The following is a 72,089-nucleotide window of genomic DNA, read 5'->3' on the forward strand; positions in this document are numbered from 1 at the left end:
GCCCTAAAATCCCATGGGCACCCATCCCTTTTTTACATGACCAGCCATTGTGGCAAGATCCTTTCTCTATTTCCCTCTTCTAGCCTTATGCCTCTAGCCTACACCCGTCTAATATTTTACAATTGGCACAGGAGGGAACCTGTCGCTCTTTTACAAGAGTTTTTAGAGCTTTTTGAGGTGCCTTTCATTTAGAATTGTGCTTTTTTCCCCAGCTTAGCTTTAGAGGCTGCCTGCATGTCTTTGGGTGCCAGTCCCATGGCATTTCTGACTGCTGTTGGGGAATGGTAGGCAGATGAAAAATTGTTCAGGTGAGGGTAGGGCCACATGTAGACTCGAGTGCTTGTGGAATCTTGGTAATGATGTTTTTCGGAGAAGCCAATTGGATGCCAAAAGGATGATGGGGACCTCCGAAGTTGGTGGTTTGTCACCTTTTATAATGCCTGAAAGGAGAAGATGCAGTGCGCTACCTAAGGGGAGTGTCTACCTTATTGTGTTGTGCATCATGCTCGTGCTAGTGGAATGGGGAGGTGGATCTAACCACAGGCAAGCCTGGGTGACGTCCCACACTTGAGGACCCCATTCATGCAAAGGGAGGTGCGGTGTAAGTAGCTTAGGGTGACAGGTCTAACCATAGGCGAGTGTTACCTCCCTAGGTATGTCCTGCCCTTGATGGGCCCTAAGCGTGAAGTGGGGGATCAAAAGGGCTAGGGGGTTAGGAGTGGAGCTGGCCGACCGAAGCCACCGAGCACGCCTAACTTGAGGACCCCTAGGTGCAGTGATCGTGTTTTATGTGGTGCTAAGTGCTTCTTCAAGTGAGTCATTTTTTCCATGTCCTTATGTGATGTTCTTCTTGCTTTTCCTTTCATGCTTTTCTTTTTCTTCTTTTGCTTCTTCTTCTTTTTTCTTTTTTTAAAATAAGTATTACACTAGTAGGATGACAGCTAGTGCCTAATTCTCATCATTTGAATTAGGTGAAGAAGGGGGTCGGATGGATTTGCTCAAAAATTTCCAGGTCTACATGTATCCTTTAAGATTCATGTGAACGTGGAGTGAAGTGGTGGAGAGGAAGGGATGATTACATCTGGTGAACTGGTTGTCGCTCATGTCTTCCAAGAGAGCTAGGCAAAAAGAACGGAGGAGGCTAGCCCTCATCATCAGGTGCATCATGGCATAGCTATCGATGGCATTAGGATCAAAAAAGAGGGGAGGCAAGCCACGTTCTTGGGGAGTCAGGTCCTGCTTAAGTAATAATTTAAGAAGCCTAAGATAATTGCATGTAGTTATGAAAGCTGGATCAGGGAAAGAGGAGAAGTCGGTGAGGAAGCGAGTCATGGAGTCATCCAAGCTTTCCAAGTTGAAGATGAGGGCATGTTCAAAAGAGACAACATTAGAGTTGTAGATAATGGGAAAATCATATCACCCGTGGAGGGTGGCATCAAAATCCACTCCTACCCTACGAGGGTACGCCATAAACGTGGGGTTGTTCCTCTCATAGGGCAGGGTGTTACAAAAAGCGACCCAGGCAAGCATGTTGATGTCGCATACGCGCCTCCTCCATAGGGGCTGGCAGTTATAACCTTGCACGGAATGTGGCACTTCAAACACTTTATTTTGCCAAAATTCGACTTCTTCAGTTCCCCAAAGAGTGGGGTTCTTCTCTCTTTCTTCCAGCCACATTTGTCCTAGTCAACTACCAATGCCAATCACCTCCTCCATCACCTTGAGTGGTAAGATGGCAGGTTGTTGGGCATGAGAAAGATGAAAGTGAATGGCTCTTTTTCTCTTTCCTGTTGCTCCCAAACTACCAATTCTGCGTGGAATTCTGCGGGAATGTCATCAGGGCATGGTGGGAGGCTCATGGACCGCTGCACGACTGGCTTGGCCCTTAGCTGCTTTCTGGTTTCTTCTACTAATATTTTCCTTCTTTCACTAAGTGCGGCTTGTCTTTCCGCAGATGTATCGACCGGTTGTTGCTCTTGGAAATGCGGCGAGGGGGAATGTGAGATCACCTCTTCTCTAAACCTTCCTATATCAAATTGAAGTTCAGCTTCATCCCCCTGCCGGTCTCCTGGTTGTGTTCCCTCTTCAAACCCTATCGCATCAATTTCCTGGGGGTTATGCCGGCCAGTAACAGGTACTTTTGTTGATCATCCAGGATTAGCTTAACCTCCGCAAGTTGGGGTGGCATATGCAGCCCTGCGTGTAGAGCTCTGCGTGCGATACTGAGTTTCTTCTTAACCACCTCCAATGACTCTCCTTCTTCTGGGTGGGTGGTGTCCATCAGTGTATCTAGGAAGGCCTTTTGTTGGGTAAAAAGGCTACCTGGATGGCTTCTACTTTGCTCTCTACAAGGATCTTCTCTTTCTCTACCAGAGCCAGGCACTGCACCAATGTCTTCACCCTTCTTTCATTTTTCCCTGCCCATTCCTCAGCTCTCTTCTTCATCTCTTCCATGCTCTCACCTTGCCTCTGGACCAAGGACACGAGTTTTTGCTCTTGGTCCTTTAGCTCTTTGCTCATGGTTTCATATTCTTTCTTTCCTTGGTCCAACTTGTCGGTCATGGTTTCGATCTCTTTCTGCTGCTGCTCTAACTCCTTCCTTCTTTCCTCGTCCCTGGCAGTAAAGTCATCCATAAGCTTTTCGATCTGATCGATTTTTGCAGTCAACTCTTCATGTTGTATGATCAGGAGCTTGTATTCTCTTTGCATCTTCACCAGTTCCTGTGTTTCATCCTCCAGCATCCAGCCCTCTTCCCTGCCATCCTTAGCCTTTAGCTCTTGTTTGAGATCAGAGATCTCCCTTTGCTGCATGGCTATTACTCGGGTCTTTTCAAGCTAAAATGCAGCCATCGACTCTTTTTTTGCTGCCAACTTAGCCACAGTTATCTTCCTTTCCTCCTTAGCCTTCTCCAATTGAGAGAGCAGCTCGGCGATGTACTCATCGTAATTAGTTGGTGGCATCATTGTTGTGTGGATGGGAGTGGTCGAGGCCTCTACTTTCTGGCGCTTTGGATCATGCCTTGACTTAGCATCTATGGTTGGACTTTTCTGCCCTGTGGCTGTGGTCTTGGTGCTCTTCTCTTGGGCCAGTTCTTTGTTAATAAAGTATTGCATCCACGCCACAAAGTTTGAGACATCTATGCTAGTGGGGATGCTCAGGGTGAGGGTTGTTGCTTCGGTGGGAGGCACCAGGAGGGTCGGAATAGGGTGGATGGGAGCCTTGCCTTTGCCCTCAGTGACAGTCGGCGGTACGATTTTTGGCACCTACGTGCTAGAACTGGGCCCCTCCTCTCTGGGCGGGCTCATAGCCCCTAGGCCATCTGCCCTGCTTTGATGTTTGATTGACCGATGTGTAGCTTCGACCAAGTCTTCCTCCTCCTTCCTTCTTAGCTCCTCCTCTTCTTCAGCAGCTCTTCTCTCCCTCTCTTTCTCCATTTTCCTAGACTCTTCTTCCAATCTATCTGCTTCTTGTTTTTTCTTATTCTCCCTCTCTTTGGCCTCCTTGAGGGATTCTCTCTTTGCCCTCTCTAAATCCTCTTTCTCTTTTTTCCGTCCTTCGTCCTGCTTCTTCTTTTGTGTCACCTTTTTATAGGTTTCTTTGCTGTCTTCTTACTCATCTATTCCTTCTGTTTTTCCCCTTCTTCTTCACTCTCAGTTCTGTCACTAGATACGTCTTTGTCCTGGTGAGGGGGCGATCTCTCGGGTGTTTCTCCTTCTCATTCCTCTGCATCCTGAGCCTATTTTACCGCCTTCTGAATGAGGGCAGTCAAAATGCTTCCTAGCCAATAAATGAGGCTTTGGATGAGGCCTTCTTTCTTTCTATGGTCTTGGACACTGGGGAATCCCCACCTATTAGTTTACTGCCCAAAGCTAGTGCTTTTGGCACCTGGTCAATGGTCTTACGTATATAGCCATTCCAGTCGACTTCGTCCTAGGTGCGAGTTGCCACATTCTCTAGCACAGGCACGCTGATTTGATGCATCAATGAGTTGTAGCGCTGGCTGGAGAAGAGCGCATGCACTAGCTTTGCTTATAGACGGGCTTCTACATCAGGAATGTCTTGGATGATGATGCTGTCATTGGTCAACACTTCTTCCCTCTTCATCTTAAGCGTGGCATAAACATCTCTCTTATGCTTTTTCTCTACCTTTGGCTCCAACCCCAACGCCTTCTCCACCAAGGCTGGGTTTAAGTGTACCTACACCTACTTGGCCTTTTCTCCCCTTCCCACCATCACGGTGCCGCACTCCTGGTTTGGGTTGTATGTCCTGAGCAACTCCACACACTTCGTGTGGTCAGGCTCTTGTGCAAAATTCTCAAGGTACTTTGTGAGGTTGCACTGCTCGACAACTCTCTTGGTTGTTTCCTCCTTGGCCACCACACCCTCTATGTTATGGATGGTTCAAAATTAAAGTTGGTTGTAGGCGTGGTTTTCTAGAGTGATGCGATATTGCATCTTTTCCTCCTCTGTGAATGGGAGTCGGTGGGCACGGTCTTGCTGTGACATCTTTCATTCCTATCATGAACCCAAGTTTTCATTAGTGCTTTCAAAATAATAATTTGTTGAAAAAGAAAGACTCTATGTGTTTATTGAATGAAAGCATTAAAATCCAGTGTAGATTTTTCCCTTCAGATCTAACTTTTTTTTTCCCTTTATTTCAAAGTTCTCGTGCCATTTTCCCTACCTCACTCAGTTTTTACGTGTTTATGCATTTGCTTGATTTTCCTTGGTTTTGGTTTGATTCACCTTACCCCCCCTCCCCTTCCAGCTTAAGAAGAATCCTTCCTAGGATTGAAAGTTAGGAGGTCAAGGGGGCATTCTGCAATGTGGTCTAGGATTTATCTGCATAGGAACCAAGTATAGAAATTGGGATTGTACTCTAACTGAGCTTCGCGGTCTAGATCAAAGGGTCAAATGCCTACGTGTGTGATGAATGTGAGAACATCTGTTAGGAAGTCACCGGAATCAACTCAACTAGCAATATGTAACTCTTCCTCAATGAGTAGATGATCGAGGTAGGGGTGTCCTTTGATGTGCTCTTCCATGGGTCAGCCACAACGAAGAGTGGTTAACACTCTATATGAGGTTGGCATGATGTAAGTCGGATCATAATCTTCTATTTTGATTGCGTGGCACTACTCAACATTGGTCATTATTTGGCATCCTTCAACTTCCCATTGCAATCGAAGAGTGTACTAGTGCCTTGAGAATGGGGATTTAGTATCAGCAAGTTTTGATAATTCTGTGATTTCTTAGTCAATAATGGAAAAAGCGGTTTGTTTATCATAGGACATGATGAGGTATTGTTTGATGGCCTACTCTTTGGATATCTCACTGGTGAGCAATTCAGCAGCGGAGTTAGAGGCTTTTGCGAATGAAAATTCAAACATCTCCCAAGAACAAGGCATCATTCGAACTTCATTTGCAAAGGGTTCTTGTAATAGGCCTAAATCCAAGCTATCATAGCTCAGAGCTAACGACATGAAAGTGGCATCGAGTTGTCTAATGCAATCAACCACATCCTCCTATGTGTCCTCAGCCAAATCGGTGGCCAGTGTTAAGAATGATTTCCACTCATAAGGGGGTCAAAGGCCTGTTGGCGATTGGGGTTTGATAGAACTAGAGCCTTTGACAACAAATAGTTGCGGTTGTGGGTGTTCTTGAGATTATGGTTGGACCTCTTGAATAAGGGCTGGTGTAGTAGCAGTGATGTCTGACAGACTGCTGCCTTTGGTATGGATCAGGGAAGTTTGAGCGGCTCTATTGGGTGCTGATTCATGTGACAGTGTTTGTTGTTTGGGCCGATAGGCTTGTTCAACTTTCTTGGCCATATGTGCGGATGAGCTTGATGGATATGGGTCTTGAAAGCGTTGCGGCTTCTGGCTTTGAGGCTTTATGTGTGATCAAACTTGAGGGTGGCGTGCGAGTAGTGCCTCTGGCCATGCGGGCCTTAGGGATCCATATCCAAGCATTTCCCTCATAGTAGCCTTGCGCATGCAAGAGGGCTTTAGGGACCCATCTTGGCTTGATCATGCATGAATTTTTATAACTGCGCCTTGGCCTCCTAAGTTTAGAGTTTCTGGTGTTATGAGGACGTGAGCATTGACTCCTAGGCAGTGGTTGTGGTTGCTTGGGCCTCCATTGAAGCCTAGGCTATTGGACCTTAGCATTTGCTGCTGTGAGTGGCGATTCTAGAGATTTGGTGGGTGGTGGCCGAGCACTACCCCCTCCTTAGACTTGGCTGCTAACATTTCTACCGATGGTCTTGTGGACTTTGGCAAGGTCGCGCAGCCCTTGCTGAAGGATGTAAGAATGCAACATTGCCTATGGCGAGGTGGATATACTGCAATTCATAATCAACATTGCAGTGAGTTTGCTTCTTGAAGGTTCGCCCTAGCAGTGATTCCGTGCCTGCGGCTTCAGCGTTTGGCAACACATAGAAGATCATTGGTACAGTCTCAGACTCGATAGAAACGGTGGCCCTGCACTTGCCTAGAAGTGCATATGAGCAGCCCCTATATAGGCTTAATTTGGCATTGATGGGCTGTAGTGGTGGTTTGCCCAGTTGGGTCCAATGATCGTGAGTTAAGACATTGAAGTCTTCTCCCTCGTTGATCAAGGCATTGAAAGTGCATGTTCGCTTGCCAGTGAACCATGATGTGTAGGTATGCAAGTTCTACGGCTTCCTCATCCTCATCATCCATTTCAGTGATCATGTACTTTGACAGGGGGTTCAAACATTGGTGGCCCATGCAGAGGGTGCATGGGAGGGTAGTACTTCTTGACATGACAACCCATGAAGAAGCCTATGCCCTCGCCGTCTAGAGTTTCGAGCTCAACGTTGCCAGTTCGGATGATTGCACGAACTTTGAAAGATCCAAGACCTCTAAACTTCATTTTTTGCTTATGCCCCTTAACTGAGTACAGGAGTACTAAGTCTCCCTATTCAAAATCGTGCTACTTGACGTGCTTGTCAAACCAGCTTGCGTTGTGCCTTCTCACATATGAGTACATGTGAGTGGCTAGAATACAAGTTTCTGAGAGACGTTCGAGCTCAACCAGGAGTTGCATCAATGCCTCATTTCCTTCCCATCGTTCCTAAAATGCTATTCTGAGGCTAGGAACAAAGAACTCTACAGGGAGAATTACGTCAGTTCCGTAGGTCAACCTACAGGAAGTATAGCCGATAGCCATTTTATAAGCTATACGGTAAGCCCACAAGGCTGCCATCAGCTTGTTATCCCAGTCGCTGCGTGAAGCAGAGACTACTTTGGTCAGGACGTTTACAAGAATCTTATTCATGGATTCCGCCTGGTCATTTTCTTGAGGGTAGTATGGAGAGGATTTTCAATGGATAACTAGAAAGCTGGATAGAAGATGAGCTATCACTTCATTGATGAAGTGTGTGTCATGGTCACTGACTAGTTCGATGGGGTAGCCGAATCGTGAAATCACCTGCTCCCACCACAAGAACTTGGCAGTCGTTCTGGAATCGTTCTTTCGTATCGCTCTCACTTCTGCCCATTTCGTTAGGTAGTCTATGGCCATAATGATGTATTTGGCCTATGAATACTGTGCAACTTGGCTGATGGGTCCTACAAAGTCAATTCCCCATTTTTCAAAGGGTTGTCATGCAATGATTAGGGTCAACTCCATTTGATCCTTGCGAATCGAGACCTTTTTCCGCTGACACTCGTCACAAGGCTTAACGAATCATGCTGCATCACAAAACAGCATTGGCCACCATAGTTGAGACTGCAACACCTTGCAGGCTGTTGTATCTCCACTAAAGTGCCCACCAGCAACTCCACTGTGTGCCTCTCTGAGAGCACATCGTGCATCTCATGCTCGCACACGCATCTATGCATCAGTCCATCTTTCCCTAGTCGATATAGCTGGCCTGCTATCAACTGGTAGGGTTGGATCTTGAGGATGAGTCGCCTAAGTTTGGCCTTTTCTATCGGTCACTCAGGCACTCCGTGCTCAAGCACTTGGACTATGTCATCTACCCAATATGTCGTTAGATCAGCCTTAAATAAATCTCTCTCACTGGAAAGTTTAAAGAGATGGGCGTCTAGCAATTCATCGGCAATTCCTTCTCCAGTAGCCTCTCGCCTAGGGATGCATGACATATGGTAAGCCATGTAGTGTTGTTTTCCTTTCTGTACAACCACGGAGAAGTCAAATTCCAAAAGCAAAAGAAGTCACCAAGCTATGTGTCCTGTAGCACAAGGTTTATTCACTAGATATAGCAAGGCTTGATGGTCCACAAAGAAGGTAAAGGGTGTAGCCAATAGATAATGCCAAAATTTCTTCACAGCAAACACCATGGCCAAGCCCTCTCTCTCTGCCGTCGAGTAATTCATTTCTGTCTCAGTGAGTTTTCTAATAGCAAAGCTCACTAGGTAGTCCAAGTTGTGTTTGCTAGGTTGGCATAAAAATGCCCCCACATCAAATTTTGAGGCATTGATATGCACATGGAAGGTAATGGTCCAATCTAGGGCTCGTAGAATCGGTGCTGTGGTTAGAGCCTTCTTCAACTCTTCATATGCTCATTGGCATGCTTCAGTCCATTCAAAGACAATTAGTAGCTTGTATAAAGGTCTGGCAATCAATGCGTAATTCAACATAAACCACTGATAGTATTCCGTATGGCCTAAGAAGCATTGAGCTCCCTTATAGTTGATTGGGAGCGGAAGATCAACAATAACCTTGACTTTCGAGAAGTCACTAGCCATGCTATTCTTTGACACCACGTGCCCTAGGATGCATCCATGATTCACCCAAAACTGGCACTTTAAGGGGGGTTCATGAAGAGACGATATAGGCGACACCTCGCAAAGACTACTCGAATTTTGTCTAAGTGTTCTCTCTAGGTCGAGTGAACACACAAGTCATCTACGAAGACTTCCAACTCTTTGCAAAGCATGTCTTTAAATATGGCACACATGAGGTGTTGGAAGGTGGCGGGGGCATTAGTCAACCCGAAGGGCATGACTATGTAAGCAAAGATGCCCCACTTAGTGGCGAAGGCAGTCTTATGCTTGTCGGCAGGATGCACTTGCACTTGATTGTATCCTAAGAAGCTGTCCAAAAAACTGTAGGCTTCCTTGCCATCCACTCTTTCAATCATGTGCTCGATGTATGGCAATGGATAGTTGTTCCTCTTAGTAGCAGCGTTCACCTTCTTGTAATTGACGCACTCTGATTTTTCAGTTCTTCTTCATGACAATGACTACGGGCGATACCTAGTCTGTGTGCTCAATTTCATAAGGACCAAGCGAATATATCTATGTACTCTCGCAAGAGAGCGACAAGACTCGTTTCCTCTTCCTCAGTCAAGTCATCGGCAATGAAGATGGTTGGGGTGTCTCCCTTTCCTGGGCTAGGTTCACCTCCTTGACCTTGGATTGGTTCACTTGTTTGCCCTTGACGTTTGGCACCCAACAGGATCACTACCCTATCCCCTTTCTTGAATTTCATAAATCTTTTGGGGAGGTCCTGCGATTTCCTATGTTCTTCCGTTTGTGTGTCCCTGGGTTGTTTTATCCTTTCCTCTTTCAACAGTCTGCACCTCAAGTGGACGGGTAGGTCCCCCTTGGTGCATCTAGCCTTGGCCGGCCTAGGTATCTCTAGGTCACTATCTGAGAACTTACCTTCGACTCAGAGTTGAACTCCCCATCTTTGCTAGAAGAGGTGGTCTCCCCTGGTGGTCACAACTCAGATGGTGACTCTGTCCTAAGCACTAGTGTCGTACCGGATTGGGCTAGGCCTACTTGATCAAAATCTATGGCTCCTACGTGTTCCAACCAGACGCGATTAGAATCGATGTGCATGACCTCTCACTCTATCCTAAAGACACTCTTTTTCTGTGGCTTGGAGTTTGCCCGTATTTGTTCTATTTCCCATCCCTCAGTGTTGTATTCTACGGTATCCATCTCACCCTCGCTTTCATCATTGAAAGATTGACTGTCTTTGTATTCATCATTGGAGCCTCTTCATCAAACTGCTCGTCGTCTCCTACATGTTCCAACCAGATGCGATCAGAATCGATGTGCATGACCTCTCACTCTATCCTAAAGACACTCTTTTTCTGTGGCTTGGAGTTTGCCCGTATTTGTTCTATTTCCGATCCCTCAATGTTGTATTCTACAGTATCCATCTCACCCTTGCTTTCATCATTGAAAGATTGGTTGTCTTTGTATTCATCATTGGAGCCTCTTTGTCAAACTGCTCGTCGTCTCCTAAGTCTTTGTATATCTCTTATCTTTGATCGGGGATTAGGGCCCAGTTGTACATGAGGTTCAAGTCATGCACCCTGGTCCATTACCACTTGGATTCATCTAAGAGATCTTGGAGTGGTTTGAAGTTTGCTGCTGGATTGCCAGCTAGATTTCCCATTAAATATTCCAGAATCTCTTGGACTTCCCTCTTGTTATTTGGCACTTGGAAGGTTACAAGTTTAGGTCTCCCCTGAAGGGTTCCTGCCATCATGCAAACTGGTACGGAGGGTGCGTCTTTAGACTTAACGATTGTCTTGATGGCTTGCTGGTATGCCTCATGATCTGAGAATGGCAAGTCAATTGTAGCAAGGACATGCATCCAATCTCGCTCATCCTCTGGGCATGGAATATACTTGGTAAAGGGTCCATAGGACTTCTTGACTTGAGCGTTCCCTTTAAGCATCGCGGAGATGGCATCCAAGTCGACTGGTGAGGTCTTCCAGGTGTCCATCTCTACCCTCACAACATCCATTCTATTGCCAAGGAAGATTAAGTTATTACCCCAATCTTCGATGACCCCGGCATTGCACATCCAGGGTTGGCCTAATAGGATATCATAGTCTACACCCTTCATGACTATAAAGTCAACCGAGAACTGGACACTTGCGATTTTCACTGGCCAGTTTTTTAGCACCCCAAAATGGTTTCACTCTCATATCATTTGCTAGTGTGACATTGAACTTAGCAGTCTCAACAGGTGGGTTCCCCCAAGTTCGAAGCACTGTGTGGCTAAGCACACTAACTCCAGCTCCCATGTCTACGATCCCCTTTCTCGTTGTGTCACCTAGGGCTAGGACCGGTAAGACTCCATGCATCTCGATGCCCTCCCAGAAGGCATTAATGTGCAAGGACTTTGGCACAAAGTGCAGTGTCAAAGTCGGTATTTGTGCCTCTACATCATGGTCGTGTAGATTAGCATCTTGCTCTCATGATCCTTCAACCCACTGTTTCAGGTCTTGCCATAAGGTGGGATGCTGCTTAAGCAGGTCTCCCAGACTTAGCGTCATAAGGGTGGTCACCAACGTGGTAAGGAGGTTGTTGGCTGCTCGTCTCTCTCCTAATCCAGATTGTCCTATCCAATGGCCATGACTGATTTGTGGGCCTGTAGCATCAAGACTTGGCCTAAGCGGTACTTCTTGTAGTGTAGTCGCATCCCCCGACTTTGGTCGAGGGGGTGAGACTGGCGTGCTTATGCTGGAGAGATCATCGATCTCGTCCTCTAGGATGGGCTCAGCATCCTTTAGGTGCTCTTGGGCCTCTTTGACCCATTCCTTAACTTTCTCTATGGCCTCTAGTTGGCGCTTCGAATGCGGGTATTCCCCTACCTTAGCACTTCCCTTTTTGGCCGTCTTAGGGGCTAAATTTTCTGCCTCTGCATTAGTGACCTTCTTTCCAGCAGGCAAAGTAGTAGCACTCTCAGTTTTTAGTGAAACCTTAGCTTCAAGCCTCTTCTTTCTCCACCTATGGCTCTTCTTCCCTATTGATGTTGCATCGAGGTTGCTAGGCCCTGGCAGTGATATGCCAGCCTGCTTCATCTAGGCACGAGTCGTGACCCGCAATGGGATAGCTGTGGCCTCCCCATCGAGGTTCTCAACACTAAATAGCCCCAATGGGACAGATGGCACGTTGGCTGAACTCGAAGATGGTTTTCGCTTTGGGTAGTCAACGAAGAGATGAGTGATCCCACACTCAACGCACCTTAGGTCAGCTTTGTATCTGTTCTGCTGCTCCCTCTCAGGGCAACGTGATGAGACATGCCCTGGGTGACCACAAGCCCAATAGATGATTGGATCCTGCTTCTACCCTCCTAGGCCTTACCTTGTCCTCTTCCTAATTCCATCACCGGTACTGGTCAATAGTCCATAAGGACTGCCTTGCCATCATCGTCGTGCGAGATGTAAGGGTATACGTAAGTCTCTTCCTCATTCGACTCTTCCACATAGTGGGCTGGAGCGTCACTCAGTGGATGGGTCACGTAGGGACCAGGCGGTCTAGGTATGCCTCTAGTGTTTATGTCCATCCTAGGAATAGTCAGCTTAATGTCGTTAGGCACAGAAAGGGCCAATGGGGCTCCCCTTACGAAGAATGGATGCGGCCTGTTCGCTAGGTAGGGCTGGCCATATGGTTGCGAGTACAAAATTCTTATTGGTAATCTACAACGCACGATGTCATGATCGAACCTACCGCAGTTAGTGCGAGGCCTTGACCTAGGGTCTTGACACTCGGCTGGTAAGTGGTTTCCACCACAATACATGCATTGGATGTGTGGGCGCGTTGGTCGTTTCAACATGTCTTGCAGCTTGGCTATCTCCATCTTTACATCAACCAAGTCCTTGTTTGTCTCATGGCTTTCCTCTTATCTTGGGTAGTTGGGCCTGATCGTTCGCTAGAGGTTGAAGCTGTCTCTGAGCTCCGCGAGTTGGTTTCTTCTGAGTTTAAGCTCCTGGAGCTTATTTCTTTCAGTTGGTTGTCAACTTTGATGGCTTTCTCAAAAACCCTAGCTAGCGCGTCTCCCTGCAAGCTTGAGTTGCCGGCCAAAGTCTTATATAGTTTCTCATTTCAAATTCCACTAATGAATACAATTGGCACTGCTCTTTCAGTTGGTCATTCGCATGTAGGGATTCTCTTGAAGAGACTCCTCATGTGGGTCACATAATCGCAAATGTCCTCCTTCTCCTTTTGCTTGGCATTTATCAGTCGCACTAGCAGATTGTCGAAGTATACAGGCTCGAAAAATCTCTTGATGAAGAGATTCTTGAGGCTATTGAAGTTGGTTCGCTCTGCGGCATCTAAACTCGTATACCAAGTCCTACCCTTTTCACCTAAGCATAGCTCGAATGCTTGAGAGTGCTGAGTCAGGTCGGTGAGGCCCTTGGCTTCGCAGACTTTCTCAAATTGCTCTACAGAACTATATGGATTGTCATGGGGCTAGTACTTGTCGAGCTGCTTTGCAATGATTGGGATTTTGGACTAGCTCTTGGAGCCTTGGTTTGCTCCTAATCTTGCTAGCAGTGATGTCACTAGTGCTGCGGCACTTTACTCTACTGCTATATTGTCTAGCAATCGTTTCATGAGAAGCTCAATCAGCTTTAAGTCTCCTTCCAGGGCTCTCTCATGATCAATTTGATTTCTACCGGCTAGGTTCAGCACCTGCTGTACCTCATGCAATTCTGTGCTTTGCCTTTGCCTCCTAGCTTGCTAGTCTCTGTTGTAATATACTATGCTTTGCAGTGCCTTGTGGGCTAGCTTTCTCTCCTCTTCTAAGTCTACAATGATGGCATATCTTGTCCTGCCGCGATGCTCATACCGGGCGTGCACATCGTAGCTACTAACGAGTTGCTGAATCGCCTCCGGGAAATAAGTCGAGTTCCTCGTTCGGCCTGCGGTCTCTAGGTTTTCTTCTGTCATCATCGTGTTCTTATGCTCCACCAAGCTATCAATCAGGTTGAGTAAGTTTGTCAAATCCACCTACTTGGCACCGCTTGCTTGGTCCTACTCCGTGTGTCAATAGTCTGTCTATGTCTTTGGGTCTTCTCCTATTGGTGGGTTCCTTGAGTTGTTTATCTGAGTGAGTTCCTTGACTTATTAAATACAATCCTCAATTTATCTCCTCTCAGTGTGTGTGTTCCTTCCCGTGCACTTGTGCTCATTCAGGCTTTCAATTTTCCTTAAGTGCACTTCAAGTGCGGAAATTCAAGGTGAGTGCGGCAAACAATATCTAAGCGTCTTATGCACTCTTGCTTCGTTTTGGGCCTGATAGGCTTGTCGATCAATTCTCTGGCCTTCTTGACAGGGTTTTGGGTTTTCCTACTACATTGCCTTGCTCATTCTTGGTCCGGTCAGGGTTTATGGCTCAGTGGATTGTCTCTAGGACTCTAGGTCTCCTGACAGCCTACGCAAGCTACTAAGCGGCTGCACCTTACAATTTTTCCTATTCCTTGCTCCAGAATCGAGTTCTAAGCATCAAGAGGACTCGCGACAGGTTGTGCAGCTGAGCTCTAGCTGGGTCTGCTCAAATTTTTGGAAAATTTGGAAAAGTCCACACTCGGCCCAACTTATCTAAATTGCAGGGGCCGAGTGGGTGACTTGGACGGGCCGAGGCGCATGGGCAGAGGGACGAATGGACGACTCAAACAAGGTGGACTCGGCCCCGCCGAGGTGCTGACTCGGACCGGGCTGAAAAGGTCCACTCAGACGGGGTCACTCGAATAGGCCAAGGGAGTCTACTCGGACGGGCCGAAGCACACGGGCGGAGGGCCGATTTTTGCGCGGGCCAAGGGTCTAATTGGGTCGCTTGGACGGACCAAGGGCCGAGTGGGATGGTTGGCCAAGGGACGAGTTTGTGAGTGGGGCCGAGTCGACCAAAAGACAAAGGGTCGAGGACCAATTCTAGGACTCGGCCCAGAAACCGACCGCTCAGACAAGCCAAGTTGCACGCGACGAGGCAGCGCCAAAGCAATTTTGATCGAAACTAATGTTTTAGCTAATCATTTTACACACAACCTTCCAGATCACAACTAGGGTGCAAGGGGAAGTGATTGATATACCTAAAGCGATCGGTAGGCTCTCCAACGACAAGATCGAATTGATTCTCAGTGGGCTCTCTCTCTCTCTCTCTCTCTCTCTCTCTCTCTCTCTCTCTCTCTCTCTCTCTCTCTCTCTCTCTCTCTCTCTCTCTCTCTCTCTCTCTCTCTCTCTCTCTCTCTCTCTCTCTCTCTCTCTCTCTCTCTCTCTCTCTCGCTCTCTCTCTCTATGCAAGGGTTGCAAATGAGCTCTCCCTTGGCCTCTTGGCTCTTAAACCCCTTCCCGAGTAAGGTTTGGACACTCCCAATCACTCACTTGTCGACATTAAGCATCCCAAGCAATCTTTTTGCCATTTTTTGCATGATTTTTGCCATGTTTTGCCCTATTTTGCAATGGTAAACCCTACCCTTTTCTGATTTGATTTTCTAATCCTAACCTATGCTAAATGCAACAAGAATCGAAAGCAAAAAACTGAAATGATTTCTCCATGTTTTCCAATCATCAAACAAACAAAATAACCCAAAATACTTAATTGCTTCGAAGATCACAAAACCCAACTTCCTACCTATCTGAAGCTCTGGCTCGAGGATGAATCCCTTACTTCGATGCTTGATATGAGGCATGCAAGTGCTCAAGCTTGAATCCATTGGTCATGGCAATGGAACCAAAATTTAGTGGGAGCTCACGCTCAACCGCCAAGACCCACGGACTGCTTATTGTTTCAAGCGTTTCAAGCGAGCTCTAATGGCTATCTCTCACCTAGCCAACACGCCGTCGATCCCACGAGTGTAGTGAGCTTATCTTGATGCGGAAATGAGTTGCCTCCTCTCTCACACACGCCGATAGCTCCACAATCCTAGATGCTAGCTCAAGCATCCTCAAGCCTCCTCCATATCCAAGCTCCATCTACCATATCCGTGCGCACGAGAAAAGAGAAGAGAAGAGAAGAGGAGATGGTGAAGAGCTTCACCCTCTTGATCCCTCACTCCCACACACTCACTCCCTCACACTCTCACACTCCCTCTCTCAAGAGCACACACAAAAAAGGAGAAGAGAAGAAGAGAAGAAGAACAAAACTCTTGTTAGTCACACACCAAAAGAATGAGTTTCCATTCACTTTTTGAACTTTATATACAAGCCCTAAAATCCCATGGACACCCATCCCTTTTTAACATGACTGGCCATTGTGGCAAGGTCCTTTCTCTATTTCCCTCTTCTAGCCTTATGCCTCTAGCCTACACCCATCTAATATTTTACAATTGGCATAGGAGGGAGCTTGGCACTCTTTTACAAGAGTTTTTAGAGCTTTTTGAGGTCCCTTTCATTTAAATTTGTGCTTTTTGCCCCAGCTTAGCTTTACAGGTCACCTGCATATCTTTGCTCTCTTTTTTCATCTTTTTTCTACTTTTTCCTTCATTTCTCTGCCATCTTTCTCTGCCATCTAGACTTGAGGTTAACATACGTGGTGGAGGCCAGGCAACGCAAAAACAGGGGCAAGATTCGGAGCATACAATTTGATGATGGTAAGATGGAAGAGATATATATCAAACATGATGAGGAGGATGAAGAGATACTAGTCAAGCCCTTTGCAAGTGGAGTAAGTATGCCAGACGTGGGAACATCAACCTATGTAGAAGAGGTAGAAGTGGCATCAGAGGAATGGGCATTATGAAGGATGCCATCTAACTATGTGAGAAAGCATTTTGGTATGAAGGGTAGAAAAAGTTGCGTGCACAAATTACAAAGTCGGCAAGTGGGGCTAGTAGCACCATGTTTTTGGTATGAGAGAGATTATAAGGATAAGGCCATTGCACAATGGATGTGGTTTTGTAATCGTGATGTTAGGCATACAAATGCCATGCAAAAATAAGTGATAGTATCACCAATTGTTCCTTCCTTGTGGCCAAGTAATATAGGAACAAATATATCGAAGGAAGAGTGTAGCAGCCTAAAACAGGCTAGTTTCAAGTTTCCTACTTTGCAACACCATCAAGGAATGAGAAAAGCAAACCTCCTACTTCTATATAAGGTGGTTCAAGTGGGAGGAGACACAAGTGGAGGCACGAAATTTCCAAAGATGCACAAAACAAAATAGTGGCAGCTACTTGCATGGTTGCAACATCCTTAGAGGAGATAATGGAACTTGAGAAGCAACATTTAGTATTTCGAGTCTTGATGAAGAGTCGTTACAATGTACACATCAAAGAAGATCCTAGGTGCACTTGTGAAAAAAGATAATCTACCCAAAAGGCATCTCTTGCAAGCAAACATGTGTATTATGTGTACTTACACACATATTGGCCACCAAGCTAAGGAGCACATGGTCATGTAAGAAGCTCTAAGCTAAGCATGGCTCGTCCATTTTTTTGGCCCACTTTTCATCATGTTCACATCAATAAGATGTGGCACATGTTTTTAAATGCAAGAAGATTAAGGTAGAGAAATCCTAGAAAATTTCTAGATATTGTACTCTTTTTGGGTGATATATTTTGTATATCTTCATGTTAAAAAAGAGCAATATTATGTGGCATTGTGAAACTAAAGTGTTTGAATTCTCATTGAAATATCATTATATCCTTATATACTAAACAATAACTTCGATATCATTTATAGAAAAATCCCAGTGTTGTTTCAAAAAGCTCAAAAAAACAATTTTAACTACAAAAGCACAAAATTGAAAGCTAAAAAAAATAACGCACTCCATGCAAGCTATACATGAGAGTGGATAAGTGATGAAAATTATAGATGATTAATCTAAAATCCTACACAAAAAAGATGTTAAGAGGGAAGACAGCCTGTCTTCTTTAAGTTGTGCCATGGAAACTTGAAAGAAACCAATTTCATATTATAAGAATAAATTATTTATTCAAACATTGTGTCTTATACAATTCATGCTAGCTCACTAAAATATGATTACAAGTGCACTAGATAGATATCCTTGTTCATGACATCGTTTATTATGTTTTGAGTGTAGAAAATTTAATAAATATCATCATTGAGTCACCATCAACATATCATCTAGTCATATGCTGATCAATCATCAAGTATTCTAACTATGGTCCCATATTTTGTGCTACTTCAATTAGTGGTTTACTTAAAAATGTCCATTGATTTTGACCATTTCATCTGGACATATACAATGGTACTTAATGAAGTAAAACTACTTTTTTGTAGTTGTTTGAATACCAAGTTCAGGTAAATCTTATCTTTAGTATCAAAGTTAAATAAAAGATTGTTTGTACTCTAGATTATTTGTGTCAAATTTTGAAAAAACTTCAAGATTTCTTATGTGTATCTTGAAATGTATGAAAGCATTATGCTTCTTTTGAATAAATTTCTAACTAAACATAAAAAATCAAGTATACAAAATGAGAAATGTACATATAAACCTAGTGTAATAAATGAGAACTATAGCTAGATACATGTGAAAAATCACTTTACAATTTTTACTCAAAATAAATTTCTCACATAGAAAGAACCACAAAGTTTCTCATGTGTATCTAATAAGGTTATAGCTTCTTTCTAAATATCCTCGTTCATTGAACACTTAAAATGCAAGGCCTTACCCTTTCCTTTAACTTACTCTCACATGCCCCTAATGGTAAGTGATAGAGTATGTCCATACATATAATATTTACTCAAGCTTACTCAAGCATAAATGAAATCATTCTTATCATATTTGATTGACATACACAAAACTAGAAGTACGTACAATCATTTAAGACACATCTATATCAGTAAACGCACTTGATATAAACAATGCTCATTTCAAGATTCTACTTTTTTGTCATGAGCTATAACAATAAACTAGACTACACTCCAATAGTTATGGTACAAAGAAAGGAGCTCACTGTTCATTTCCACACATTTCATATAGACAAGATTTTCCCTTTGGGATTTGAAACTTCTATTTAGCCTTTTGGGTGTTACACACTTTTCCTTATGGTCTTTCCACCTCATCATTAATGATTAAAACTATATTTCAATTAAAACTATAAAGCATTTAAAATTATACATCATTAAAAATTTCACTTAAGCATTTGCAATTAAAACTATAAAGCATTTACAATTAAAATTATCTCTTTGTCATCAACCATTAAAATCAAACTAGACTAAATTCCAATAGTTATGGTACAAAAGAATTATATCTCTATTTATTTTCACATGTTTCACCTTCTACCCTCCTACTACAAGTAGTAAATCTTCTCTCATTGATATCATTAAGAAATTCAAAATAGTATGTAGGAAGTAGTACTACTCTAAGATAAAATTCTCACCTTTGTGATTGGATTGATTCCATGTTGATGTTGCAGAAGAAAGTAAGCATGCGCACTTCATAGTAAGTGGAGTCTATTTTAGCAAGCAAGATGGGATGTTCAAGATACTTTATAGTAAGAAAGGCAAGGTCATGGCAATTTGGGAATTAACCTTGTTCCTGTCTATCAAATGCCATGCTTTCTTGTCTCAACCATAGTACGTAGCATGTTGTACTTGCAAAACATTGTGGTCGTGTACACCACTTCCACATAGGATGCTTTGATAGTAGCAATAATGCATGAAATACGCACACATAAGCTAAATGATTATCAACATGTAAACAACCATGTGAAGGTCCAAGGTAAGGCTATCAATATAGCAATTTCTAGCCAACTGCACATCATAGTCATGGTCTCGAGGAGTATCCAAGCATTAGTTATTATCATGGTCTACTTCAATACTATTAATGAGAAAAACTGATGGTTGCAATAGAGAAGGCTTTGAGTGGAATAATTCAATTCTTCCATTGAGCCCAAAATTACAAAGGTATGGAGATGCTTTATGTTCAAGTGTGATTTGGGCCATGCTACATGAGTTTTTGTGGAAGTCTAGGGCGATAATTTGCTTCTTTGAGTGTGATAGATATGCATTCACCAAAGGGCTTGAGAAGCAAGTGGAACCCCTCATTAAAATTAGATAAGAGCTTATGAAAGGACTAAGCCTTCTATTTAGACAAAACTATAAGGGGTGTTTCTCTTTGGCCATAAGGGTGGAAACATGAGTGGTAGTCAACAACAAAGCAAGGTCAAAATGGAGAGTAGGCCAGTATTGGAAAATGTGGTTGCATACTATTAAGAGCTTAGTAGAATTAGAGTCCAGTACTATTAGTGTGAACAACTACATGACTCTAGAGCTGGACTACATGGACTATACAAGGCACAATTAGTCATGAGCTAGTCACAAAGGTGAACTCCGAAATTGGACTGCATGGATTGGATAAGGTGCAATCAGTCACATAAGCTAGTCATACGAGCCAATCAGTCATGGGGTGGGGCACCATTCAATCATGGATAGCACTCCAAAGCTACCACATAAGCTTAGAACTACATAAATTAAGCTCCATAACTATGTTAAGAGTGCTCAAGAACTATGATGTAAGCTTAGAACTAAGCTCTAAAATTGCATGCTAGAAGGTGCTACAGAACAACAGGTTTGAAGGCCCTCTAAGATTGTGTGTCGTAGGACTTTGTTGATCGCAAGTGAACAATCCCAATACTATTAAAGTAGGGCAATGAACCATCCCATTCTAGAGACACCATTAAGCAAGAATCACACACAGAATATGGAGCCTAGTTCAGAGATGAAAATGTTCACGATAAATTTAGGGGAGATTTAGATTGAAACATGCCTTACCATGTGCTTACTTAATGACATGAGATGGAGCTTCAAAGAGATATGTCATTTATTCTTGTGCTACTGCTTGGAGGGAGAGCTTGACTTTGAGGAGATCTGCACTACTGAGAGAGAGCCTGAGAGAGATGATCAAGGTTACCTCGACTAGTTCTACTGAACTAAAAATTGAAAATGAACATGTGTGATACATTTCAATAAGACCTTTTTCCTTCAAAAAAAAAAGCTCATATATTCTTATCAATTACTTTTCAAAAGGACAAAGGACCACCCACTACAACTAACTCTTTGAAGGAGCAAAGGACAAAGGATAGCCCACTACAAATCTTTTAAGGGGATTTCAGATGATCTTTCTTTTATTGAAGCTTATGATGATGCCCAATGTTTACTAACATTAAATATTTTCACGGAGCTCCTAGTTTCTGTGCCATATGACAGTGATCGCGCATCAAAAGCTCTTTTCCAAATATATTTAAATATTTCTTTTACATTATTGACATGGAGATACACATATGCAACATCATACTTTCCTTATTTCTTTTGTTTAACATACACAGATGCATTTGTATGCATTTGTGTATGTATGTGTATATCTAAATGCATGCATGTGTATGCATGCATTTAGATGCACAATAGAATATCCATGCATATTGTTAAACCCCAACAAGTCAATCTTTAAGTCCAAACACATTTTCTTTACATGAATGAATAGGTACCTTGCACCTTGATAGAGATGCACCTACCATCAGCAGGTGGCAGGATGGGAATCACATCCGAGAGTTGATGCAATGAAATATTTAGTCCTAAGTTCTAATTTGAGGGTTAGACCCAAAATCAAACCAATAGCTCAGAGCAATCACAATCTAATTATCATATCCCACCCACTTAGGAAATACAACACAGTGTAAAAACACAACCCCACCTAACATGGAGTCCTATAAACTCCAATTTGGTCATAACTCGAGACTATCTGCAAAGTTCAAATCATAGTATGAATTTACTTGGGGAGTAGTAGACTAACATAGGAGAAAAACAAGTAAGGTGCATGAGAAGATCCACAACCAATGGAGTAAAGAATCTGTGAAGTAGCCCTAAGATTCAAAAAGAAAAGTACCCAGAAGCTTATCGTTGCAAGGAGAAAATCCAACTTCTAGATGACAACACTGATAAAGCTCACAAGAAGAATCCACAATATCACAAGAGGAAGCCAACAAAGTGATGCTAAGTCCACAATAGTGGAAGAAAACTCACCAGCACTTCAAATATTCCAAACTCATCCGAAGCATCAACCAAATGAGGGCCTGTCAATATTACTCTACCACTAGGTGACCTCTTACATCTTGTCTCGACTTTCAAGGATCACCTCCTAAAAATGATTCGATCGAAGTGCTTGATATTTCCAAAACTAGCAGTAGTGGCCATGATGGCCTATGCTCTAAAGGAAACATTGAAAAATCTAGCAATAGCACACACTAGTAGGCCCCCTATTTGATTTGACCATTTTGATTATTCATGTTTGGTGCAAGGACCAAATCATCCAAAATGTCCTACTAATAGTGGATTAAGTGTCAACATCATCACCTTGGCTACCTACCAAGAATTAGGATTGATGCATTGGGAACCAGGTCCCTTCTTGGTAAGGATGACTAATCAACAATGGGTAAACCTCTGGGTATCATCTACTTTGTACTTTTGGAAATTGCCACAATTCAATTTGTGGTTTCCTTAGTTGTATTGAAGATGGCGCATGCTAGCAAAGATTCTGTCTACTATTGGGAAGACCTTGGTTATGCCAAGAAAGAGCCAACCATAATTGGGATAAGTACAAACTCACAATCCACTGGAATCAACACAAAGTAATTATCTTCTTGGTCAATGTTGCTCCACCTGCCCTGCATTTCCCGACCAATTGTAGACTGAAACAATCAATATGGTCGAGGGCTTAAGTGACAATGAACAAGAGGAGCTCTTGAAGGCTAATGTTGATTTACAACCTTGGTATCTCATTAATATTCTATAGATCAGTGAACAATACATGTAGCCACAAAGTCTACAGCGCCAAGTCCCAGAACAGTAGGAAAAGGACAACAATCTAGACAGTTGTGAAATTTTGAGCCCAAACTACACAAAGGATAGCACGAATGCTTATCAGATTGTAGGAAATTCAGTGTTTCCACACATGATCATGAGCTAGAAGACATGGCTATTGAGATGACAAGCTCAACACATGCGGACATTAATGATGGACCGCCTGGTTAGATGGGTCCACACGTCTACACTTAGCACGTCAGTGGTCATTATGACTCTCACATGGCCACTGACTTGTTACTTATTATATTCAGGTTGTTACACCTATTTACAGAGCTACCATAGTTATAGTGCCAGTCGACTAGTGTAGTCGGTTATGCATTGTTTGACTTAGTAGGCCACTTTCCTTTATGTTGTATCTTATCTATAATTTGTGTACATTGTAAAGTGTGTGGAAAAAGAAAAAAAAACCAGCAAGAAAACGTTTTGGCCTCCATCTCTCTTCTTGTTTCTTGAGTGAGCTTCTCCTTGTGCATTCTGTGTGTGTTCGGCACAGCATCTTGAGCAAGTCCCCCCATCACGCGATTCTTGACATGGTATCAGAGCTACACCACTAAGAGAGGATAATTTCGAAGGCTGAAGTGAAGGAGAAGAAGTAAGGTTTGAGCAAGCAAGCAACGGGTAAGAAGCTCTCCCATTCTTCCACTCTCTCTCTTGGATAGTGTCTGTGGAGGCACTGGAAGCAGGGTCGAGCAAAAATCCCAGATTGTTGTGAGATTTGGTGTGCAAGTAGTCGAGTTCAGGAAGGGGACGTGGTAGATCCTCTTCAAGAGGCCGTGGTACAAGACGTGGTACTGACAACCAAGAAAACAGATTGAATCAGCAATTTGGCGATATGCAGGTTTCAGGAGGTCTGGTAACTTTAGAGGTAGGGGGAGCTTTAGAGGAAGAGGTGGATGGCAGAACAGAGGTTCTAACAACTCTGGTGTTGTGTGTCACTACTGTGGCAAAACAGGTCATACTACAACCCAATGTTATGCTAAGAAATATGATATTCGCAGTGGTAAGTTGCAGCAAGGAAACTATGCATCCTCTTCACGACAGAATGAAGACAAAAATGAACGTTTGTTTGTTATGCAGCATATGTTGAACACTGCAGGAAAGGGAACACATGATGATGTTTGGTATGTTGATTCAGGTGCATCCAATCATATGACCAGCCATACAGAATGGTTTGGAGAGATGCAAGATTTGCAAAATACAAGTTATGTACAGATGGGTGATGATTCATGCCACCCAATTTCACACATTAGAAAATTTCCCTTGTCCTTGCATGAGGGTAAGACAAAGAGTCTTTCAGATGTATTACATGTGCCATCTATTACAAAGAACTTGGTGTTAATCGTCGGTCAAATGGTAGAGCAAGGGCTGCAAGTCAGATTTAATGCAAAGGGCTGCTTTGTAGAAGACTTCAATGACAAGTGCAGGTTGGTTGCAAAGGGAAGTAGACTTGGATGTATGTTTACTCTGGATGCTGGAATTCCTACTATGAATGCTACCATGTATGCTAAAGGAAAAGGTGTTGTTGCAGATATTGAAATTTGGCACAAACGCATTGGACATGCAAATGTACAAAAGCTAAAATTAATCCGGTCCAAAGGGTTGGTTACAGGTTTGCCTACATTTAGAATTGCAAAATTTCATAAGGTATGCGAAGCATGTCAGTTTGATAAGCAAGCAAGACAACCCTTTTCACATGATAGAGATGTAAGCAGAAATATCCTTGATGTTGTGCATACAGATATTTGGGGGCCTACACAAAATGTGTCTCTTGGAGGCAGTTCATACTTTGTCACATTCATTGATGATTGTTCTAGAAAGATGTGGGTATATTTTATGGAGGAAAAGAGTGAAGCATTTGAGCACTTTAGAACTTTCAAGGCTGCAGTTGAAAGAGAAACATGCTTGAAAGTAAAGTGCTTGAGGTCAGATGGAGGGGGAGAGTACCTCTCGAATGAGCTCAGTGATTTTCTGAGGTCTCATGGGATAAAGAGACTGTTCACATGCAAGTATACCCCACAGCAAAATGGGGTTGCAGAAATGAAAAACATGCATATTGCAAAAGTTGCATGCACCTTAATGACTGAAAAGAATATGCCTAAGCATTTTTTGTCTGAGGCTGTTCATACTGTTATTTATATTATGAACAGAACTCCCACAGTTGCAGTTCATGGTATGACTCCTGAGGAATGCTTTACTGGCAAGAAGCCTGATGTATCACACTTGAAGGTATTTGGCTGTGTTGCATACATTCATGTGTCAGATGAGCTACGAAAGAAGCTTGATCCAAAGGTAGAAAAATGTGTTTTTATTGGATACTCTTTAAAGCAGAAAGGGTATCATTGTTATAACCCTGTCACATGTAAGTTCAGAGTGAGCAGGGATGTCATCTTTGATGAAATGAGCAGTTGATATGCATCTAGTGGTGATGCATTGGATGATGATGATGATCATGACACTCATGTGCAGGCTAAAAAGCAAGAATCACGGACTCTTAGTGGACCAGAGACATCATTTGGTAGTCCTTGGTCTGGGAGACTAAGGAGTAGCTCTACATCTTTAGGTGCATCTAGTAGCACTACAGGTAAAGACAAAGGAAAGAATAAAGTATCAGATAGCATTGATGTAGTTCTTGATGGAGACTCTAGTGGCTCAGAGAGCTTGGATGATGAGCTTGGCATTCCTTCAATGAGGACTCCAGGTGTGCAGAGAGCACGCGTCAATGCAAAGACTCCATTGAGTGATCCAGTGGTACGCAGGTCTAACAAGTGAGATACCCTGTTAACAGATTTGGTTTTGAAGGTTATGCAGCTCACCATTATGCTTATATGGTGAAAGTGATTGAGGATGTTGAGCCCACATGTTTTGAGGAGGCTGTTGGTCATACTCATTGGGATGCAGCAATGGATGAGGAGATGGCTGCATTAGAGGCCAATAAGACTTGGGATCTAGTATCATTGCCGAAAGGCAAGAAAGCTATTAGATGTAAGTGGGTTTATAAGATTAAGCACAATGCAGATGGTTCTATTAGTAGGTACAAAGCTAGGCTGGTTGCAAAAGGCTATGCCCAGACATATGGCATAGATTATTAAGAAACCTTCAATCCAGTTGCTAGGATGGCAACTGTCAGATGTGTGATTTCTTTGGCAGTAGCCAAAGGTTGGAGGTTGCAGCAAATGGATGTGAAGAATGCATTCTTGCATGGTGATTTGCAGGAAGAAGTGTATATGGATCAGCCAGCAGGTTATGAAGAGTTAGAGCATCCCACGTATGTGTGCAGGTTGAAGAAGGCGCTCTATGGGCTCAAGCAAGCACCTAGAGCATGGTCTGACAAGATTAGAGAGTATCTTGTCAATATTGGCTTTTATGTTTCTGATGCTGATTACTCACTTTATGTGAGAAATGGAGATGCAGGTTTGGTCATCATAGTCATCTATGTGGATGACTTGATTATTACAGGTGATAGTGATAGTGGGATTGCTGAAGTCAAGGACTTTTTGAAGAAGAAGTTTAAGATGAAGGATTTAGGTGAGCTAAGGTACTTCCTTGGCATTGAGGTGATCAGATGTGATGATGGTATATGGTTGTCCCAAAGACAGTATGGCTTGGATATGTTGTCCAAGTATGGTATGATAGGATGCAAACCATTTTCAGTCCCGTTGGAGTAGAATGTAAAGTTGAGTGTTGATGTTGGGGATGAGATAGAAGACCCTACTATGTTTAGGAGGATAGTGGGGAGTTTGATCTACATGACCATTACAAGGCCAAACTTGAGCTACGCTATTGGTCTTGTGAGTCAGTTTATGCAAGTACCTAGAAAGCCACATTTGGATGCAGTCAAACGCATATTGAGATATGTGAAGTCCACATTACATAATGGAATTTTCTATGAGGCAGGTACAGATGTACAGGTGTTTGGATACACATGCAGATTGGGCTGGTAGTATGTCTGATAGAAGATCTACCAGCGGATACATGTTCTCTCTTGGTAGTGCAATAGTTACTTGGAGCAGCAAAAAGCAATCTACAGTTGCTTTGTCGAGTACAGAGTAGGCTGAGTATAGAGGTGCTGTTGTTGCAGTATGTGAGGTAGTATGGCTGCAAAAGTTATTGGCTAATTTAGATGTGCATGTGGAAGGTCTAGTTGTCATTTATTGTGACAACATGAGCGGTATACAGTTGGCTAGGAACCATGTGTTCCATGCTAGGACAAAACATATTGAGGTACACTACCACTTTGTGAGAGAGAAGGTACTAGCAGGTGAGATTTACTTGGTGTATGTCAGCACACAGGATCAAATAGCTGACATCTTCATGAAGGCATTGGGTACAGAAAAGCTTCAAAAGTTTCGAAGCTTACTTGGAGTTGTAGAGACGTAGTTGATCTTGAGGGGGAGTGTTGAGATGACAAGCTCAACACATGCGGACATTAATGATGGACTGCATGGTTAGATGGGTCCACACGTCTACACTTAGCACGTTGGTGGTCATTATGACTCTCACATGGCCACTGACTCATTACTTATTATATTCAGGTTGTTACACCTATTTACAGCTGGCATAGTTATAGCACCAGTCGACTAGTGTAGTCAGTTATGCATTGTTTGACTTAGTAGGCCACTTTCCTTTATGTTGTATCTTATCTATATTTTGTGTACATTGTAAAGTGTGTGGAAGAAGAAGAAGAAACCAGTAAGAAAACGTTTTGGCCTCCATCTCTCTTCTTGTCTCTTGAGTGAGCTTCTCCTTATGCATTCTGTGTATGTTCGGTGTAGCATCTTGAGCAAGTCCCCCCACCACGCGATTCGTGACAATGGCTATGGAGGATGGCACCTTAGTGTACTCATGATTGTGTGTGAGAGATAATGTGTGTGTGAGGAGAAAAGATGAGCAAGACACAAGCTAGCTACAAAGTAAAATTATATTCATGTTGATAGATTAGAGAGTTGTGTTACGATGAGTATAAGCCTCTTTTATAGGCTTAGGAAAGTGGGTTGCTTACATCATTAGTGATGTCATGATCACATGGGTCCAATAACTCCTCTTAAAAGTGTCTAGGTACATCTCCCTCTTTTCCACTTAGATAGAGAAGCATTCCTATGAGTCTATTAGAGAGGCATATTTCCAACACAAATTGTTGATGCTGACATGAGAGAATTCCTAATCAAAAGTGTGATTTTTAGGCATAAATGCAAAAAGGATAAAGGATAAAGGAAGATGAATTAGACATAGTATGGAAATGATCAAACTAGTCAAGATTAGTGCCAATTGTAGCCAAACTTCCATGAGCAACTCACCAATTTGCTCACTGAGTTCAAATATGTTTTCACCTGGTATACTTAGAGATGAAAGGGCTAGATCCTTGCTTCTATTAGCATCACATTCCTCTAAAATCAAATGTTGTTCTAGTCTAGATGTAGTGCTACAAGATGAACCCTCACATGGCCAAATAGGTTAAAGAGGAGATAGATCAACTATTGCAAGCTAGATTCACCTCTCTAATAGATCAAGTGGATTGGATCTCCCCGATTGTCATAGTTTTGAAAAAGAACAAGAAGTTGTGAACATGTGTGGACTACAAAAAGCTTAATGCATCCACAATCCCAAATCCCTTCCCCATCCCCTATCTGGATACTATATTGGATGAATTGGTTGGCCACGAGATGTACTCCTTTCTCAATGGTTTCAGTGGATATGACCAAGTTCACCTTGCTCTAGAAGATCAATCTAAAATAGCCTTCATCACAACATTGTGAGTATATATTAGTATAGTGATGTGATCTGTCCTGAAGAATGTTCTGGCCTCTTTTGAGAGAGACATGCAAGAGATTTTTGGACTTTATCTCACTACTTTTATGAGACTTTTTTGGATGATTTTAGTGTCTTTGGAAAGGTGATGCTCCATCTAATGCACCTCAAACTTTTTCTTGCATGTTATTGAGATGTAAGTTTAAGTTTAAATCCTATAAAATATGTGTTTGATATTCAAGGCAGCAACTTATTGAGCTGCATCATTTCTCAAAATGGCATTGCTGTCAAACCCACCAAGGTAGCAGTAATCATGCAAGCTATAATACCAATGCACCATCTGTACTACTCAAATTATTGGGCCAAATTTTGTGGCATGGCCACCACTTGTGACTTTTGGCACACTTGGTTGTCCCCTTGAATAAATTGGTGCATGTGGCCAAATCTGCCTACCAATGGAATGAAAAAGCCAACTTGGCATTATGTCTCCTTCGACTATTGTTGTCAAGGACCCCCATTGTGATCCCACCAAATTGAGTGAAAATTTTCCATGTATTTGTTGATGCCTCTGACATAGCTATTAGAAGTGTGTTTCTACAGTACAATGCCAATGGATGATTCTGATATGTGTTTTATGCTAGCAAAATATTGTCTAATATAGAGAAAAACTATTAAGTCATGACAGAGAATGTATTGGCATGATCTACTCAATCAAGAAGTTTTGATATTATTTACTCGGGCATTTCATGTGGATCATTCAAATTTACTCTACTTGGTCAAGCAACAAAATGTCACTGGGGTTGACTTGCCAAATGGATTCTAATGCTACAAGAATTTGAATACAAAATCATATATCACTTCGGAACCCACCATGTCATTGCCAACTTTATATCCCACCTTAATTTTGGAGAGCTACCAATTGGTATCAAAGATAACTTCATGGATGAACAACTATTTGCTGCAGAAGTGGATGCACCAAAATTAGAGCCATCAAACCCTTCATGGTCCTAGTATGAAGAAATGATGGCTTTCTTGGAAACCAGCATACCTTCACCCCATCTTCAAAAGGAACAATGAAAATGATTGACTCTCCAGAGCTGGCGTTGTGAGATTATCATGGGTCGGTTGTATTATCGCAGCCTTTCTAGAGTGCTACAAAGAGTGGCCCTCCCAATGGAGCAACTTGCTATCTTGGAGGAAGCCCATCAAGGAATTTCTGGAATTCACTTCACTACTGAAGTTACAATCCATAAAATCCAGCAAACTGATTTGTGATAGCCAACCATGCATGGTGATATTTGCAAGTGGATCCATCATTGTGATTTCTGCCGAAGGATGGGTCACCCTAAAGCTAGAGATAGCTTGCCACACTAACCAATCCTACCTTTGGAACCCTTCCAGAGATGGGGATTGGACATCATTGGTCCCATTTCCCGGCTACTACTTACACAAAAAACAATTAGATCCTGATGAAAATAGATTGTTGCACAACTGGGTAGAAGCATGGGCCCTACCAAACAACACCACTAAGTCAATTGCTTAGTGCTTATTTTGTGATATCTTTATTATGTATGGCACTCTGATTGAATTGGTCAATGAGACAAATGTACATAGTTTGTCAATAAATTCATGAAAGAGCTCACCTCATTTTTTCTCATTGTACATAAAAATATTCTAGTATCCGCAAGTTAATGGCTTAGTAGAGTTCACCAACAACTCATGTATGTTTGTTGGTTTTGCCGATTTTGTTTCTTTACGAAAAGAAAAATAAGTTGAAGCAACAAATGTAATGAATCTCGTAAGCCTCTTTTGCAAATAAGCGTAAAATTTTACCAAGTTGATAGATCAAAATAGAAAAGATTGGGATACTAAGCTCCTCATGACACTATGGGCCTTCTAGACTTCCTTCAAGGTTGGTACTGGTATGACTCTTTACAAATTAGTATTTGGTCTAGAAGCCATCACACCCATGGAGTTTGTAGCCCTGAGTTTTCAACTCATGATACATGATCAAATCATCTTGGAGCAATCCCTCCCATTCCAAATGGAAGCCATCGCTCAACTAGAAGAAGATTGGATTTGTAGCACCTACATTCTATCTAAAGTCCAAGCACGAGAGAAACACCAAGTTGATCAACTATCCAAGACACCACTATAATACTTGGATGAGAAAACTTTTGGGTAAGCTCAAGTTCCAATGGAGTGGTCCTTTCTCGGCCTTTCATGATTCTAGCAGTAACTTGTTCTATCGGATCAATTTACAAGGTAAGCTACTCCCAAAGCCTATTAATGAATTCTAGCTATGTTTCTATTATGTTGAAGGTTTCCATGCCCATTCCCCACCAAACTAGATTTCCTTCCTCGTCCTTCACCATCGTATTGTGACATTCCTTCCCCACTAGTTGTCCGCCTCTAGATTGAATGGCTATCAAAAGTCACTACCCTTGTGCTAACATGGCATTTATTTATGAAACCAACTCATTAGCTTATACACTCTAATAGTCCCATGGAATCTCAAAAAACTCATTCTAATCATGTTTGCTAATAGAATGTTTTGCTAATGTGGCATGTATGCATTGGCCTTCCACTATCCTTTTGCATTAATCATAACATCCTTTAAGAAAGAATATCCTCTTTAACACTCTTATTTCTCACCCCGCACTTGTGTGCAAACCTCATTTCCCTCTTCTCACATTCTTTGTCTCTTGTCCTCCTTCGATTTCCCTACCATGGCATCCTTCCAACTCACCATTGAGGAAGTTACACTCCCCCAACCCTAAGGCCCTTACAAATGCCAAAGCTTGGATAGAATCCATGTAGCTCACCAGCTTCGCCAACCTCCCATGGAGCACTACCCCAGTCCACCTCAACACTCACTCCATCCTAGAGCATCTTCTCTTAAGCTCCACCATTTATATCCACAAATATAAGCTCTCTGCAAGGAGAGTGCAAGATCAGTTGTACTTGCCCACCCATGGTGAAGCTGACCCACCAACTCTCCCACCACCACCATGGAAGACATCTTCGGCCCCATTGTCAACAAGGATTGTCAACAAGGAGTACTGATTGAGCAACCTTGTCGGTGACTACAAATGCATACTTGACACCCTTAGGTTCTTACTCGAGGCCCTCTACCTACACGCCAAAGAATTCAGTGTCTCCAAAAAGGTAGCCTCTCTTTTTTTCTCATTTTCTGATACCCCTATCACCTAGGCCCATGTACTTCTAGATTGCCTCCACGTCAAGACAAAACACATATCCCATAGGCCATCTATCAAAAACCATCAAGGTGATGTGTGAACAACACTTCACCTTGCTTTTTTCCCCACCTACCCTTATTGGCTCTCCTTGCCAACTTTTCTCATCGGCGATGGAAGTCTCCTAGTTTCATCTTGAGACAGGAGTCGCAACAGAGCCCACGTCTAACCCTATCAAGGATCCCATGGAGTACGCTAAAGACCAAGTGCTCAAAAAGGGGGAGCAACATTCCATGGAGAACACTGAAGATCAAGTCCTCCAAAATGAGGATCCGCTCACCAGCACCACTACCTAGCAACCTACAGAACAAGACCTATCACCCCAAGAGACCCAACCTCCCCCCCCCCCCCAAGAAATCCACCTCTACTACTTCTAGTGTCTCTACCAAACTCACCCTCCTCAAGTCAAAGGGCCAAAAGTGACCATGAGAGGAGGAGACCGTTGACGACAATAAGGCACGTGCTCCCACTTCTACCCTCACTAGTCCAAATGGCATCTCCTCTATGGCCATGCTCCTCCCTATCAACTTGTCCTAGTAACTCATGTTGATTCCACTTGAGTTCTTAGCTAGAAGATGGCCCACCAATCATTGAACTTCATCATGGGTTCTTGACCAGGTAGTAGCATCAGTAGCAAAGGACCTTGTAGCATAGGTGGATTGCATCAAGCTGGTCAATACCACCCCCTCCAAGCAACTCAAGCAAAAGGATGACTCTCTCCGAGAGCATTGCCAAAGGCTAGAGGCATGCTAGCACAAGCAGCTAGACGTTGTTGATGATGTTAGAAATAGAGCACAACATCTAGAGCAAGAGAATGTCTTTCTCCAATCTTGCATGATTGAAGCAACGAACCTAGATGGCATGACCCCGCTCTCCCTGGAGATCATATTGATTCCACCTGAGTTCTTAGCTAGAAGATGGCCCACCAATCATTGAACTTCATCATGGGTTCTTGACCAGGTAGTAGCATCAGTAGCAAAGGACCTTGTAGCCTAGGTGGATTGCATCAAGCAACCTGAGTTCTTAGCTAGAAGATGGCCCACCAATCATTGAACTTCATCATGGGTTCTTGACCAGGTAGTAGCATTAGTAGCAAAGGACCTTGTAGCCTAGGTGGATTGCATCAAGCTGGTCAATACCACCCCCTCCAAGCAACTCAAGAAAAAGGATGACTCTCTCCGAGAGCATTGCCAAAGGCTAGAGGCATGCTAGCACAAGCAGCTAGATGTTGTTGATGATGTTAGAAATAGAGCACAACATCTAGAGCAAGAGAATGTCTTTCTCCAATCTTGCATGATTGGAGCAAAGAACCTAGATGGCATGACCCCGCTCTCCCTGGAGATCATTGATGAACTCCAACACAACTATGAAGCGAAGTGGCTCAATAGATGGGAGAAGCTTTGATAAGAGCTCTAGGGGGCTACCATGACCAACTCCTATTTCTAGCTTTTTCATGTGCTTGACTAATCAAATGAGTTAAACTCTAGTGCCCAAATGGATCCCATGTCCACCCCCACTCCCATCCCATCCACCAGCATGTCAATAGTACACCTTTGGCTCTTCTCCCTTCCATTCGGCATTAGGCTCTATAGCCAAGTTCAAACTTGTTGCCTTGCCTTGGACTGGACTACCTACACTCCAAATCTTGCAGACCGGCCACCCATGGAACAAGCACACGTAGCCAAGCATCTCTCCATGGAACAAGCACACATAGCCAAGCATCCCTTGCCTCTGGTGGTATAGGCAAATAGGTTGCCACAGAGGATCCTATTGGGGCTTGTGTGAGCAAGGAAGATGCATCGCCCCAACCCTTAGATTTTTGGACTTCTTTGACTTCTCCATTGGCACCAATACCACTAACTTGAAGTGGAAACTAATGGTGGAGCACTACCAGGAACTAGAGCAATGGAATGCTAAAGCAAAGGAGCAAATTCGAGTGCTTCAACAAGCAGCGATGGATTTGAACTGGGACTAGAAGGAAAAATTTGACCTTCTTGGGCAACACATTCTAGAGGAATAACATGCTAGAATATCCCAAGACATGAAGAAGGTTGGCATTCCTAACATCAAACCCATGCCCTGTCTTGAAGCACCACTGGAATACTTTCCTCTAGCCCAAGGCCAGAGTCAAGAAGAAACCACACTTGGATCAAGAGGAGGAATCCCCAAATCCTAATGACTTAGACAAGGAGTAGAGAGGCAGTGATCCTAACCCTAATGATCCACTCTCTATAAACACCTCCACCCCCACCTCTAACATCATGAAGTTAGCCAATATCACCCAAACTCTTAGTCCACCCAACCCAATCTAAAGCCATCTCTCTCAAGAGATTGCACAGATCCATGCCCTTCTTAGTGCCAAGTCTATTCATAAACTCAAACTTGAAGGATTCTAGGTCCATCTTGTTCGGATGACCTTCTAATGAGACTAGTTGTAGTAGCAAATACAGATCAAAGCCATCTATCTAGAAATGTTGATAGCGGACCTCATTTATCACAACATCCCCTAGCCTCCCCTCTAGACTCACATGGATCTATGGCTATAGTAGCACGACCAATAGCACATCCCACTCCCACCACTTCACCACCCACCTCCTAGCCTAGCAACACCCTGTCGCCCTTGGAGCACCCCTAGCCTTCACAAAACTCCAACCCATCCCACCCCTTACTGCCTCCCCTTCCACCCCCAGCCCTTATCCTCCCGTTTCTGCCCCAAGGCCTAATCTACGATGACATGCACCCAGCACATAGGATGAAGGTGACCTTAGCAAGTAAATTTTGTGTGTCTAAGTCCACCGTGCATGCCAATGTTAAAGGTGGAATCAATTAGCAACCTTTAAAGCTAGGAGCCACCAAGAACACATTAATGATTTGATGGGTGTAGGAGTAGTGAAGACTACCTAGCACAATACATACATGGAGCCCCGAGAGGAACACCAAGGAAAAAGGAAATTCTCTTGCAAGAAAATCTATCTTGTAACATCAACAAGCTTGTTTATCATGTTTCATATGATCACAATGAAGAAAGAACACTAGGCACAACAAATCTTCATGCAGCATCATGTAGATCTCCCACGGTTTTGATAGAATCAACCATATTCTTCAACATCTTCATAAAATCCATCAATAGAACAAAGAAAGCAAAGGAATACCCCATATTTGAATGGAAATACATCACATAGTATTCATCTTCAATATCTTCATAGTCTTCTCTCTCAATCTCTCATATACAATCACTCTGTTTGAGTAGAATTGGCTATCTCTGACTCTCTCTCTCTCTCTCTCCATCAATAATACATCATATCCTCACTACAATCTCTCAAAATCACTCTCAATAATCCCTCTTAGGTCGTGGATACCCCTCCCAAGAGGTATGTCTGATATGAAGGGTCACCAGAGCCACTACAGTGTCCTTTCATAGCTCACTACTGTCACTTCACTCTAGTCTTCACTTGAGTCTTCAACAGCTACTTCTTTCACTTCTTTCAGCTCTTTTGCACTTGTATTCACCTCTTTTCAAGGCTAGAAAACTTTCCCAAGCTACACTCTCATTCATCAGAACACATACAAAAGCATACAGAACAGTCTACAGAACAGTACCAGAACAGAACAGAACAGAACAGAACAGAAGACCTACAGAAGGTTACAGAAGGTCATCAAAACCTCATAACTCATTCTCAAACCATTCCAAACTCTCAAAAACTATTCAATAAACTTTCACAAGATCTCAATCTTCATCAATCAATACTCCATCCCTCCTTACAGAAGACAATCAGAACAAAACAGACCAAAACAGAGCAAAACAGAACAAAACAGAAGGTATACAGAACCTATCAGAACATCACAGAACCACCAACAAACATCATGAACTTCCAAAACACCATCATTATCATCCAAAACACTCTCAAACCACTTCTAAACCAATCAATCATCTCATAAAATCAACCATTCAACTCTCAAAAACAACAAAAATCAGCCAAAAAACAAGTCATTTCAACACTCAACATATCCCCACACTTAATAAGGAAGCGTTCTCACGACCCAGGAAAAAGGGAATACAAGTTCAGGGAAAAGCTCAACTTTGATCTTCAATATCTTCTCAAAAAGAATCCATCCACCACGACCCCAACTTATAACCTGTCTCTGATATAAAAATACAACGAAAGGAAAACCCTTTATACATTAACACCGCTTATTAAACTAAAAATCACAACAAATTTATAAAGGATATAAGAGTTTTCTTCTTCTTCATCAGCATCAGCTTCAATTCTGCATCGATGACCCCATCACCACAAATCTCCAAAATGTAGCTCGTACACGAAATCCAATAGGAAACCACCACGCTCGTTTTACATAAATGAACTCACAACACAAACACTAATACACAACACAACCGTCTGAATGACTCCTCCAACAATAGAGTTTTTCATTTAAAAAGCATCCACCATACATTGGAAAGGTATCAATGAAGATGATCCCTCTTAAAAGATTGATGTTGTCAGAAACGATCCATAGATAAGGATTCATCGACAAAGTTTTTGGGAGGATTTTGAAAAAATTGGAGACATCACATCCTTTCCAACAGAACCAGGTATCTGCTAGGCAAACAAAGGGCATGAAAATACAATATCTCCAGCTGCTGGGAATCAATACTCACATTGACATTCATGCACAACTTTGGAATAGGCTTGGAATCATTATGAGAGTGCCTATACATATACGCCAGGTACCAAGAAAAGTGAGCAGTTAATCTCACTGAGGGATCTGCAGACTGTGAATACTACTGGGCAAAATGAACATAGTTCTGATAAGCTTGACTGGAAGCTGTCCATTCTCCTGGAATTACTGGCCAATTGATCTGCGGTCCTGTAAGGCAATCATCCGAACTCCATCCCCTTCTTCTAGAAATCTGATTATCAAACCCATCACAGTCACTAACCAACTGAGGTGGTTGAGATATAGAAGTGTTAGGAGAAGGTAATGGAATCAGGAAGAGTGGATGAAGTGAGGGATAGGAAAAATCATAAAAAGAAGAAAAGGTTAAAGAAGGAGTGGCAAAAATTTGGAGGGAATCACTAAGGAAGGGTGTTAACTGATAAATAGGAAATGTGGAGGGTACATTAATGGGTGGAGAAGAACAGGGTGGAGAAGGGGAAAATACCCTATCCTCAATAGAGGAACAGTAAGTGAAAATGGGAATTTGAGGGAAAGATGAAGGTTGGAAAAGAAGGGGTAAAATAGTTGTGGAATTAGATTGACAAAGGGAAAGATATATAGCAGAGCGGTGAGCCATTTGTTGGTAATAGAGAAGGGTAGGAACAGAAGGTCCTAAGAGAGATCGTCTCTGATAGGCATCAAAGAAGGTAGCATCAAATGGATTATGTTTTGAAAGATAGGCTAAGAGATCCAGCCTCAGTTGATTAGTACTCTGGGCAAAGGTAGGAGCTGTGTTTTGTCTTTGATTTAGGACCACCGAATCAATCATGGAATGCCATGAATTATCATGACAATCAGCTACTTTGGAGGAATAACTCTGAAACATGTCAGCTATGTGCAACTCCAAATGATTGACATACAAAACAGCCTGTAAGACCACATCCCCCACATACCATGCCATATCCACCTCATCTAGAATTAACAAGTCTCCTCGTAGATACATGTACGACATCAACATGGTATCTGGTGTGACAGAATCTTCAAAGACCATTCTGACTACCTCTGTCAACAACTCAGCAGACCAAGCCCCATTCCAGCCATCCTCTGGAAAAGGTAAATCCATCGTGGAAAGCTTCATGTAGAAGACCAACTTCTGTAAGTGGTAGTGGACAAAGAAAGAATGGTCTGGTAAGACATGTTCCTGAAACTGCTCAAAGGTAGACCATAACAAGTCCATTCTGGACTGCAATCTTTCCACTTTATCTTGGAAGAGAGGGCACAAAGTAGCCTGTCTCTGAAGAGCAGCCAAGTCCTGCTGTGAAAGAGAAGGAATCAATGGAACATTAGGGCTTGGAGGAACAGAGCGGGACTTTGCAAGTTGATCTTGCAATTGCCTGATTTGGGAGGCTTGGGATGCCATTGTGTCATTAGCAGTCTGTAAAGCTGAAAGTTTGTCATCTAAGATAGCTTGGAACTCCTTCGCTTCTCTGGACATCCTCTCCTTCTCTTCTGAAAGGCTAGTAACCTGGGATTGAGCCTCGAGTAACTGGGTCTTCAAAGAAGAGATCTCATCGCTTTGGGTGGCAACCAGTTGAGTTTGTTGTTCCATTTGCTTAAATAAATATGCTAGGGTATCCTTAACAGAAGCTAACTCAGATGTTGCCTTATGCAACTAGTCCTTAGACTGCATGAGCTCTTCATAAAAAGACGCGTACAGCTGTTGAACACAGGTTGTCACTGACAACTCAATGGAACTTTGAATATCTTTACAAAGGAAAGGAATGGCATCTCCTGAGACTAGATTGTTCAGGGAGGGAACTGAGATATCCAATGATCCTTCTCGATGTGCTCTGAACAGGTTATTGCAAGTGAGATACCCAGGGAGTTCACTACCAGAAGTAGCAGGAATGGGCACTGAAGGAAGTACGGAAGGATCTTTATCCGCTACCCTCTTCAAGCGTTTGCGCTGTATGACCAGGGGAGGCGGAGAATCATCATCATCTATGTCAATGGGTTCGAACTCATCGGAAGGTGGAGGAGGAGGTACGGGATCTGATGGAGGAGGTGGAGGCACAGTCTTCTGTAAACCTGAATAGGTCAAGAAGGCAGACAAATATGATCCATATGTGACATTGGTAACATTACCCCTGGTGACTTTAACAAAATGCTGATCCATTTTAGTGAGGAGGTAAGTGCTCCAATCAATAGCAACTCCTTTCAACACCATCTTGGAAGCTGTGAAAAGCTCTTTGGACAAATACTGGGATGGCGTTTTGGCAGGCATAAACCTATCCTGGAGAAATTGACAGATCGTCTTCCATACGGGATCAGTGATCATAGAAAAGGAAACTCCTGAAGAGTTTATCACCTTCTTAACATCGAGGATTTTCCTTGTCTGCTTTTGCAACAGCTTCAGAATCTCTTCATTAGAGAAAAGCTGACGAGTGGTCACAAAAGGTTCACCTTTGAAGGGTAGAGACAGAGCCTTCCCTAAGCCTCGAGGTGTCAAAGTCATAGAAATTCCTTGGACTAGTCCTGTCTTCTTACTGTAAGAGGCCAGGAACTCATCACATAACGACGGATCCTCTGGAAGCAGTGGAAAAGAAGTAGCCACAAAAGCAGCAAGTCCCGCCTTCGTGAGAGGCTCAAAAGTAAGTAGGGAAGAGTAATCCCTACTAACTAATGGGACGTACTGGATAGGGGGAGGAGCATGAGAAGGCGCCATTCAGATGGTTACACACACACCACAAACACAAACAATCAAGGAGAATGCCTGCAAAGCAACAAACAAAAAACCAAGGTTAAGAGAATAACCAAACAAGAAAACGTGACTCGACCAACTAACCCCAAGCAAACCACATCCTAGAAAAAATTTGACATGACCTTGAGACAAATGCGACCTAAAGCTTCATGCTATGCATCAGATAAACACCCAGAACCCCGTATCAGGCAATAAAAGAAAAACTGCATACCGTACCCGTAACCGTAACAAAGACAGTAAACCAAAACAATACCATATCCGACACATATCAAGACTACATCGGTGATAAAACTCTCAGGACTGCGCATACCCATCCCACGAAACGGTTCATTAAAAAGGGAAATTAAGTGCAGTGACGGGGAATTAATTTAATGAAGGGTTAATTTTAAGAAATTATTAAAAATGGGTGAATTTTTATTAGGTGATAAACCTTAGCAAGAAAACGGCGGTTCCTTATTATAAATTAAATTACCAATTATTAGGTGAAGCGGGCATTAATTCGATTCCCGGACTTCGATACCCGACGGGGTCTCTAAATGCAAGTTCATTGATTACAAATTAAGGTGATGTGGAGCACTTTTTTGCCAGGGCGTGCTCATGTGACGACTGGTTTATTTTAAGTAAAAATTTAAAGTGCCTCTTTAGCACACGTAGCGCGTGCTAAGTGAACGGCTGGTTTATTTTAATTAAAAAGTATGTGTGTGTTGAGTGCGAATGCGCGTGGAAACTGTGGGTGAATTAAAGAGTTCATTTTAACAATTAATTGGTGATAAAGGGGAAAATTAAAATAAATAAAACACATAAAATAAATACCTGGAAGGGGTGTGTATGTAATGCAGAAATGCGCACAGAAGAGTCTCCCAAAAGAAGTGAATCCAGTAAAGGAAAAGTAAAGACCACTGACGAAACAACAAAGACAACACCTTAGCGGATGTGTTGGTTTTGTTTTTTTTTTTGTTGGTTTTTTTATTTTTGTAATTTGTGATTATTTATGGTTGGTTATTGTTGTTTGTGTGGTTATTATGGGTTGTGGATGTGTTTTATTGGTTTGTATTTGTGTAGGTTTGGTTGTTTATGTTTTTGTTTTTGTTTTTTTTGTTTTTTTTTGTTTTTAAAATAAGAATAAAAAGAATAATATGGAAATTAATATAAACAACACATGAATATGGAGGAAATATCCACAATGGGGTCTAGGCAAATAAAATAGAGAGTGTGAAGGAAAATTCCCGTTTGTTGGGTTGTTAATGTGTTGTTCGCTTTTTTTAATTATTATTTTTTATAACAATAGGGATACCATGTATGATAATTTTATAAAAGTGAAAAATAAATGAAAAATTGTCAAGGGGGGTGAGGGGAATGTTTTAGAAATTTTTTTGAATTTTTTTTAAGAATTTTTTAGTATTGTTAAATGAATTTCCTACATTTGTTGGCAATTTGGGAGTGAAATTAGAAAATGTTTAATTTTCAGAAATTTTAATCATGTTAATCAGATAAGTCAGTTAGAAGTAAGTCAGTTAAGTCTGGTTAGTCTGGGTAAGTCATGTAAGTCACAGGAAGTCAAGTCAGGGTAGGTTAGTCAGGTTGGATAAGTCAGATAAGTCCAGTTAGTAGAAACTAACCTAAAGGGGGTTAGGTAACCTAAGGTGGGTTAGGGTTAGTGTTAGGGGTTCTAATTAGGGTTAGGGTTAGGGTTAGGATTAGGGGTCCTAATTAGGGTAGGGTTAGGGTTAGTGGAGTGGTAACTAAGGTTAGTAACAACTAACTAGGGTTAGTTGGTTAGGGGGTGGGGTTAGGGTTAACTAACCTAACTAGGGTTAGTTGGTATAACTAATGTTAGGTTAATTAACAATGGTGAGGTTAGTTGTAACTAACCTGAGGTTAGTGAAGGAGGAGGAGGTGGAAGAGGAAGAGGAGGAAGGGGAGGAGGAGGTGGAGATAGGTGGGCGGCTCGGGCAGGAGGCGGCGGTCCACGCGGCGGCGTTCCACATGGCGGCGTCGACTGCGGCGGTCGGCGGCCTCGGCGGCGATATGCTGGCGGGCAGGCGGTCGACAGCTAGCAGAGGCGACGGTCGATCGGGCGGGAGGCGCTGTCCGACAGGAGGCAGCGGCGAGGGGCGTGGACGAACGGCGGCGTCTTCAGACGGCAGGGCGGCGGCAGTCCCAGGCGACAGCGGCAGGCTCAGAGGGCAGCGAGGGAGGGCAGTCCCTGAGGCAGCGGCGGGGGAGGACGGTGTCAGAGGCGGCGACGGGTGTGAGGTGCCCGCCCATCGGCTTTCCAGGCACTCTTTTAGTGGTCTATCGAGAAACGAATCTAAGCGTCGCTGCCCGGCACTCCCAAGGAATGTTCCGAGTTTTGTCGCCTAGGGTTTCCCGAATCCGCCTCGCAACGGAACATTCACGATCGAACCCACTAGGATCGACCTGAAATTTGGGTTCCTAGTTGTCAAGGTCTCCTGTTAGCATTCTAGCGTCGGGTATTGGACATCCTACTTTACGCAGAGATATCCAACCCGAAGCAGATCTATGCCGCACTTGGTTCAAAGAGAATGGGAAACGAGAGGGATACGTTGCTCAACCTCTCTGCCCATAGGGCATAGTCCCATTCCGGTCCCCTAAAACGGCATGAATCGGGTTCTGACCTATCAATATCTAAAGGTCGAATGACGATAAAAACTTGTGAGAAGCCTCCCAGTTCTCTGGGACCACCCTGCCATAGGACGGACCCGTCAGGGATTCCGCCCACCCGCTTCCCTTAATAGCTTTAGTTTTCTAATTAGGTCCTACCACATTTATGTGTGACACTTAAAATCAGCTTCATTAATTAAGCCTTTTAGGGAACAAGGTTCGTTTGCGTAAATTATAGCACAGACACGAAAACAGAGCAAAGCAATCTATTGACAAACAAGATCAAACAAGTTCCTTAACTTATCTTCAAGTTAATCTTTGTCTCCCGCCCATACAGGAGAAATTATATTTCGCTTCTGTCCAACAGAAGTATCCCTTCTGCCCTGCAGAAGTAACTCGTCCAATTCACATGGCACCAAAACTCAATCCTTTATCTAGAATAGGATCTCCCAACATGCCCAGATGTTGGGGGCCACGGAGGTCTTCAACTCCATTCTTGACCTAGCAAGGGGTGTCCAGAGCTCCAACTGACCCACAAGCTATCTAGGAGCGAAACATCATTCCCGTGGTTGGCCTTTTCACCACTCGACCTTCGGCCCATGAATCGAGCAGTGCCCTCTCGGGTTACTACGCGGTGCGACCATGGAGGTGATCCACCCGTACAATATATCCTTCCTTAATTAAATCCTTTAAGAATCAAGCACAAACAAGGCAATCAGCCTAATATTATTTTCCAAGAAAACATTCCTTTAATCCATGGCGACTTGTCATCACAGACCCTTGCCATGCATTTACCATAAATCACAAGCACTTGGAATAATCATCCAAACAATAACTAACAACCAATTGAATGTGAAAACATTTAGGATGTTGTTCGATCAATCAACAAAACCAATTGCATTCTTTTCAAACAATGCAAGAATAGACGATATAACATTTCCATCGTATATTTGCTCTCTCCCTTGGGATCTAAGAGCAATACCATGCAAACATGTTCTCAACACTTCCTTCCTTCGGCTAGGGCATATGTTAAGGGTTCAAACACTATTCATGATGTAAGTTCTATAGGTCACTTACCTTGATTGATAACCCAACCCTGAGTTTGGATTAGCAAAAGTCATCGTTATCCGACAGATCTCAAGATATCTTAGTTTTAACCCTTATGATTAATTTCTTGTACTAGCTCTTAGTCAAGTTATGAGGCAAATAGAAATTTATCCTCATATATCAAACGTGTTATAGGCATAACATATAAATACTTGATAAGATAAGTGTGAGATGATCTCGAGTAATTAGACTCCTAGGCTCTTAGGCTAAGTACTTTTGAAGTATCTAAACTTTAAACTAGTACTTCTCTATTCATGATTCTTAACGTCATATTCTTTTAGCAATCATGCTAGTTATAACCCTTGACTATACTTTAATCTAGCACTTGTATGCCCAATCTTTTAATGTCGTTCTTTTGATGACTATGCCATTCACAATGCTTGACTGATTCTTCCTTGTAATTGCTCTACTAGCAAATAAGTCATATGTAACTAGGTGCAATTATCTTCCCTTGATATATGCACTTCACAAACTCCATCTTTCGAGTAAGCGAGATGAAATTTATCCTTTCCCATGACCTATACTCGTGCAATAGTATGGGGCCTAACGTATCTCATACGAGAATCAAAGCAAGCATCTATCAAATTGAAAATACATTACTTACGACCGGAACCGCAGTTGGATTGATGGTGATGCCTTTGCTCGAAGCCTTGTTGCTAGTTGCAGGATTGTCATCCACACGCGACATTCTTCTCTTGGAGGCCATCGTCCGCAAATAGACTCAAGAGATTAAGAAGGTGGAATAGATTCAAGATGGAAGATCGTAAGAGAAGATGGTTCAGTCTAGGAGAGGAAATTGAGCTAATTCTCTTCCTTGCAGCCTCTCGAGGTGACTCTTCTCTCTCTCTCTCTCTTTCTCTCTCTCAAGCTCTCTTGCAAGCTCTTCCTCACAATCTCTTGGAGGAGTATCCTCCACTCTACCTCTCTCTCGCAGCCTCTCGGGGTCTCCTTATGCTTCCTTATGACTCTCCCATGCCTCATATTTATAGTGAATTAGAGAAGAGGGCTTGTGGTTGAGAAGTAGAGCTCTTTATGGAGGGGGATCTTGGAAAGATCAGTGATCTGATGCTCAGATCATAAATCTGATGGTTCCATTGGCTCCGAAAGGGGGGTAAAACTCCAAGACACTTGATTAGAAAGCTCTCAGTTCACTCCTTCTTTTCTCTGTTCGAAGTGCTGTCTACTGCCTGTAAACTGCGATCGCGGCGCGCGCGATTTCGCCAGTCACTTTTCTTTATTTTTCTTTTTATAAAATCTTCAAACTAACTAAAAAATCACTTATCTTTTCTTTTAAATGACATCTAGTTCTAAAAATCTCCATATCTTTTTCTTTTAGGATAATATCTAAAATATCTAGAATATACTAGCTTTGCCCAAAATCTAATATTTTTTGACCTTCCAAACTATACACATGAACTTAGTGATTAATATAACTCATAAGTCTTGTTCACATTGTAATTTACGTGAAGGGTAGCTACGGTTTTTGCTAATTCGAGAAAAATATCGAATTTACGACTCTTGATTTTTCTAAATAAAATATTTTAAATTAAATAAAAATTATCAATAATTAATGTTAGTTAGTTTTTACCTTAGTTAGTCTTTAGTTAGTAATCTTACTAACTTATTAATTGAAAGGGGGAGGGAGGAAGAAGGAGAGGGTGGGAGGAGGAGAGAGGGAGGAAGAAGGGAAAGAAGAAGGGGAAGGAGGAGGAAATGCAGGAGGAGGAGGGGAGAGGAAATGGAGAGGAGGAGGAGGGGAGAGGAAATGGAGAGGAGGAGGAGATGGGGCAGGACACGCAGAGGGAAGGGAGATGGGGAGGGAGGTGGTTGGGGGTCGGGGAGAGAGAAAGGGGGGGGGGATAGGGGAGGGTGCCCATGGGGGAAGGGTGCCCATGGGTTGGGTAGGGGTCATGGGGTGGGTAGGGCCAAGAGGGTAGGGGGTTGGGCAGGGCCAAGGGCGCGTACCCCCGTCCCGTGCACGTGAGCGGGACGGGGTAAAAAAATTTGCCGTGACGGGATTGAAATGGCACCGGGGTGATGGTACGGGTCATGCGGACACAACCAGGGTGCGTGGAGATGCGTAAAATCGAAAAAGGGCGCGTTCACGCGCAAAACGGATGCGCGAATACACGTAAAAATAAAGAAAAATTAATAACTCCCGATCCGGATGTCAAAACGAAATAGCGTAAAAACAAAAAGTGGGCAGGACGACAGGCGGAAGAGAAGAAAAATATACGACGAAGATTCCGGGAGGGGTAAAGGGCGGTCACGTGCAAAAAACCCAAAAAACAAACCAAAAAATGTAATTAAAAATTAATATCAAAAAATCCATGCATCGGAATGAGGTGCAAAAAAAAGAAAAACTATGCAGAAAGATGTGCCCGACAATCCTATCACATCAAAACATAATTCCGACGGAGATAAGATGCATTCACATGGGAAAAACACAAAAAAACCTGAAAATGGGATCGAAAATTAATATCGGACGAACCGTTCACCGGAATGACAGGCAGTAAGAAGGAAAAATGTCCACAAGAAGGGATGACACTGGGTTATCATGTTAAAGTGCAGTTCCGGTGGAAATAGGAGGGGTTCACATGTGAAAAACTCTAAAAATACTCCCGAAAACATATTTAAAAATTAATAAGTAAAAATCCGAAAGTCGAAAGAAGGTGGAGGAAAAAGGAAAAAGGTGGGGGGAGACAAGAAGGACACGATTGTCAAATCAAATTGGAATTCCGATGCAAACAGGGCAGGTTCACATGGAAAAATAGCAAAAATACGCACGAAAAAGTCGAAAAAAACCGGAAAATTAATCGTGGACAAACCGTGTAGCCAAATGACTCGGAGTAAAAAGGAAAAATGTCAGGGAAAAAGTGGTTGGCAGGGCTATGACATCAGAGCATGGCTCCGGAGCAAGAAAAGCGCGTTCACATGGAAAACCGGCTAAGTTGCGCAAAATGCTTCAAAAATTAATAACTCGAAAACCGTGCACTGGAATAGGGGTAAGTAAAAAGGAAAAATGGTCATTCAACGGGAGGAACAGGGCTATAAGGTGGGATTGGGACTTTGGTGAACGTAGGATGCATTCACATGGCAGGACCTCAAAATCAGGGAATGAAGGAAAACTGTAAGGGAACAGCCCCAAGGGTGGGGGGAACATAACCGGGTGGGTGGAAAGGGACCCCATCAAGATAAAAGTAAGGCATGGCAAACATGCATGAGCAGGTTGAGGCATATGTAGAAGGGTATGCAATGTAGACGCACAGGGACGCATCCCCACACTTAAGACCTTAACAGATAGGGGTAACCGAACAACAGGGGCCTAGAACCACACCACAGACCATCCACTAACGTCCCCACACTTAAAACATGACTGTCACGAAGAAACAGAAGGTGTAGGGTTAGCTAAACTTGGCCCGTTTCGTCAAGAATCAAGGTTGAGTGTCGATGGCACGTTCAGTGTGGTTGTTGGCTTCTGGAGGGACCAAGGCATCTTCTCGGCACACGTTCGTCATGGCAGGGACCATGCGGCAGCACCCAGGAAGGTAACTGGTTGAAGGAATCGCAGGAAATTCGTTGTTGATGATGAGGGATATTACACTCAACTCGCAGTCACACAAATGAAATGAAAGAACAGGCACTCGCCCCATGACTAATATCACTCGAGGAATAATGATTGAAACCCATATCTCGTACCCGGTTGAGGAATCAACAAAGGGGAAATGGTGCAGAAAGAGTATGCCAGGGTGCATAGTTGATGGTGCATTAGTTCGTCCAACTCGTCTGGCATAGGTGCAAGGAGGAAGGCAAGGGAGCCTTACAGTGCAGTGTACACAACAGGGTGGCGTGTCTTGTGATGACGGCAAAGACCCATCCCGTGGGTGCATAGGGAAAGTGGAACATACCTGACTCCAAGTGTCGTAACGTCCCTCAATCTCACCTCTTGGTAAGTGATTGAAGAAACTCCAGTCACACTCATCCCACCCTCTGTCTCACTCTTTGTTGATAGATACAGGAGGGCAGCGATACTCACTTCCCCATCCGGTTAGGATGAAAGCTCACGTCACTCGATTGTTTGTCGATGAAGATCACATCATCAGTTGTTGAAGAGGCTTACCCAGGGAGGTAGCCATCAAATCGAACGTTGTGTTGAATAGGACATGTCATCTGCTAGAGGACAGGTAGTCACTTTGCAAAGAGACCCAGGACACAGCGTACCAAGGGAGGCAGCTTCGGAATTGGATCCTGGAAATATCAATTAATGAATCCACTTTCTGGACTGCTGGGTGTTACCACCTTTTCCACAGCCAGCTTCTCGCCCAAGGGTGTTTACCACCTTTTCTTGGAACGAGGCCTGCTATGACAAGAAATTGCTTCCTTTTCTCTCATAACAGATTTGTTTGTTTTTTCTTTTCTTTTCTTTTCTTTTTTCCCTATTCCCGAGGGTGTTTCCACCTTTTCTTGAAGAATAGGTCGGCATGACAAGGACCTAAGTCCTTTTCTCCCATGACCGATATGTATATTTTTCTTCTCTTTCTTTTCTTTTCTTTTTTTTTTCGAATTGAACAAGGGAATGGTAGAACTACCATTTGTCAGAACCAACCTCGCCACTGTCGCTGGTGGAAAATAGAGGATAAGAGATCAAGGCTGGAAGGGGGGTTTAAGGAGACAGAGGGTTGTGTCCACTTCATCAGGAGTGATTGAAGAACGACTATCAGAAGTAGCATCATAAGAAATACAGTGCTGCGCCAATGAGGAAAAAGATCAAGTGTCCGTAATTGTCAAGATCCCCAAGGAGGAAAGTACTTCTTCAGGCGATATCCATTGATCAGAAAGGGATCATCAGAGGCATCAACGGTCTGTACTTGGACAGAGCCATTCGGGTTGACAGCAAGTACCTTATATGGGTCCATCCACCACTGTTGAAGCTTGCCAGGAAACTTGCCAAATCGTGAATCATAGGCTAGGACCAAATCACCTTCTTTGAACTCCTTGTGCTTGATGAAGCTATCATGGTAAGCCTTACGTCAAGCTTGCGTGGCTTCCATGCACTGTAGAGCCATCCTACGAATTTCGTCCAAACATTCCAGGTGTAGGAGATGGCCTTGCAGTGAATCATCATCCCCCAAACGCTCTTTGATAGCCACTCTCAAAGAGGGTAATCCCAATTCAACAGGGAAAACAGCTTCTGTACCATACACCAGCTGGAAGGGTGTCTGTCCTGTTGCTGCTTTATGGGAGGTTCTGTACGCCCAGAGGGCCTCTGTAAGTCGATCGTCCCAATCACGATGATGTGCGGCAATTGTTCTTGTCAGAATCGAGCAGAGGATGCGATTGGTAACTTCGACTTGGCCGTTGGCTCTGGGGTAATAGGGAGTGGACTTGCGATGGCGGATCTTATACAACTCTGTCAATTCTTCCATGACTTTGTTGAGGAAATGAGTGTCTCTGTCACTCACCAGCTCTAAGGGACTGCCAAAACGGGTGATGATATTCTCATACATGAACAGGGCCACGTTGTTACCATCGTCCCGCTTTAGGGCTTTAGCTTCACACCACTTTGTGACATAATCCGTACATACGAGGATGTATCGGTTCTGTTTCCTTCTGGTAGGAGGATCGATCGGACCTACGAAGTCAATGCCCCACTTCTCAAACGGCTTTAAGGGAAGGATAGGTTGCAGTGGCATGGCACTTGTCTTCGTGGGTTTCCCCATTCTTTGACAAGCATCACATCTTTTACAGTAATCATAGGCATCCTTGTGAATGGTAGACCACCAATAACCTGCTAGTAGAGCCTTCCTAGCTGTAGCTTCTCCTGCAAAGTGACCCCCACATGGCTCGTCATGGCAAGCCTTCAGAACAATCCCAATCTCATCTCCTGCAACACATCTTTGGAGCACTTCATCTTTGCCTTTCTTGTACAGTGCACCGCCTAGCAGGGTGTAGGGGGCTGATTCTAGCATGAGCTTCGTCCTTTCCCGACTAGAGATACCAGGAGGATACTGTTGGGTTGCCAACAGATTGGCAATGTCTGCATACCAGGGAGTTACAGTTTCTACCAAAAATAGGGAAGCATCAGGGAGGTCTGGATCATCCTGCTCCTCATCTGCAGTTTGTGGGATACGCGACAGATGATCAGCCAGAACATGGGAACAACCAAGCTTAGTAATCACCTCAAAGTCGAACTCCTGAAATAGAAGGAGCCATCTCATCATTCGTCCTTTCACATCTGCTCTGTTCATCAAGAAGGACAGGGCCTCATGATCCACATAAAATTTAAAGTGGGTAGATAGGAAATAGTGGCGAAACTTCTCCAGGGCAAACACCATTGCCAAGCACTCCAGCTCTGTCACTGTATAGTTCCATTCCCTATCAGTGACTTTTTGGCTTGCGTAATAGATCGGTTGATCCAACTTCGAGGAGCCCTTTTGGCAGAGGACAGCACCTAAGCCTTCAATTGATGCATCAGTGTGTACATGGAACTCTTTCGTCCAATCAGGAGGTTGCAGAATGGGTGCCTCAATCAGACACTGCTTCAGAGTGTGAAAGGCTTTGTCACATTCTTCCGTCCAAGTAAACTCTGCATCTTTCCTCAGAAGCTTATGCAAGGAAGTTTCCTTTGTTGCAAAATGGGCTATAAACCTTCTGTAGTAACCCACATGGCCTAGGAATCCCCTCAATTGTTTAAGGTTGGTGGGTGCTGTCAGAGCTGCGATCTTTTCAATCTTTGCAGGGTCTGTTGATATCCCTTGTGCAGAGACAATGTGGCCCAACAGGACTCCAGAAGAGACCCCAAATATGCATTTGTCGGGGTTGAGGGAAATCCCATACTCCCGGCATCGGTCAAAGCATTGTTCCAGGTGTTCCTAGTGTTCACGGATCAAACTATAGACACAGAAGTCATCTAAATATACCTCAATAAAGTCGTGCAGATGATTTTGAAATGCGGCCATCATGACTCACTGGAAAGTAGCAGGGGCATTGCAGAGTCCAAATGGCATCACTCGGTAAGCGTAGGTCCCCCATTCTGTGGTGAAGGTTGTTTTGGATTGGTCTTCTTCTGCTATCTGCACTTGGTTGTATCCGCTGAATCCATCCAGAAGAGAATAAAGCTCATGTCCTGCCACTGTGTCCAACAGTTGGTCTGTGAAAGGGATAGGAAAGTGATCCTTCTTCGTCTTGGAATTAAGCTTTCGAAAATCCACACATATTCGCAATTTGCCATTCTTCTTGGGTACAACCACGATGGGTGAAACCCATTCACTATTTGCCACTGGATAGATGAACTCGGCTTCGAGAAGCTTCAGCAGCTCCGCTTTCACCAATGTGGAATAATTCGGATTCATTCGCCTCTGTCGTTGCCGTACTGGCTTGGCATCAGGCTCCAAGTCAATATGATGTTGACATATTGTGGGATCAATCCCCTTTAGGTCTTTGTAGGACCACGCAAACACGTCCAAATTTTCTTTCAACAAGTTGTACAAGGTTGACAACTCCTCTTCTGGGAGACTGCTACCCACCTTCAAGTGGTGTTCAGTGCCTTCTGCATCCACAAAGGTTAACTGCCTTTCACCTTCTACTTCACGGATGAAGGTCCCGCGGATTGCTTCTAGGTACAGATCCGACTCCTTCAAGGGAGTAGTGTCCTCTTCTGATGTCCCACTAGAACCAATTTCTTCTTTTGGTGGAGACTTATGTTGCTCTTTGAGATGTTGGAATAGGATTAGAGCCGTTTCGGGTTTGGTTTCAAGATTAATTACCTCTTGACTTGAAGACTCATCTTCTAATGACGCATCCAGGAACGTCACATAACAGGGACCCTCTGATGCCTGTTGGGTTTGTGGGACTGGTGCTTGTTGGCACGGTGCATCATCATCATCTTTCTTTGGCAAGGATGGGTTAGGACGGCATGAGCCACTGTTGAAAGATGGCTTATTCTTCTTAATCCACGTCTTATAAAGATTTTGTATATGAGAAGATCCATTTACCAGCCCAAATGGTACCATCACCATTCTGTCCCATAGCATGAGCTCGTCTGTTTCTGATACTTCTCGAACTTCTTCTTCAAATGTATCCTCTTCAAGTGGGATAGACTCTTCCATTTCACTTTCATAATCTTCTTCATCCGTATCATATCCATCCTCTTCTGTCTCTGTCTCTGCTTCTGCTTCTGTCTCTGCGTCTGCTTCTGCTTCTGCTTCTGTCTCTATCTCTGTAGGAGCTCTGTAACAGAAGAACATATTCTATGTTTTCTCTCCTGCCTCTGTCTCTGGCTCTGCTATGGCCATGTAACAGGGAGAGCAATACATACATGCTTCTATCTCACTGTCAGAAGTGATTTCAGAAGTCATTCCTGGTTCAGGCAGGAAGTATTCACCCATTGATAATGGCTTTGCATCTTTTGGAAGTCGGCCTACAGTATCCACTGTCAAGGAACATGCCACTGTTTTCTTGGGAAGGATCTGTTTGACAGTGTCTTCGTCTACTGATGTTCCATCCGTAGCCTCATTAGGGGAGTCAGAAGATAATTCCAAAGAGGTAGATCCATGTCCTTTTTGAGAACCATACAGTTTCAGCACCACTTTGTTGGGTCCTCTACCCAAAGTCAAGGTTCCTTTGAACCAATACGTCCTTGCTCGGGCTTCAAAAAGCCATGGTCTGCCCAGTAGCAGAGGATAGGATGTACCATAAGAGTTTGGCTTCACCACCAAATAGGTTAGCCAATAATCTTTTCCAGCCACTGTAGTCTTCACATATGGGAGAATGCCCAAAGGCTTGATTCTACTCTGATCCGCCAGTCTGATGAGCCATTGGGTTGGTTGCACACCTTGTAAGCCTAGATCCTTCATTGTAACATCCGTCATAATGTTCACTGATGAACCACCATCAATCAGTGCATTTGAAATAAAGCAACCTTCTATCCACACACCAGTCTCTAGAGTACCCAGATCTAGGAAAGCATTAGCCACATCCACTTCTTTTACAGGATCTGGAGCCTGGTTGGACTTTGTCACTGTTGAGGGAGCAATCCTTAAACCACGTCTTTTTGTCAGTATACTTTTGAATCTTTTCCGGCAACTGGGAGACAACATCAATAATTGACGAAATGTGAGGTTTGGTTTAAAGGTATCTAGATCTCTAACTAGATTGTATTCCTTAATAGGATCCACTGGCTTCTCTAATCGGTTAGGGAATGGGGCAACACCCATTTTCATTTTCCCTCTTTCTTCCAACAGGGGAATCATGGGAACTTCTTCTACTACTTGCGGCACTTTCTCCTCTTCTGTATCCTGGATCTCTGGTCCTATCTCTGTAACTGTCTATGTAACTCTCTGTGGCACTGTAGTGCCCTGTACGGCACTGTCAAGCTCTGTTTTGTTCTGTTCTTCTGGTGGAAGATTGAACTTCACTGTTCTGGCAGGAGGGTTATTTTCTTTCTGGATAGGTGGTTCCTTCTGCTTTGCACGCGTGATGGCAGCAACTTCCAATTCCACCAAATTGGAGGTAGGCTCTTGGGCCTTGGCCGGACTATCAGTAGCACTGTTTTTCACTGGGGCTGGGCTTGGACAGTCTTTTGCAGTGTGGCCTTCTCCTTTGCATCGACTGCATAAGGGCTTGTAATCCACTGACCTTCGAGGATTTGGACAATTTGGTGAGATGTGTCCCTTTTCTCCGCATCTGTAACACTCCACTTCTGATCTCTGACCACCGCCAGAATGTCTTCCTCTGTAACTTTGAGAGGGAAATCTTCTGGGTTCGAAATTAGGACCAAACTCTCTAGGCTTGGGTCCAATATCCTGTGTTGTCATTTTGGATTCCAACAAGTTGAATCTTGCATCTTCTTCCTTCCTTCTCCTATCATGCATCTCCTTCAGAGAGCAAATGTCCTCTGTATGGTTCTTCCGCAAACAGTAGGAACAGAAGGCTCCATGAATGGTTGGTTTTCGTGTACATTCAGTGGCTAAATGGCCTGCTTGATGACACTTACCACACCAAGTATTTGACCGCATCACATCTCTTCCTGCTCCTGCAACGTTGGATATGCTAGCGGTATTCACTTTCAGCGTCTGTAGCTGCTCTGTAATCACATCCATCAACTCCTTTTTTATATTTGCAACTGAGTTGGATAAGTAATCCTTCAAGCTTTCTCCCCCGGAGGTACTAGCAGGAGGGTTTTGAGGAGTCTCTGTAATCACTGCATAAACGGGTTGGGCTGGTACAGAGGGGTCTCTGTTCTGGTTCTGATTCAGAGCTCCTGTTTGAACTGTTGGCTGTTGGCTCCAGTTAGTAGGATTCCACTGTTGCTGCTGATTTGGCATTGAGGAAATTGGTTGGGACCATTGTTGTTGTGGTTGAACCACCATTTGAGGCATGGATTGTGGCCACTGTGGATTTGGTGCACTGTACTGTGATATCGGGGGCATCTGTTGGTAGGGATAGGGAACAGTCCCTGGAACTGCATTTGGTGGGTACGTCATTCCTGGCATCAGGGGAGGTAGGACTCCTCTTCCTGTATTCATTGCCAATCTAGCTTCCACTTCATCGTACAGTCTTGCACCTTCTGTTGCAGCTTGCAGGGTGGCTGGTCTTTGCAGCTCCACAAACTTACGGACTTCTGGTTGTAATCCTCTGAGAAACACCCCCTTCTGAATGCCATCATCTAGATTATGGTTAGTCCATCTCTTCAGGATGGATTCCATTCGTGAGACATAAACTTCTACTCTTTCTCCAGAGGACTGACTTAAGTTCATAAATTCCTCTCGCATCCGCTCTTCAAAACCTTCACGCCTGAATTTAGTAAGGAAGGCCAACTTCAATTCATCCCATGTGCCAAAAGTTCCTGCTGCTTGTCTCTCATACCACTGAAACGCCGCGCCCTTGAAAGTGGTGGGAAATATTGCTAACCAATGCTTAGGGGTTTTGGCATTGTTAGCCACACATGCTACCATAAACTCTGCTACATGAAGATCGGGGTCTTCATTGTACTCTCCCTTAAAAATTAGCAATGGGACTACATTCGCTGGCCTGTCATCAATATTTCCAGGACGGATCTGGCTTGGAAGTGGACCTCCAGCAGGAGGAGGAAGGGCTTGATGTGCCATTGGGGCTTCTGTAAAGAGTTCCGCAAGGGCGTCAAAGGCGGCTTCTGCTGCGAGCTCGTTCTTAGCCTTGATTTTTGCTTTCTCTCTTCTCACGTACCTCTAGACTCGTTCTAACGCTTGCCTCTTTATTGCGTCATTCATCAGGAGTGTGGCTCCCCTATGTTGTTAGTGCTCCACAGAGGGTTAACAGAAGGCTTCAGTCTCTGGAGGACTCTCTTGCCAACATTTCTTCTACTTCTTTCTTTTCAACGTCCCTGAATTCTGCTTTCATGCCACTGCACAGAGGAAGGTATTCGGTTCTGAAGGTGTCAAAATGCATACGTCTGAGCATTGTGGTGGTGCCATCATCATAGTAATGCCAGCTTCTGATAATTTCAACAGTGTATGTTGTGAAAAACACTCTATCTACCAACTTCCAGTGGGTTGCTAATTGAACAAATAGAAGATTATCAGTACACCAAGCATCCCATGTATCTTGCTGTTGAGCGTCCACGAACAAATTCCAACTCTTTTCCTTCTTGTCCCTGTGAACCTCTACAGACCAAGACTCCTGAAGCTTCTTCACAATCTCCCACTTGATGTTGTCTGGAAACTTCTCAATGAATGCCAAATCTTCCATGGATGGTCATTCTCTCTGTTTCTTCTCTTCAGTTTATTCCCAAACAGTTTCCCACCAAGGTGCAAGTTTCTGCTGCTTCAACAGGAAGAGGAAACTGTCCACCACATAGAGCATGCATCATAATGGTGATGTGTTTCCGCCATTGTGGGATGAACTTCTTGTGGAAAGTGGCTTTGATTATGAGAAATTCCAACTCTTCAGTGGAAGAAGGAACTTTACAAACATCCATTGAATTCTTCTCTTCTTGGCAATGCCATTTCCTTCATTTTCAGCCTCTTCTGGTGCTTGTTGATGGCAAGTTTCCCCGGCTGCGCACCAAAAACATGGAGCCCCGAGAGGAACACCAAGGAAAAAGAGAATTCTCTTGCAAGAAAATCTATCTTGTAACATCAACAAGCTTGTTTATCATGTTTCATATGATCACAATGAAGAAAAACACTAGGCACAACAAATCTTCATGCAGCATCATGTAGATCTCCCACGGTTTTGATAGAATCAACCATATTCTTCAACATCTTCATAAAATCCATCAATAGAACAAAGAAAGCAAAGGAATACCCCATATTTGAATGGAAATACATCACATAGTATTCATCTTCAATATCCTCATAGTCTTCTCTCTCAATCTCTCATATATAATCACTCTGTTTGAGTAGAATTGGCTATCTCTGACTCTCTCTCTCTCTCTCCATCAATAATACATCATATCCTCACTACAATCTCTCATAATCACTCTCAATAATCCCTCTTAGGTCGTGGATACCCCTCCCAAGAGGTATGTCTGATATGAAGGGTCACCAGAGCCACTACAGTGTCCTTTCATAGCTCACTACTGTCACTTCACTCTAGTCTTCACTTGAGTCTTCAACAGCTACTTCTTTCACTTCTTTCAGCTCTTTTGCACTTGTATTCACCTCTTTTCAAGGCTAGAAAACTTTCCCAAGCTACACTCTCATTCATCAGAACACATACAGAAGCATACAGAACAGTCTACAGAACAGTACCAGAACAGCTACAATACAGAACAGAAGACCTACAGAAGGTTACAGAAGGTCATCAAAACCTCATAACTCATTCTCAAACCATTCCAAACTCTCAAAAACTATTCAATAAACTTTCACAAGATCTCAATCTTCATCAATCAATACTCCATCCCTCCTTACAGAAGACAATCAGAACAAAACAGACCAAAACAGAGCAAAACAGAACAAAACAGAAGGTATACAGAACCTATCAGAACATCACAGAACCACCAACAAACATCATGAACTTCCAAAACACCATCATTATCATCCAAAACACTCTCAAACCACTTCTAAACCAATCAATCATCTCATAAAATCAACCATTCAGCTCTCAAAAACAACAAAAATCAGCCAAAAAACAAGTCATTTCAACACTCAACAATACATAGAGAGAATGTCATAGCAAGTAGTGGGCTATATAAGAAAGGGAGTGAGAGTGATTGAGGTTGTCGATGTTGTAAGTTGTTGATGTTGTTGCAAGTGCATGCATACTCCAAGAGTTCAAGGATCAAAGGGCTCTCATGCTTCACTGTTAGATCCTTCTCAAGTCCCTTCTACTAGTCTCTCTTGACTAGCATCTTGGGTGCTCTCTATCAGCAAAGCTAATCTTGTATTGTCCACAATCACCACATCTGGTGATAGTATTGCCATTGTCTTGTATCTTACAACTATCTTCTATTCATGATGATCATGTGATCTTGCACTAGTCCTTCTCAAAGTATTGTGTTGTTACCACTTTTTGTCTTTGATAGATGTATGGTTTTTACTTTAGTAATATATTTTGGGTTGATATTTTGAGTATGCTTGGTATTCGAGCCTCATTTTGCACCTCAGATGCTAACTGTCAAGTGTGATGTCAGTGTCCACCTGTGTCATGATTCTGAGTATGTCCACCCTCTATTCTTTGATACTAGTGCTTGAAGACTGATTACATCATCTTTTTTGAGAACCAAATTGAACATTTCCCTCTTCCATTGTCAAATTAGGTTGGTAGCCAAATTGCAAGCTATATGTAAACTTAGCAACCAAGGAGTTCCCAACTAGGTTTGCAACTCAAGGCCTAGTAGAAAAAGGTTCAAAGATGCATTTTTTTGTTTGAAATATCCATAGATGTAATGCTTTTCAATTGAAAAAAATACTTAATTGTGGGTGCATTATTGAGAGGTTCACCCTAGGAATAATTTGGAAAACTCTCACTAACTAAGCATGGACACAATTAGGATCTATTAATAGTAGAAGAGCATGCAAATGCACTCATAGTAGATGTATTTTTTGAGACTACAAGTTGTCTAGTAAGCTCTTTGATAGACATTTACAAGTTCATCCTAGCAACCCAAGTTTGGAAAGCTTTTTAACTATATAAATGCATGTTTTTTTCTTGTAAGATGAATTCTTATGTGACACGACTCAAAGAGAGTGATATATATGTACACATCTACATACCTCCTTTCCCTCCTCTCTCTCTCTCTCTCCCTATTTAAACACCTTCACCATTAACTACATCATGAACCCTCAACTTACTTCTTATAAATCTCTCTCTCTCTCTCTCTCTCTCTCTCTCTCTCTCTCTCTCTCTCTCTCTCTCTCTCTCTCTCTCTCTCTCTCTCTCTCTCTCTCTCTCTCTCTCTCTCTCTCTCTCTCTCTCTCTCTCTCTCTCTCTCTCTGTGTGTGTGTGTGTGTGTGTGTGTGTGTGTGTGTGTGTGTGTGTGTGTGTGTGTGTGTGTGTGTGTGTGTGTGTGTGTGTGTGTGTGTGTGTGTGTGTGTGTGTGTGTGTGTGTGTGTGTGTGTGTGTGTGTGTGTGTGTGTGTGTGTGTGTGTGTGTGTGTGTGTGTGTGTGTGTGTGTGTGTGTGTGTGTGTGTGTGTGTGTGTGTGTGTGTGTGGAGAAGAATCTCTTTGTTTAGAGTTTACAAACATGAAGAACTAGTAATAGTTTGTAAATAAATGGCATAGATATCATTATCATAAATAGCTAGGTGTGATCATACATAAAGTCTCCAGTGTGTTAGCATACACAATGAATATTTGAGGAGATAACTTGATATTGTGAGGTGGTTTCCTAATTGCAAGACCAATAACACCAATAAGTCCCAAGGTAATAATACATTTGTCCTTAAATGTGGTTCTTACTTGTAATGTTATGGTTCTTACACAATTCTTTGTTATTGTTATGTTTCCAAGACTATGTTGTGAGGCCATTATCTCAATATTATTATTTATAAGTATGCAATTATGCTACATTGATGTAATAGCATAACCCCAAACTTGAAGTGGCACCATGGATTTGCATGAGACCTAGAATTAAGTTTTCATAACATAAACATGAGATGCTATCATGTTGTGATCTTTTCTAGATAATGAGATAGTGAGGAGATATCACTTGTCTCATTGTAGCAAATATGTGAGTCTCACAAGCTCAATGATTTTACGTTGCTTGATGTAACCTTTTGCTTTCTTGAGGAACTAGGATCTTGCTCAAGTAAGAACTTGCTAGTAAATTTTATTGTTTAGCTTCATGTTTCCAACAATAACAATTGACATCCTTCGAATATGTAGTCATCAAAAACTATCCCATAGAGTATAATATGCCTTACTGTGGTATACACACATGAAATTATAATCTAATAACAAATTCTATCCCCTCATATAGACATATACTTGATTTTAAAGAATTTACATCTAAGACTATGAGCAAAGCATATTTTTAAAGAATCATATGGTCCTAGGTTCAACATTTAAAGTCTCCATATTTTCCCCACTCATCCCCACCCCCATCCCATAGTCCCCTCTGTAGATCCCTTGAGAGCCCCTCCCCTCCCCAAGCATCTAAGTGTGCTTTTCAATATTTTGGAATTAAAAAACCCCTAATGTGGAGTTTACATGTGGTGCATTTATAAACCCCTTTTTTTTTAAAGTTGTAAGTTAGCATAATAAAAATACCCTTTCTTTTGAACTCATATGGTATATTACATGTTCCATACCCTTAGGAAAAGCCATCACAGAGAGGAAGATAACAAGTCCATGTGGGAGGTCCTAGTAAGCAACACCCACGTGACCAACCACATGGTTTGATTGACATGTTCACCACCCCAATATGATATGAAAGTTCCATTGACCACTAGCCACTTAAATTGACCAAATATCTCACATCTTGTTCAAGTAATCTTCTCTATTCCTTTACGGGATCATATCCTTAGAAACCTCATTGTGATCCCTATTGGATGACTTTGCAATAGGATCCTTATTGGTCCTGAATGCAAGGTGCTTTGTGTATATAGCCCACTTTTAATCTTGTATTTTGATGTAATGGTTCACACATGGTTGGGTCATGCTCTCATAAAAAGTCTAGCTCTATGCATATGGGTGAGTCTTTGGCTCTTACTCATTTTGATGTTGTGGTCCCATGCCATGTTAGTCATTAGGTTGTGATAAGTACTTTGTGATGTTCATTGATGATTATTTGCATAAAGTTTGGGCCTATCTTATTAAGTATAAATCATAAGTGTTAGCTATTTTTCAACTCTTACTTTGCTACAATTGAGTACTGGTCTGGGCATAGTCTAAAATGCCTATGATCTAACAATGGGGATTAATATGTCTCTAAGGTATTTGAGCAATTTTGTGATAAGAGGGGTATTAAGCATCAATTGAACACCACTTACACCCCATGCTAGAATGGTATTGCAGAATGCATGAATAGGATTATTCAAGAAAGAGTCTGTAGTATGGTTTATCAAGTAGGCTTATCATAGTACTTTTGGATTGAAGTAGTTAGTACTATAGTTCATTTGATTTATAGATCCCCATGCACTGCTCTTGGTGGTCAAGTTGCAGAGACAAGTATCATATGGTAAAACTCCCACATATGCACACTTACTTGTCTTTGGATGTGAGGTTTTTTGCTATATTTCCAAAAAAAAAATGCAATAAGTTGGATCCAAAGTCTATCAAATCCATATTTCTTGGATATGGTGATGTAGGTGAGATGAGCTATCACTTTTAGGATCTACAAGCTTGGAAGGTTATCTACAATCATGATGTCATATTTCATGAGAAAAAGATGTATATGAGACCAGAGCATTTAGTTGAGATATGGAGGGTGATCTTTCAAGAGAAGCCTCCTATTATTGTATAGCTAGCCCCAGTTAGTAGGTAGCTTGCTGAAATTGTTAATGATGTAGTAGCCCTAGATCTGCATGTTGTATAGGATCATTATGTTGGATAGAGTGGATATGGCATACAAGCCCCACATCCAATCTTGATATGCTCCACTAGAGCCTCGCGTCCTCTTGATCATTTTAAAACCTCTATGCATTATGTCATAGTGACAGATCCTAATAAGCTTCTCACTTATGAGGAGGCTATGTACAAAGGTGATAGTTACTCTTGGGAGAGGGTCACATAGTGTGAGTATGATTCACTATAGAAAATTATACATGGAATTTGGTTCCTTTGTCCAATGGAAAACACACATTACCATACAAGTGGGTATGCAAGTTGAAGAGTACCCCTAGTTACTCTAAGCCAACATATAAGGTTAGATTGGTTGCTAAGGGTTATAAGTAGGAGAAGGGAAATGATCTTGATGAGATATTCTCTCCTCTTGTCAACATGACTACCCTACACTTGGTATTGGCCTTGGTTGCATAGATGGATCTAATGGATATGAAAACATCTTTTCTTTATGGGGACTTATATGAGGATATTTATATGTAGCAACCTAAGGGCTTTGAGGAAAATGACAAGGAACACCTAATGTACAAGTTGAGGAAGAGACTTGATGGACTTTAGCACGAACCTAGACAATGGTGTCATAAGTTTGATGCCTCTATGTATTCATAAGGTTAATCTCATAGTGATATGGATCCGTGTCTTTACTCAAAGAAGGCCTGAGATAGTAGCCTTATAATTTTTGGTGCTATATATTGATAATATAGTGACTATTGGGAGTGCTAATGATGAGCTCGATACTTTGAATAATTGGTTAAGAATATCTTAGAGATGAAAAATGGGGCATGTCTCTCATATACTTGGTATATGCATTATGTGCAATTTCTCTAAGAGACCCCTTTACTTGTCATAGGAATATATTAATAAACTTATTGAGTGGTTCTGTATGCCAAGTGGTAAGGCTATTGGCTACCCATTACCTTATAATATGAAGTTTACTTAGGAAAATTGTCCCCAATTAGATGATGAGGACAAGATGGCCAAGGTCGTCCCATATGCTTCCACAGTGGGTAGCTTGATGTATGCCACAATAGCTTCTAGTCTTAACATAGCATTTATAATTGAAGTTGTGGCGTATTCTATGGTGACACTTGGTAGATGACATTGGGATGTTGTAAAGGGTATATTGAGATACGTTAAGGGCACTGTAGATATGTGCATTTGTTATGGTGGCCAAGATATTAGAGCCATAGGCTATACAGACTTTGATAATGCAGGATATGCAAATAGCAAAAAGTCCACCTCTGGCTATGTCTTCACTTTTGTTAGATGTGTTGTTTCTTCGATGTCTAGGGTGCCAAAATGCATGGTCTTGTCTACAATGGAGGGTGAGTACATTGTAGCTATTGAGACCTGCAAGGAGGCCCTATGGTTAGGCCATTTGGTGGTAGATCTTGGTATGACAATGACTCTTACATTGAATTCAAACTCTATGAGTGCCATTCAATTGGTACCTAATCCAGTCTTTCATGTGAAGACCAAGAACATTGAGATCTATTTTATCACTTCATCAAAGAGGTGATTGAGGACAAGTAGATAGAGTTTGACTGACAAGAATCCTATATATTTGCTCTCTAAAAGTGTCCTATTGGAACATTATGTCTTTCTTAGGAAGAGGACATGTGTGAGATGACATCTATTCCTCATCCTATTGTACTCATGTGTACACTTTGTACTTTGTCCATTTTTTCTTGTTTTCTCCAAAGTCAATCATATTTGCATTTAAGTGGGAGGTTGTTAGAGGTTAAAGGCTACCTGTACACTAGCCACCTACATTTACGTATACTTATTGCATGCACACTTGTGCACTGTGGGTGGGAGCCACTTATCATTGTTATTATATTCTTTATATGAAAATAGAATAAGAGAAGGCATATCACACATTGTGGCTGTTGAAGTTCCCGCATACTTTCTTACTCTCTTTGCTTGAACCTCCATAGCTCTTGCTTGTCTCCTTTCACTGGTGCTTCCATTCCTACTCCACCTTTCAATGGAAACATAAATAGTATTAGGATACCTAAGCTATTTATTGTTCAAGAATAAAGATATTGACATGCTTCTTTGATGAAAATATAATCAATGTTAGGATAACTAAGGTATTTATTGATCAAGAAGAAAGATATCGACATGCTTCAACGGTCATGAACTTGATTTTTAATTATCCTTCACAAATCTTAGTCTTCCAATGTAGTCAACTTATTCGTAAATATAATAAGAATGAATATATGTGCCACTCATGGCAAAACTATTGCATAGTAGTATTCCACATGTAATGGCTATTATATAATGGTCATGTATCTCCTCAATGTTTCCTATTCGTCCTCTCCAATTTCAACTTAATAGAAATAGCTATCAATACAAAGCAAATATGTCTTCTTCCTCTCCTACAAAAGTTATGTATACTAATTATGATGTGACAAATTGACAGGCAATGTTGAATATTTGATGCTTGCAATAATCCATAATGGTGTGTTGGTTCTTATTAATTCACAATTATGGTTGGCATACATGTAACAAGTTTGACGCTAGAGCAAGCATTAGAAAGGCAATCACACTATCCATATCTTTGACCTTATTTGGAGCAAAGATGACTAATGATGAGGAGACAATCCCAATCATAGTTAGTGCCATCACCAAGGCACAAAGGAGGAATAAAGGGATTAGCATTCTTGGTTTTCAGTTGGCTAGATGTATGTGTAGTCATTACTACACTAGGTCCTAATTTGGAGGGCCTATCACAAGATGGCTTTTTCCACCTAACTTATTGTGGAGAGGTGGGAAGGGGAGTAGGTCCCTTATTTAGAGGGTCCCACAAGGGAGAAGGGAGGGGACTCTCAACCAAAAGGGCCATTACACTAAATAGGATGCATAATCCATGGACCTACAGAATATATATTCAATGGTTTTGGTTGCATGCTTAAAAAAGTATGCATGCAATGCTCTATTTAGCATGTTAGTTTGTGGCCAGTTTTAATACCTACATTTATGATTTTTTGTATCATGGGCTTTGCTCTCTTCTGTTTCATATGTGTTATTGAAGCTTCTTAATAGAACTACATGGTTGGGAAGCATTTATTATCTATTAATAGTTATATCTAACTTATTTGTAGAAGTTGGAAGAAGAAACTGGTTTCATGGTAGTGATAGTTCCTTTTGTTGGGAGTAAAGGCGCCTCCGCCTAGCCGCCCATGTATTGCTACACTGACAGTCACCGCCACTGCACACTGCAGGTGGTGGGCGCCCATCACCGTCACTTTATTCTTTATTCTTTTAGTGACATTTTAAATAAAGGAAGGCCTGATCACACATTGTGACTATTGGAGTTCCCATTTCTTGTCTCTCTCCTTCTTGCTCTTGCTCTCCCGCCATAGCTCTAGAGTCCAAGCTTCGATTCTTCTCACCTTTCAACTGGTATCAAAGCTCGGCTTCCCGACTCTTGAGCTTGGTTCGTGGCATTCTCAACTTCCCATCGACTCCCCACTCGCATTGGGTCTCCTTCCTGGTAGCCATATCCGACTCCTTCGAGCTCCTATCACTCCTCGGCTTCCCGAGCACCTTCCCAGCCCCTTTGGGCACCCTCAAGGCATTCACACAGAGGTATTGCTTCACTCTCTAGAGGGTTTACCTCAATCTTCAGCCCTCTTGAAACACGGCAGCCATTACACTCCCAGATCCCATTTCATATGTGGGCTGCTCTCCCCTTGCTGGAGCTTGTTTGAGGCCTTCCTTGGCTTTAACCAGACCCCTCCAAAGCTTGGCCACCATTTTTTGCAGCTCCAGGACCATCATTTACAATTGGCGCAATCATGCAGCCCTCCCATATGTGTTTTCAGCATTAACAATCACAACAACAGCTCTCCCCCTCCATTGGCACTTGGAAAGGCTCCATTTCAAGCATATAAACATGCTTTGATGCTTGGTTTTGATGGTTGATGTGTTGGCATAGCATTTGGACCGATTTAACATTGTTTTGGGACTATCATAATAGTCCACAAGCAGTTTATGATAGTGTTACACTGACATTTGATGCTACTGCTTGTCTGGCATTGTCATTTGATGCCCGGTTGGTCCCGTCGTTTGATGCCCAGATGTTAGGGGAATGTATGCCTATTGTTTGGAAACCATTTGGAGATGATTTTGGTGTTGAAATTCTTAGTTTTGAATAGTTAATCATTGTTGTACACAGTTGGATTGAAGTCATTTTACTCATGTATGCTTATGCCTATGCTTTTCGAGCTATGTTTCCGACATATATGGTGATGTATTGACACTTGGGGCTCGACATAGAACTTGGTTTTGATTCGGGATTGTTGGTTGAGCTTGAGCTCACTTTGCAAAGCATTTGGATGCTCCCTCTTGGATGTACTTATGGCATGTATGTTGCTTATGTCTGACCGGTCTTGACATGCTTAGCCTATGGCATTACTACATGCTAGTTACATTGTTTCGAGCCTATTGCTACTAGAGCTCGTTCTTCGCTTGATCTTGGATTCTCAGAGCTTACTTGAGCTATTTGTTGGCTTGACAGAGTTGTATCTTGGGATGTACTTGATGTCTTACATGCTTATGGATGCTACATACGGATGCTCTACCGCCTACATGTCCAGGATGTACCATTGATGCTTGATCTTGGACACTTGTCACTGGTGCTTATACATGCTTTGTTCAACCTTTGTTGCTTGATATTTATGGATTTTGTGCGGGTGGGAGCATCTTTGGATGCTTGATAGCCATTGAGCAGGCAGTCTATGCTCTTTGAGCTTTTGAGACTGTTTGGGATCTTTTACCCTTCAGGATGATGCATGGTTCATATGTCTTGGTTCCTTTTATGCTTATGACCTAACTCTTTGCTTTGGGTCCCTCTCTTTGTGAGCTGACACCTACTTGTGTCAAGTCTTGGTAGTGGCAGGAACACTTTGCCCCGTTGACTGGGGGGCGTGCCTACTCACTGGCAGATGTTTATATGACATGTTTGGGTGTTGGATTCATGCTTATCGACTGTCATATGCCTATGTTATGCCCGCATGATGCCGGCTTTGGTCTTGGAAGTATTTGATTGACTTGGGATTCGATTTTGGCACTGTTAGCTCTCATTTACTAAAATCTGTAATATTTTGAAATGATGTAGTTTCACTAGTACTTGGTGGGAAGCACCTTTGGTTACACTTTTCTCGCCATTTTCTCTCAATTTTTTGTCATTTTCTGCAGTAAACAAGAGTTTTGAACTGTCTAAGTCTTCTAACCTGCATTATGGCAAGTTCGTCCACTGATCATGCTATTTTCAACATCACTAAGCTTGATGGTACGAATTACACTTATTGGAAGAGCCAGATTTGGTAGGTGTTGGTGCAGAAATCGTAGATCAAACCTTTGAGGTTGAGCGGGCATCCGCCTACAACTATGCCAGATGAGGAATGACTTGAACTTGATGAGTTATGCAAGTCCACTATTGTATTATCTCTCAAAGAACAGGTTTATTACAATGAATTTGAGGAAGAACAGAGTGCATGGCAGTTGTGGGATAAAATCAAGAATCTATATGACAAGAAAAGTCCAGCGAGTCAGATGTATTAGCTGAAGTAGCTTATGGAACTACGCATGAAGGACAATGTGACTATGTCTACTCACTTGAGCGAGTTCCATGCTATACTCAAGAACTTGACTTTGCATGACATCACTTTTGCAAAGGATGTCACTCCTTTTTTCTTGCTTGGTACTCTTAATGAGTCATGGGATGTATTCCGCACTGCATTATGTGCCTCTACTACTACCTTGAAATTATCTGATGTTGAGAGTGCTCTTCTGTAGGAAGAGGTTAACCGTAAGAATTTGGATGCCTCTCGTGTGTTGCATGCTATGACAGTTAGAGGCAGGAATGATGGATATGGAAAGCATAGCAGTGGCAGTGGCAATGGCAATGGCCGTGGATGGGATTCTCAGAAATCTCGGTCCAAGTCTCGTGGGAAGTCACATAGCAAATCCTGTGGTAGCAATGCAGATGTTACTTGTCACCATTGTGGAAAAAAGGGCCATATTAGGCCACAATGCCATCAACTGTGCAATGAAAGACTCGAAGATAAGGGGAAAGACAAAGTGCAGGATAAGTCTTCTGATCACAGCATAGTGCCTACAAAATCCAGTGTTAAAATGGAAGATATCAATGTTATGCAGCCTGAGGATGTTGATGATGATGATTATATCCTTACAGCTTCTTCTAGTGCTTCGCAGATAACAGAGATACACTCTATGTATGCACATTGTTGGCTCTTGGATTCAGGTGTGTCCTTTCATGTGGCACCTTTCCGAGAGTGGTTTCATTCATACCGTATTGTTTTGAGTTATGTGCGCTTGGTTGATGACAGCTCTCTTGATATTGTGGGCATTGGTGATGTTAGGTTGCAGTTTCCTTCTGGCAGCAGTTTTGTTATGTAGGATGTACGTCATGTACCTGCTTTGACACGCAGTCTCATGTCAGCTAGACAGCTTGATGATGTAGGTTATCATGTATCTTTTGGAGACTCTGCATGGAAGATCACTCGTGGCAGACTTGTGATTGTGAGAGGTGCCAAGGCTGGCAACCTCTATCCCTTGATTGTATCAGCTTCTTCCCTTGATCATGTTTTGTCTGTGGGTTCTATCCCACATGTATCTCTTTGGCATGCCCGTTTGGGCCATATGTCTTTGAAGGGAATGAAAATGCTTTCTGGTTTGCAGTACTTACCATCCCTTGATTATACATGTTTTGATTCATGTGAGCATTGTCTTTATGGCTGGCAGACTAGGTCTACACATAAAAAGTCTGGTAGGCCATGCATGAGTGAGCCCTTGGCATTGGTACATTCGGATGTCTGTGGGCCCATGCCTTGTTAGTCTATGGGTGGTGCCAAGTATTTTGTTACATTCATAGATGATTTTTCACGGAAAGTTTGGGCTTATCCCATTAAGCTGAAATCCGATGTCTTGGCTGTGTTTCAAAGATGGCTTGCATTGGTTGAGAACCAGTCGGCTATAGGCTAAAATGCCTAAGGACAAATAATGGGGGTGAGTATGTCTCAAGTGCTTTTGAGCAATTATGTGATGAGAGGGGTATTAAGTGTCAGTTGACCGCCCCCTACACCCCCCCTAGAATGGTTTGGCTGAGCAGATGAATAGAACCATCGAGGAGCATGTACGTAGTATGCTTAGCCACGTAGGCCTACCACATAGCTTTTTGGCTGAGGTAGTTAGTATAGCTGTGCATATCATAAACAGATCACCTTCTAGTGGTTTGGATTTCAAGGTTGTCGAGGAGGTATGGACTAGAAAACCTCCCTCTTATGTGCATCTCCGTGTCTTTGGATGTGAGGCATTTTGCCATGTGCCCAGGGACAAGAGAAGTAAGCTGGATCCTAAGAGTGTCAAATGTGTTTTCCTTGGTTATGGGGATGCAGATGAGATGGGTTACCGTCTTTGGGATTCGTAAGCACGGAAAGTCATCCGCAGTCATGATGTAGTCTTCCATGAAGGCAAGATGCATAAGCAGCCTAAGAGAGTTGTTGAGATCCACAGGGTCATATTTCAAGAGGAGCTGAGAACTCCCGCACAGCCAGTTGGACAGCCTACAGCTGCAGCAGATGCTCATGGTCAGGGTGTTGGATAGGCAGCTGGGTAGGCAACAGAGCCTGTCATGAGACGGTCTACTAGAGACAGACGTCCACCTGATAGATTTCAGCCCTCGATGCATTATATCTTGGTTACAGATGCAGGAGAGCCTTTCACTTATGATGAGGCTATGCGCAGGGGTGACAGTCCCTCATGGGAGAGGGCTATGCAGTCTGAGATAGACTCCTTGCATAAGAATAAGACTTGGGATTTGGTTTCCTTGCCTAAGGGCAGGAAGGCTTTGCCATGCAAGTGGGTGTACAAGCTGAAAAGTACCCTTGGACACCCCAAGCCGACATACAAGGCTAGATTGGTAGCAAAGGGTTTTAAGCAGGAGCATGGTGTGGACTTTGATGAGCTCTTTTCTCATGTGGTTAAGATGACCACCCTGCGTTTAATCTTGGCTTTGGTTACTCAGTTTGACTTGGATTTATACTAGATGGATGTCAAGACGGCTTTCTTACATGGGGATTTGCATGATGAGATTTATATGGAGCAACCTAAGGGCTTTGCAGAACCTGGCAGGGAGCACCTAGTGTGCAAATTGAACAAAACTCTTTATGGCTTGAAACAGACACCTAGGGAGTGGTATCATAAGTTTGATGCCTTTATGCAGTCACAGGGCTACAGTAGGAGTGCTATGGATCTGTGTCTTTACACGAAGAAAGCCCATGATGGTTCTTTATTGATTTTGGTCCTCTATGTGGATGATATGCTGATTAGCAGGGAAAGCTCATGATGAGCTAGATGCTCTTAAGGCTCAGCTCAAGAAGAGCTTTGAGATGAAAGATCTGGGACAGGCCGCTCACATACTTGATATGCGCATTAGATGCGACAGGCATCAGGGACTCCTCTACTTGTCACAGAGGGAGTACATTCATAAAGTCCTTGAGCACTTCCGCATGCAGGACGTAAAGCCTATTGGCTGTCCATTGCATTCTTATGTGAAGGTATCACAGGCTGATTGTCCGCAGATAGATGAGCAGAGGGCCGAGATGGCCAAGATTCCCTATGCATCCGCAGTGGGCAGTCTTATGTATGCCATGATAGCTACTTGTCCAGATATTTATTTCATTTGTAGTTAGTGTTGTGGCATGCTATATGGCTACACTTGGCAAGAAGCATTGGGATGTTGTGAAGCGTATCATGAGGTACCTGAAGGGCACTGCAGATATGTGCTCCTACCAGTATACCTCTCCTTTGGAGTCATGCCATGTATTGCTGCAGTGGGAGTCCTGTTCATTATGTAGACTGTTATAGCAACTGCCTCAGCCTAGTAAAAATCTGGCAGGTCTTTTTCATTGAGCATGGCACGAGATACCTCTCCAATATGCATGTTTTTTCTTTCTGCAATTCCATTTTGCTGTGGGGTATGACTACATGAATATTGCTGCTTTATGCCATGCTCCTGCAAGAACCTTGCAAACTCATTTGAGAGGTACTCTCCCCCTCCATCTGACCTTAGACATTTTATTTGCAGGCCTGTTTCTTTTTCAACCATAGCTTTAAGAGTTTTGAAATACCCAAAAACTTCACTTTTCTTTCTCATAAAATACACCCAAACTTTTCTTCTATAGTCATCAATAAAAGTGACAAAATAATAACAGCCTCCAATAGATGCAGCTCTAGTAGTCCACACATTAGAGTGGATTAATTCCAATGGCTTCTTACTCTCTTGAACATGTCTAGGAAACGGTTTCCTTGCATGTTTTCCAAATTGACAGGCTTCACATACCTTATGCATTTCTGCAACCTTGAATTTAGGCAATCCTGCAACAATATTTTGGGCTTGCATTGATTTAAGTCATTGTACATTAACATGACCAATGTGTTTATGCTAGATATCAATATCTGCAACTACACCGGTCCCATGTGCAAACATTGCTGCACTCAATTCAGGCATGTCTGCATCCAACGTAAACATTCTGCCCTTCTTCTTTCCTTTTGCTATCAAGCGACCTTTATTTTTCATATCCTCAACAAAGCATCCATGAGGATTAAATCTGACCTACAAGCCTTGCTCAACCATTTGACCAGCAGAAACCAGGTTCTTGATGATATTCGGGACATGAAATACATCCGATGGTATTTCTTTTTCCCATCCTGCATAAACAAAGGAATTTTTTCAATCTGCACAATAGGATGTGCAGTATCATCACCAATCTCCACAAATCCTGGTTTTTCCATTTTCCTTGCATCATGCATCCATTCTGCATGACCTGTCATGTGGTTTGATGCACCTGAGTCAACATACCACACATCGTTGCTTTCTTCTGCACTTGTCACAGAATTGGTCATGTGCTGCACCATAAACAAATGCTCATTTCTATCATCACCCTGTCTACTAGAAGATGCATAATTTTCTTGTTGCAATTTACCATTCATGATGTCATTCTACTTTTTATAGTAATCTTTAGCCATATGACCCATTTTACTACAGTAGTAGCATTCAACATTGTTGTTTGCATTTTGCCCTCTTTGCCATCCACCACAACCTCTTTGGCTCCCCATGCCTCTGGAGTTACCACATCCTCCTCCATAGGACTGGTTTTATTGAGTTTGCTGCATATTTTGATTTCTACCACGGCCTCCAAATCGGCCTTCTCTACCTCTGCCTCTACCTCTTCCAGGATTTGAGTAGAAGACAGCTTCTTTTGAAGTTCCTCCTAAAGAAGATGCACCACCGTTTCTCTGCTCCTCAAAAATTAGAAGAGCAATCAACTCCTCAAAATCAAGAAATCTTTCACGGACAGAAATGAATGTTTGGAACTATGCATAATCCTTTCCTAGACCATTCAAGGTCACAAAAACTAAATCATCATCTTCCACTGGCAACCCAATGGAAGCAAGTGCATCTGCAATCTTCTTCACCTTCATGTTGTAGTCATTGATGCTCATACTTTCTCTTTGCACATTGTGCAACTCTTGCTTGAGCTGCATTTTCCTGGCTTGCATATTTGTGCTATACATTTTTGACAAAGTATCCCATGCCTCCTTTGGCATACTTGCATCCTGAATATGCACAATCATAGAGTCTGAAATACTGATAGACAGCCAATACATAACTTTTATGGCTCTCTCATGCCATCCTTTAAATGCCTACATTTGTTGTTGATTGGGAACATCAAGAAGAACTGGTTCTTCTTCATTTCCTGCAACAAATTCCCAATATCCTTTTCCCATAAGGAAATTCGTCATTCTAAACTTCCATGCTTGGAAGTTGTTCTTGTCAAGCTTTTCAGTGACAATCTGTGAAAGAGAATCAGACGCCCTTACAAAACACTGCAAAAAATTCTTTCACTGCAAAAAACACAGCTTCAGCCTCACAAGGGCAAATCTGCAAAACTGACGAAAGTGGTATTTAACCACACAGTCACTTCCTAGTGACGATTTTCCATCAACAAGCAACAAGGATGATTCTGTAACTCCCAATGTCTCTGCGCACAGGCATACGATCCAATTTCTACGGTAACTTTTCACCGACCTATAGAACAGTGGTCGCACAACAAAAAATAGGGCCTTTTCCTGAGTGCGTGCGGAAAACTTCCGCCTCCAAAACAGGCCCCGAAATGGCCTCGAATCAAAAAAACAGGGCAACCAAGGGCTAAAGCCTTTGTTTGCAGCATATACTGTCCTCTTGCTACACCGCGAAGGGCGTCTCAATCTGAGACAATGCACTCTTGCACTTTCCAGCTGTGCTACCTACAGAGACTTGCTCCCAAACTCGAAAAATGAAAGCAACACTGGTCCTCTTACCAAAACACCACGAACTTGATTTTCTTTCTTAAGCTCCTTACCACAAACTAGGCTCTGATACCATGTCAAGATTGTGGGAGAGAAGGAAGGAGTCTCACTTGTAGCTTTCTCACTTACACAATGGGGGAATACACACAAAGGTGGAGGCTGAAAACAGTTTTCCTCTTCTTAGTTGTGTAAGCCAAAAAGTACTCTAGTATAGAGAAATAGAAGAACCCTATATATGGGTCTCAAACCAAACTCAACTAACTAAGGTGGCATACTAACTGAGCCACGAACTAGAGTAGATAAGGATAGCTGTCATCTAGCTATTATTCATGGGCGGTGTACCAACCGCATCTGCAGCTAACAAGTCGGTGACATAAATGCACAACGGTCACCCTAGCATATCACCAGTGGAGCTCCATATCTCAACATGGGGTACACTGACTCTAATTATACACAGGATATGCAAATAGTAGGAAGTCCACTTCCGACTATGTATTCACATATGCTGGAGGTGATGTTTCTCGGATGTCCAGGGTGTAGAAATGCACGGCCCTTTCTACTATAGAGGCCGAGTATGTTGTAGCCATTGAGGCTTGCAAGGAGGCCATTTGGTTGGGTTGTTTGGTTGCTGACCTTGGTATTGATGCTATCCCTACACTGCATTTGGATTCTATGAGTCCTATTCAGTTAGCCAAGAATTGGTCTTCCATGCGAAGACAAAACACATTGAGGTGAGGTATCACTTCATATGTGGGGTCGTTGAGGGCAAGTCTATTGATCTTGTCAAGATCTCAACTGACCAGAATCCTACAAATCTACTCATGAAAAGCCTCTCTATAGAGAGCTTTGCCTTTCTCAGGAGGTTGATGGGCATGGGATGAGATGACGTATTTTCTCATCCTGTTGTACATGTGTACATGTCGTATTGTCTTTTCCTTTTTCTTTTCACTCCTCACTAGGGCAGATTCGCCTTTAAGTGGGAGGTTGTTGGGGGTAAAGGCGCCTCC

The sequence above is a fragment of the Lygodium microphyllum genome, chromosome 20 (genome assembly GCF_053477565.2).
Source record: "Lygodium microphyllum isolate KBCC chromosome 20, Lygodium_microphyllum_v1.1.10, whole genome shotgun sequence".
Classification (NCBI taxonomy): Eukaryota; Viridiplantae; Streptophyta; class Polypodiopsida; order Schizaeales; family Lygodiaceae; genus Lygodium; species Lygodium microphyllum.